This window comes from Mus musculus, chromosome 13 (assembly GCF_000001635.26).
Source record: "Mus musculus strain C57BL/6J chromosome 13, GRCm38.p6 C57BL/6J".
Lineage (NCBI taxonomy): Eukaryota > Metazoa > Chordata > Mammalia > Rodentia > Muridae > Mus > Mus musculus.
Window position 1 is genome coordinate 15,092,810 of NC_000079.6, and position 72,089 is coordinate 15,164,898.

At 39.5% G+C, this 72,089-nt stretch overlaps 1 pseudogene; it reads left to right on the forward strand.

Moving 5' to 3' along the window:
* The first annotated feature begins 11,423 nt into the window (after positions 1-11,423).
* Positions 11,424-26,440, forward strand: Gm9512 (annotated as a pseudogene).
* Positions 26,441-72,089: the final 45,649 nt, after the last annotated feature.

Here is a 72,089-nt window from a genome sequence, read left to right on the forward strand (position 1 = left end):
TGTCCATTGCTCACCGCACAAAGAACTTCACCAGTGAGGTCTGAAAGCTAGACTGTGGGTGGACAGAGAACAGATTAGAGTGAAAAGTAGACTTGAAACCAGTTCTTTTTTTATTAATTAATTAATTAATTAATTTACTTTACATCCCGATTGCACTTCCCTTCCCTCCACTCCTCTCAGTCCTTCCTCTTCACTTCACTTCCCCCATATCTACCTTCCTCCCTTCTCCTCAGGAAAGGGAAGGCTCCAAATGGCTATCAACCAGCCATGGCAGTTGCAGTAAGATTAGATGAGTCTTATTCTATTGAGGCTAGACAAGACTGCCTACTTGAAACCAACTCTTGATGGGAAAAATAAAAAGGGTTATTTAGTACCAGATAAGAACCAACACATCAGGAGAAAAAAATCAATTCTAAATATTCGCACACTAAATAGCAGTCCATCTAAGTTTACAAAGCAAACACTAATGGATTTTAAATCACCGAGTAACCCCAAAAATAGCAACATTGGATTACTTCAATATCCTACTTTCACCATTGGACAAATTAATAAATTCAATAAGTGAGTAAGGAAACACTAGAATTAAGTAACATCATAGATCAAAGGAACCTAACAGAAATATACATATTTCACCCAAATACCAAAGAAATCACATTATTGTCAGCATCCCATGAAATTTTCTGTAAAATAGATTACATATTAGGGCACAAAGCAAATCTCAACAAATATAAGAAAACTGAAACAACAGTATATGTTCTATCTGACTCTACTGGAATAAAGCTAGAAACAACAGGAAGAGAAAATAAAAGTCGTGGGGATTAAAAAACATAGTATTGGATGAAGGATGGGTTATTTGAGAAATATAAAAGAAAATTTACAAGTTCCTATAGTTAAATAATACTAAACATGGCATATTCAAATATACTGGATATAATGAACTTTTCTCTTAAGAGAAAAGTTTATAAGAGAAAGTGCCTACACTTAAAACAGAATCAAAGAGCTTTCAAACAACGTCCTGATGAACCTTAACACATTGGAAAAGTAAGCAAGAAACAGACCCCAAAGCAGAAGACAAAAACCAAACAAACAAACAAAGCAAAGATCAAGGCAGAAATTAATGAAAGAATCAGTTAAACAAAAATTGATTCTTTGATAAGATAAATATTTTAAAACAATGTTTTAAAACATTGACAAAATTCTACATCTTTCTAAGATTAAAAAATAGACTAGGGATGGAAGGAATATATTTCAACATGTTAAAGGTAGTCTTTGACAAACTGACACCCACGAATGTGTTAAATGCATGAAAACTTGAAGCATTCTCACAAAGATTAGGAAGCAGACAAGGGTGTTTACCTTCACCATTTCTACTCAATAAAGTACTTGAAGTTCCAGCTAAAATGTTAAGATGGGAAAAGGAAGTGGGATACTGAGAGGAAAGACGTAGGCCAAATATCCCTATTTGAAAACAGTATTACTCTGTTCATGAGAGACCCTAAAAGACCTAGAAGGAAACTCCTAAAGCTGATAAAGACTTTCAGCAAAGTGGCAGGGTAAAAGGCAATGCATGAAAATCAGTAGCCTTCCTATACATTGAAGACAAACAGGCTAAGAAATACATGAGGAAACTTGTCCATTCACAATATACTTAACAACACCAACCAATATAAAACCAATATGAAACAAAGTACCTTGTATATAAAAGACAAGTACAATGAAAAACTTTAAACATTGAAGAAAGGAATTAAAGAAGAAACTAGAATACAGAATTATCTCTATGCACATGGATTTGTAGAATAAATATTGGAAAAATGTCCATTCTACCAAAACTGTCCACAAATCAATGCAAGCTCCACGAACATTCCTGAGTGTGGACTTTAAGACCCTCATTTTAGCTGCCTGGAAGCCAGTATTTTGCTAGCAGCCTTCAGAAGAAGATATAGAATTCTCAGCCCCTCCTTTATCATACCTGTCTGGATGCTGCCATGTTCCTACCTTGTTGATAATGGACTGAACTTCTGAACATGTAAGCCAGCCCCAATTAAATGTCCTTATAAGAGTTGCCTTGATCATGGTGTCTGTTCACAGCAGTAAAATCCTAAGACAGAAGTTGGTACCAGGGACTGGAGAATTGCTGCAATAGGCCTGGCCATGCTTTTGTTTGCAAGAATGTGGATTTGGGGACTTTGGATTTGGATAGCCATGGAATGTTTTAAGTGGGGTTAATGAGTCATCCTAGTAGAAATGTGGAAGCCTGTGTTGCTGTGAAGGATTTCAACTGTGCAGACATGGCCCATGAGGTTTCAAAGGAGAAGAACTTGAATATGTGGCTAAGAGACTGTTTTGTGATATTTTGGTGAAGAATGTGGCTGGGTTTTGCTCTTGTCTCGTGTATACCTAAAGCTAAGGTAAAGAGATTTATATTAATTGCATTAGCAAAGAACTCTCAGAAATGCCCAGCATAGACTTTCTTCTCTGGCTAAATCTCATGAAAAGTGTTTGGAACAAGAATAGCAAGCTTAGAAAGGAAAAATATAAAATATATGGTTTAAATATTAAAGGGGCATCAGGAAGTATAATAGAGCTGAGTCCTATGTTCTAGGAGATAGCAGATTAAAGGAGTAGAACTTTGGGGCAAGATCCTACCCAGCTAAGTTTAGATCCAGGCATGGTGGTACACACTTTTAATCCCTGGACGACATAAAGCCAACTGTTTGGCTGAGTTCAAGGCCAACCTGGGAAAGAGCTAGTTCTAGGTGAAGAAAAGCTTATGTCTAGGTGTGGTGGTACACATCTTTAATCCCAGCACTGACATAGTAATAGAACAAGGCAGGGGGTCTTGTGGGGGAGCATGTTCCAGCTCCAGGGAGCAGCAGAACTCATGAGTTTCAGCCATTTGTCTCTGGATTTAGGGTCAAGAATAGAAGGGACTACTGGATCAATTGATGCAGATTAGCTAGAACTAAGAAATTAGCAATGATTAAGAAGAGACCAGCATCACTGAGGTCAAGTCTTTGGGAAGCATTTTCTGAGAGCACAAAGAAGCTGTGTTCCAGAAATAGCCAAGGTAGTAACTTGTACAGCAGCAGTAGTTGGTAATGTATAAGAATCATCCAGGTGGTACTGGTTTTGGAGGCATGAAGGGATCATGAAGAACAGCTGAGGCTTGGCACTGTGAGAGGCCATAGAAGGCCATTGTTGAAGGTGCAGCCTCAGTTGCATTTGATGACCCATGACTGATTGGGTTGTGCAAAGGAGTTGAGGCTTGGTACCATGAAGAGAGTCTATGAGAGGCTATTGGTGAAGGCACACTGCAGATGAATACCCTAGCATATTGGAGATGCCAGTACCATGGGACGATCACCAAGAACAGCAGTGACAATGAAATGGATCAACCTGAGCTTAGAGTGTAACAGAGAGTAGAGCTGGAGAAGTGACGCCAGCCCTTTGGAGGATACCAGAAGTTCGTTTGTATATCCCAGACATTGAAACAAGAAGATATTATGTTGAAGTTGCGTTGGAGACCCCAAGATTTTTTAGATGGCAGAGCTGTGGACTATCTGCTGAGGAAAGCTGCTAACCAGGTAATAGCCCCTCATAGGCTCTCTTCATGATACCAAGCCTCAACTCCTTTGTATGACCCCCTTCTGTCCTGGGCCATCAAATGCAACTGAGGCTGTACCTTCAACTATGGCCTTCTATGGCCTTTCATAGTGCCAAGCCTCAGCTGTTCTTCATGACCCCTTCATGCCTTCAAAACCAGTAACACCTGGATGGAACCAGCCTAAGAGAAAGAACTTCACTGAAATCAACAGAGATGAAAAAGGAAGTGAAAATCTGAAGATGGCTTTCATGTCAGACAAAGAGATGCAGAGCTTGGTGTTTGCCCAGCTGATTTACTGTCTTGCTTTGGGGATTACAGTTAAGTGATTGGATAGATATCAGAGCAGACATTGAACTTTGTGCTTTTAACATTGTTGAGACTCCTATAGACTATGGGGACTTTTGAAGTTGGACTAACTGTATTTTGTCCATAAATTATGCCATGTTTAGGTAGGGCCCCAATAGACTCATATGTTTGAACAAGCTTATAGGAGCCAGGGAGTGGAATGTTATGGTTTGTATATGCTCTGCGCAGAGACTGGCATGATTAGTACCTGTGGTCCTGTTGAAGTAGGTGTGTCACTGAGTGTGGGCTTTAATACCTCATCTTCGCTTCCTGGAAGCCAGTATTCTGCTGGCAGCCTTCGGATAAAAATATAGAACTCTCAGCTCCTCCTGTATCATACCTGCCTGGATGCTGCCATGTTCTCACCTTGATGATAATGGACTAAATCTCTGAACATGTAAGCCAGCCCCAATTAAATGTTGTCCTTATAAGAGTTGCCTTGGAACCAACATACTGGGAAAAGATCTTTACCAGTCCTAAATCTCATAGAGGGCCAATATCCAGTATATACAAAGAACTCAAGAAGTTAGACTCCAGAGAACCAAATAACCCTATTTAAAAAATGGGGTGCAGAGCTAAACAAAGAATTTTCAACTGAGGAATACCGCATGGCTGAAAAGCACTTTAAAAAATGTTCAACGTCCTTAGTCATCAGGGGAAATGCAAATCAAAACAACCCTGAGATTCTACCTCACACCAAGTCAGAATGGGTAAGATCAAAAAACTCAGGTGACAGCAAATGCTGGTGAGTATGTGGAGAAAGAGGAACACTCCTCCATTGATGGTGGGATTGCAAGCTGGTACAACCACTCTGGAAATCATTCTGCTGCTTCCTCAGAAAATTGGACATAGTACTACTTCAGGACCTAGCTATATCACTCCCTGGCATAAAGCCAAAAGATGTTCCAACATATAAGAATGACACATGCTCTATTATGCTCATAGCAGCCTTATTTATAATAGCCAGAAGTTGGAAAGAACCCAGATGTCCCTCAACAGAGGAATGGATTCAGAAAATGTGGTACATTTACACAATGGAGTACTACTCAGCTATTAAAAACAATGACTTCATGAAATTCACAGGCAAATGGATGGAACTAGAAAATATCATCCTGAGTGAAGTAACCCAATCACAAAAGAAGACATATGGTATGTACTCAGTGATAAGTGGAATTAGCCCAAAAGCTCAGGACACCCAATACACAATTCACAGACCACATGAAGCTCAAGAAGGAAGACCAAAGTTTGCATGCTTCAGTCCTTTTTAAAAGAGGGAACAAAATACTCACAGGAGGCAATTCAGAGACTGCCCCACCTGGGGATCCATCCCATATACAATCACCAAACCCAGACACTATTGTGGATGCCAACAAGAACTTTCTGACAGGAGCCTGATATAGCTGTCTCTTGAGAGGCTCTGCTAGTGCCTGACAAATACAGAAGTGGATGCTCACAGCCATCCATTGGATGGAGCATAGGGTCCCCAATGGAGGAGCTAGAAAATGTACCCAAGGAGCTGAAGGGGTTTGCAGCCCCACAGGAGGAACAAAGATATGAACTAACCATACCCCCAGAGTTTCCTGGGACTAAACCACCAACCAAAGAAAACATATGGTCAGACTCTTGGCTCTAGCTTCATACCTAATAGAGGATGGTGTAGTCGGTCATCAATGGGAGGAAGGTCCTTTGCTCTTACACGCGTTCGCTACCGGCCAGGAAAGAACACAACAAACCGGAATCTTCTGTGGCAAAGCTTTATTGCTTACATCTTCAGGAGCCAGAGAGCAAGAGAGCAAGAGCAAGAAAGCAAGAAAAAGAACAAGAACAAGAAAGCAAGAGAGAGAAAAAGAACAAGAACAAGAAAGCAAGAGAGCAAGAATGAGAAAACAAGAGAGAGAAAAAGCAAGAACAAGAGAGAGAAAAAGCATGGCAAAACCCCGTCCCTTTTAAGGAGAATTATCCTCCGCCTAGGACGTATTACTCCCTGAATGGCTGCAGCCCATCGGCCCAGTTGTCATCACGAGAAAGGCAGAACACATGGCGGGAAAACTGCCCCTGCACGTGTGCAGATTATGTTTACCACTTAGAACACAGCTGTCAGCGCCATCTTATAATGGCAAATGTGAGGGCGGCTCCCAACATCTCCCCCTTTTCTTTTAATAAGAGCAATAGGCCACCCATATTAATGAGAGTGGAGATAGAGGTCAAATCCCCAGTGTGCAGGTAAAGGAGCCATGTACAGGATTAGCTCTTAGGCTCACAGGCTTTTACCCAGAGCAACCCTGACCTGCTCCCGTGTCGTTTTTCCTGGGGAGAAGGACACTTGGACACTCAACCTTCTTGAAAGATGACATGTCTCCCTAGAATAGGCTCATATATGCCGCAGAGCCCTTCTATTGCAGGGCTTAGCCGTGCAACTCTCTCGGGCTGCTGAAGCACACTCACTCTATCCCGTGCAATGAGACTAGCCTCATGGGGTGCAAGAGCTGAATGGCCAGCGACCTATTGCTTAAGCATAGATATATCAGGGGAAGCACCATGTTCTAGTACTGCAAGTGCCTGGGCAATAACCACCTTGTCTCTCCTAGTTTGGGCCTTAAGCTTACAGACCAACCAAAGAAGCAACTCTAATCCACAGCAAAGTATATCTCCAAATAATATCAATCCCACCCATTCTTTAAAGAAGGAAAATGCTGAGGAGATCCAATTGGGTAATCCTTTGATCAGGGACAGGTCCAAGCACGTGGAGTTGACCTGAATGATGGCAAGTCTCAATTCCTGAAGGGTCTGTTCAAATTCAGCCGTCCAATTCTGTAACATATACTGAGAAAGACTTTTTGACAAATTAGCTGCCCTAGTAAATTTCTCATACTGAATGGAAGTAACGCATAATGAGAGGTCCCCCAAGCTCCCGACAAACCCTGAGCCAGTTTTGTAAACCTTTGTTCTTTCTTGGGGCTATGGCCGCTCTGCATTCCTGCGTGGCTTGCTCATAAATAAGCTATTCTACCAGAGGTGCGGCTTGCTCTGAATCTCCAAAAATACGCTCTGCTGCCTCTGTCATTCTGGCCACAAAATCTGAGAATGACTCCTGAGGTCCCTGGACGATCTTTGTTAGTTGTCCAGTGGCTTCACCTGCTCCGGAGAGCGCCTTCCAGGCCCTAATAGCCTTTTCATCTGATTCAGAACTATTAAGAACTGGCTCCTTGAGCTCATCTAGTGATGAGTATAGGCTCCTTCTCCTAGAGACCTCCGCTGATTGATCTTTTTTCTTTTCTTTTTCCTTCTCCTTCCTTCCAATCTCTCCCCAGGTATTCTTACCTGACCTTAACTTTTCCTCAGGTTCAAGACCCGTGGAAAGGCCTGTATACTTATTTTGTGTTCCATATTTCCTCTTTGCTCCTACTCTCTCTCCCCGCTTTACTTCTGATAGATTGCCTTGAATTTCATCCAGAATTTTCAGCCCTTCCTTAACCACTTGATAACATGTGAAAAGGAACAAAAGGGCTCCTAACACTAGAAAAAGTTCAAGGCCAAACATACCTTGTAAAGCTATTTCCCACTTTACTTCTGATAGACTGTCTTGAATTTCGTTAGAAAGTTCAAGACCAGACTTACCTTGTAAAGCTATTTCCCACTTTACTTCTGATAGACTGTCTTGAATTTCGTTAGAAAGTTCAAGGCCAGACTTACCTTGTAAAGCTATTTCCCACTTTACTTCTGATAGACTGTCTTGAATTTCGTTAGAAAGTTCAAGACCAGACTTACCTTGTAAAGCTATACTTACGGGTACCCTGTTCCCCAGCTGAAGAGTTCTGAATTCACGCAGTTGAATCCTTCTCAACAGTCTGTTTTACGGGAACCTTCATTACCATAACCCGCAGTTCTGGTTCCGGAATGAGGGATCTTCCTTGCGCCGGTGATGGTTAACTCCCGTCCCGAGTTTTTCTTCCCGGGTTTCCGGCACCAACTCTTACACGCGTTCTCACGACCGGCCAGGAAAGAACACAACAAACCGGAATCTTCTGCGGCAAAGCTTTATTGCTTACATCTTCAGGAGCCAGAGAGCAAGAGAGCAAGAGCAAGAAAGCAAGAAAAAGAACAAGAACAAGAAAGCAAGAGAGAGAAAAAGAACAAGAACAAGAAAGCAAGAGAGCAAGAATGAGAAAACAAGAGAGAGAAAAAGCAAGAACAAGAGAGAGAAAAAGCATGGCAAAACCCGTCCCTTTTAAGGAGAATTATCCTCCGCCTAGGACGTATTACTCCCTGATTGGCTGCAGCCCATCGGCCCAGTTGTCATCACGAGAAAGGCAGAACACATGGCGGGAAAACTGCCCCTGCACGTGTGCAGATTAAGTTTACCACTTAGAACACAGCTGTCAGCGCCATCTTATAATGGCAAATGTGAGGGTGGCTCCCAACACTTTGCCCCAGGGGAATGCCAGGGCCAGGAAGCAAGAGTGGGTGAGTTGGTGAGCAGGGGGAGAGGGGAGAGAATAGGAGGTTTTTGGAGGGGAGACCATGAAAGGGGATAACAATTAAAATGTAAATAAAGAAAATATCTAATTAAAAGAAAAAGGAGTTGCCTTGGTCATGGTGTCTGTTCACAGCAGTAAAACTATAACTAAGACAACCCATTAAAAAATATCCGAAACAAAACTGGAGGAGAATAAGAGTTGAAATAGGTCAAGTCCACAATCTAGATGGGGATTTTTGCATAGCTCTTTCTTTAAAAGTTTAAGAAAAATATGCCAATAAAGAGAAAAAATTTAAACAACCCAAGTATCTGGCTCAGCTTTATATGACACAACACTTCACTAACACCTTCACAATATATATCCTTTGAATATGTGTATGAGATTCGGGTGTATAAAGCTCATCTATCCAAACTACAAATGAGTGAGAATTCACAATGACAGCCCTAGAAATCAAATACCAAAGTATGTGAAGCAGTTGTACAATAGACAAAAGAGCCTGGAAAGGAGTTAGAAGTGTCTGGGGGGATACGCAAAATATTTATTCCATTTTCTGGTGCAGTGACAGATTACACAAAACTGGGTAATTTAGAAGGAAAAGAGGCTGATTTGGGCTCATAATTCTCAAGGCTGGGATGACCACAAGAACAGCAAAAGCATCCTACCCGCCTCCAGATAGGACCCTTGCTGCTTCCACATGAGGTGGAGAGCAGAATGACAGAGGCAAAGCACTAGGGACAGACTCATTTTGTAAATAATCTCTTGTAACTGTTTCAGTCTTTTAAGAATGAGAACTCCCCCTGCTCCTCAGGAGTCAACCCAGTTGTTTGAGTAGTTCAAATATCCATGTTAACAATCTAACTACTCTTTACTGCCTCCATTGCTGCTTCTCAACATACTTGGACACCAGACTGCTACATGCTGGACTGGAAATCCAAAGGAGCTTGAGTTTTAAAATGGAAAATGATATTCAAACCATTGCAACATCCCAGAATCATTTAAAATCTACTACCTCCAAACTAATCTGGAAATACAATGCAGGAATTTTGCTTTACATAGTTAATCAAGCAGAGTTGTAAATCTGTGTGGTAATGTAAATATTTCAAAAAATAATAAATGCAGTCCTGAAGGACAAAACAGGATCTGTAATATTAGCAGATAGCAAGATTGTGCATAAAGCTAGGTAGCTAGGGACTAAAATCAAATTTAAGAAGATAGAATTTCAAACAAGCAAGTATGGTGTCTGTTTAATAGCACACATAAGGACCTATTTCTCCTATAAATAGTACTGAATTCATTAGATATATGTAAGTAAAAAGTTAACTCTTAAAAGATACAAAAGTAATAAAATCTAATTCCAGATGCATTTCTGAATGAACTGTAAAAGTTAAGCAACGTAAAATTCAGAAGAAAATATTTCAGAATGTGTTAATAAATAGCATGTAGAAATATTCTAAACAAACAGAAAACATTAATTTTAAAGAAAATTATTTATATATTAAATCTTGCTAAAATTGAGAGTTCTACTCATTAAAATGGATCATTAAGGCTAAAAAATCAGTCCCAGACTACACAATGTATTTGAAACTCCTACTTTGAAAAGAACATTGTCAAGAAACAAAGAAGTTTCTACCAATTGGCATATGAAAACTATTTGTTTTTATAAAGGAAACAATAAAATGGCATATTAAACACGCATATTTCAAAGGAAAACACTCACATTGCCAAATACCAAATATACTAGATTTCCCTTGCCATTGGGGGAAAAAAATAGGGCCATAATGAAAGCTCATAAAACATTGCTGTCTTAAAAACTCAATATGAAAATATTAGCAAGAACATGGACAACATACATTTAGATACAATTAATGGTAGTGTGATTTGGTACAGCTGCTCTAGAAAACTTAATGAACATAGAAATGCCAAATAATGCTGATAACAGATGTCCAAAAATAAAATTATACCCCCAAAATGAAAGTACATAAAAAACAAACAAGAATATACGTGATAACATTCACTTATTTCTTCTTCTGTTTTATTCTTTGTTTAAAATTTCACACATGCATATAATGTGTCTTGAACAAATATATGCCCTTCTTCCTCAGTAAAACTCTTTCGAGCTCCCCATCACTTTTTTTTCTCTCAATTTTGTGCTCTATTAAAAAAAAACTTATTGGTCTACTTAAGGCTGTCTGTATGTTCATGGGTTGAGTACTGTCAGTTTGTACATAGGTCACATCTCATGTCTTGAATCTCTGAAAAACAAAACAAAACAACTGAGTTACTTTCTCCCACCAGTCATAACTTGTTGATAACTCCTTGCCTTGGGGTGGGATATCACAAACAAGACTTCTCTTCTCTGAGATTTTTGTCTAGCCTGATGTTTCCTAGGTCTTGCACATGTTGTCATAACAGCTGTGAGTTCATATGTTCAGAAAAATAGTTTCACAGTAATCATCCATCTCCTCCGGGTTTTACAATTTTTCTCAGCCCTTCTATGATTATCCCTAAACCTTTGGAGGAAGGATGCAATATAAGTCTCCTATTTAGGGCTGTTCACTCTGTAATCTCCTTCTACATACTGACCAGTTGTCGGTCTCTGTTTAAATTACCAAGTCACAGCAAATAGAAGCTTCTCTATTTAAGGTTGAAAGATATACCAATCTATTTGTATAACTATACATCATTAGGAGTTGGTTTAATACTATCACCATTTGGAAAATAATAGTAGTAAGTTCTTCCATAGGGCCTTGACCTATATAATTATAGGTTCTTGACCCAGTTAACAGGGATAGTATGGGTTCCATCTCATGGGATGGGCCTGAAATCCAATCAGAAAGAGGTTGGTTGCTCCCATAACAGCCATGCCACTATTATAGCAATGGAGATACCTTGTCGGGCCAGTCACATAGATCATAGAATTCACAGCAGGGTGAGGTTGGGTATCACTTTTATTCTCTAGTAGCACTTTCCAACACACTAAAGGCTAGGCAGTAGGGATGAAGCTTCTGCGTCAGTACCAGCTGGTATGAGAGCTGTGAGGGCAATGTAAAGGAAGGAGTGTGGGAGAGACGTAACTAACACAAATGCTCTTTTTAAGAATTACACAGAAACTTGCTACTGTAGAAAATGAATTAAAAATACATATTTATATATTAAAATAGGGGGAAACAATTCCCCTCTTGATAGTATAGGTTATCAAACAAAAAGTCCAGTGCATGAAATAGGTGACTGTTTTTGGAGTCGGTGTTCATTGGTGCCCACAGACCTCCAAGCATTACATACTATTATGATTGCTCCTGATAAACCTCCAGAACCTAATTGTAGGGCCCTTTTGCTAACACCACATGCTTGAGTCACAGAACATGAGACAATAAATATGTCTAATAATCAAAAACTGATAACTACATATCACCCTATAAAAATGAATAAGTGTATTATATTATATTCATATAAAGGAACAACATTCATACTCAGGAGTAAGTGAACCACTGCCACAGACTCATGCACAAATGAAGAGTAATAATTTTTCCAACAAGCATAATGATAAGTGATAGGTAAAAAAAAAAAAAAAAAAAAAAAACGGCACACTACTTGTATTTATTTTTTGTTGGATATTTTCTTTATTTACATTTCAAATGTTATCTCCTTTCCTGGCTTCCCTCCCTCCCTGAAAAAACCCTATCACATCCTCCTTTCCCCTGCTTCTATGAGGGTGTTCCTCTATTTACCCACCCACTACCACCTCCCTGCCCTCGATTCCCCTACACTGGGCATCTATCGAGCCTTCATAGGACAAAGGACCTCTCTTTCCATTGATGCATGACAAGGCCATCCTCTGCTACATATGCAACTGGAGCCATGTGTACTCCTTTGTTGATGGCTTAGGCTCTGGGAGCTCTGGGGACTCTGGTTGCTTGACACAGTTGTTCTTCCTATTGGGTTGCAAACCCTTCAGCTCCTTCAGTCCTTTCTCTAACTCCTCCATTCGGAAACCTGTGCTCAGTTCAATGGTTGGCTGAGAGCATCCACCTATGTACTTGTCAGGCTCTGGTAGAGCCTCTCAGGAGACAGCCAAATCGGACTCATGTCAGCAAGCACTTCTTAACATCTGCAGTAGCGTCTGGGTTTGGTGACTGTGTATGGGATGGATCCCTAAGTGGGGCAGTGTCTGGATGGCCTTTCCTTCAGTCTCTGCTCCACACTTTGTCTCTGAATTTCCTCCTGTGAGTATTTAGTTCCCTCCTCTAAGAAGGACTGAAGCATCCACACTTTGGTCTTCCTTCTTCTTGAGCTTCATATGGTCTGTGAATTGTATCTTGGGTATTCCAAGCATTTGGGCTAATATCAATTTATGAGTGAGTGCATACCATATGTTTTCTTTTGTGATTGGGTTACCTCACTCAGTATATTTTCTAGTTCCATGCATTTGTCTAAGAATTTAATGAATTCATCATTTTAAGAGCTGAGTAGTACTCCATTGTGTAAATGTATCACGTTTTCTATATCCATTCCTCTGTTGAAGGACATCTGGGTTCTTTCCAGCTCCAGGCTATCATAAATAAGGCTGCTATGAACATAGAGGAGCATGGAACACTACTTTTAAAAGTTCAACAATCATCAAAATTAACAACATGATAAAATCCACATCACCAGCGTTGGAGGGGGGACTTATATTGTACCCTAATATTGTGAACCTAAGAGACACAGCAATACTTCTGTGGCAAATCTGCACAAATATATGATGGAAATATAATTGCAAAGAAGTAAGAAATAAACCAATTTGGACAGATAGCCTGCACAAACTAAGAAACTGCTTCATTTTAAAGAACCTAAAGAGACAAAGATCTAAATGCAAAGGTTTGATCAGTGTTTGTTGACTAGTTCATACAAAAGTGAAAGCAAGTAGGAATATATACAATTACAATTGCTATAAGGATGAACTATAAAGGTACAATAAGTGGTGTTCACATGTCAGTTGCAACCAGCAACTGTTTAATTGGACTTCAGTCCCACCAAACAGGAGGGAATCCATTTCTGGTACTGGAAAGCTAGCCAGCTTACTGAGGTTAGTGAGGTCATAAATCTTAGAACACAGGCTATTCACCACCAGTTCTCTTGACTGGTATAATTTTTACTACATTCTAAATCTTACCACTATATTCTCAGATAAGTATAGCTACCATCCCTCCTCAGAGAAGCCTCTCTTTAAAACAAATAGAGACCATCACAGAAAAACACAACAGGAAAAAGTGTAGAAATCAACCCATCATGGTGGAGCCCAGCCCCAAGTGGTAGATCCACACATCACAGCTCATGTGTTTACGGCTCAGGAAATATTGCCAAAAAGGGAAAGCGTTGTAGAGTTCCTTCCATTGTATAGCCCTACTATCATCAGTCAGATTTATGTCCTTGTATGCAATAGAAAACCTGGGCATGAATATGAGGCAAGCACCCAGGTCCCAATGTGGTGCTCCATTTCCAATTTACAGCTATTGTCAAAACTCCATCTTTAGAGGAGGCTATTGGCACATAGCTTATAGCGACCTGAAGCTCACCATCCTCCTGCCTCAGTCTTGTCAATGGCAGGAATACAGGCATGCACAACTATGCTCACTGTTATTCAATTCTGATAGGTTTGAGAGGTTCAGTATGAATAGAGAGTGTAGTTAGATTACAAACAACGTTTCGAGACGTTTTCTTTTACATGGGACAGAACAGCAAGAGTTGATAAAGTCTTACCTCTAAGATGTTTTTTAAATACATGTTCAAGTTTCAATAAGGCTTGTGCCCATTGAACACACATTAGGGTTCAGTTTCTCGGTGCTCACTGTTGGGAAGCAGGTCTGTGAGAGGAGTTTGAATGTAGGGAAAGCAAGGCCCTCAGAAAACAATTGAGTTCACACTCTCAAACAGTAGCATAAATAAACTTTAAAGTGGGTTGTTGTGACACAAGGTCATACCTCAAACATTTCTATTCCAGTACCATTATCCTTCTCCTTTCTACCTGAGATCTGCTGGTGCCCTGCCCTTGAATTCATAGAAACATGAGATAAAGCAAGTCTATTTCCTTAAGTTCTCACAATCCTGTTTCAGTAAGAGAAAAGAAACTAAGATAATGAATTTGAAGATGCTAGTATTGTCTAAGAATCCCTGATGAAGCGATCATTTTCATTTTCTACGACCTCAGTTTGTGGTACTTTCAGTTTGATATTCAGAGTCCTCCAAGTGCAGGCAACACCTCCTGGCTTCACCTTCAGAACAGCGGCATCCTAAAATGCCCAGACAGCTTTGGAGATTGGAGCATTGCCACCACCTGTGCTTTATTTCTTTCAGACACACTATCAGGGCACTGCAAAAGCTTTGCAGCGATATTCCTGGAGGTCTGGAGTTTAAAAGTCTTTTCCCTCTTAGATAAGAGGGAAAGGGAGCAAAGCGGAGCACATTTTGCTCCTTTTGAAATCAAGGACAAAGGGTAAAGAAAATGCTTTTACAGTTCTGTTTAGCCATGCTAGTTTGTTAGAGGAAAGTTGTTTAAAGCCGGCCTCTGCTCAATCCAAATCCCTGTTTAGATAGCACAGTCATCTCTCCCTGATCCAGCTACTCCCAGGCTGCGTTAGCCTCCCCCTCCATTCCTGTCTTGAGGTCAGGAAGTGAGTCTCTTGAACTCATGCTATTTTGACAGAGAGCTTAAGGATACCTTAACCCAGCAACGCTGGATGAAGGGTGAGAGGACCCTGGGTCCAATGTGCCAGCCCTGACATGTTTAGCTCAGCTCCCTAATTGAGAAGCTCCCCACAAGCCTCCAAGGAGCTGCCGTGTCCTAGAGTTGGGAGTAGATTTTTCTCTTCTCATCTGGATAATAAGATTTTCCAGGTCACCAAAGCCACGGAGGCTTGGAAAACAAAGCCTTCTTTGTTAAACAAAGCAAGTTGTATTAAGACTTTCTGTCTTTGAGTTTAGGTAAATGACCCAAAAACATCATCAAATGATTGTGACTCTCGAGGGATCTTCATGAAAAAAAAGGGGGCACCCTGTGAACCCTGAGAAGCTAAGAAGACTGCTTTTAGTTCAAATCCCTTCTTTGAAAGATGTAAAGTTGGGGGCTTTGTTCCAAAGAATTCAGAGAAATACCACAGAGCCAAAAGCAGCAACAGACTCCCTATAAAGCCTGAGAATTTTAAATGCATTTGTTTTTCCAGCGTTAATATGACAGATTCATATTTTATATAAACTCAAGAAGTAGCCAGCATTGTCATGTAAGCAGAATTCAGTGAGGTTTTCTTTTTTACTTTAGTGGTGTGCTCTGCTCTGTATCAATTAAGATTTCTTAGCCAAGGAAGGGAGCCAGAAAAATTTTGACAACTAGAAAACTGTATTTCCACATAAATGTGGCATGATCTCAATTTCTAACGAACATAGCAAGATAATGTACTCTGTTAGATACAGGAAGTTATTTTCTACTGTGTCATTATGAGCCCTGGCAAACCATGGCAACCAAGAAGAAATAACCTTAAATGCATAACTCTGAGAGTTCTTCCAATAGGCTTTGAGACTTGAACATGAGTGTATTTGATCTCTTGAGTAGAAAGGAACCTGAATTAAGAGATCTATTGAAAATAAGACATGCCTGTTGAACACAGACAGCTGCCTCACCCCCTACAAAAAGCTATTTGGCAGTAGTGAAATACTTATGTGAATCTTCGTGAGACTTGTATTACAAGAAGTTGGAAGTTTATAAGATACCTTCTAGTATAAGATACAGTGGCATCCCACTGTTATTTGAATCTAAAATGTCTGTCCCCCTTCCCCCACAATGTCCTCCTAGTGTACACTACCACGCAGACAGGCTTGTGTTTTAAACAGGCTAGTCCTGAACTCTGGTGAGAATGTTTTGTGCAGTTGTAGAAATTAGATAACCACTTTCTGATTGGATTTATATCCTACTCCACAAGATGAAACTTATATGCGGCACCATTGTCAGGCCAAGAACATACAGCTAGACAAATCATAGACCCTAAGAGAGAAACTTCTGCTGTTGTTTTGACAAATAGACATAGTATTAAACTAACTTATAATGACTTATTTGTGACACTGTATATTAATGCATTCTTAACCCTCACCAGAGAAGGTTCTATTTGCAGTAGATGTTGAAAAACACGAAAAGTCACTGACCAAGGTGGAGAGAATAAGTTGATGCCCATCCTAGAGGGGACATTTATGCCACACCTCCTCTTCTCAAGACTTAAGGTCTATTGTGGAATTGTGGCAGAAAAACTTAAAGAGCCATAGGTGGTAGATGAAAACAAGAATGCAGTATCCTCTAGACACCACAGGAGAGCTTTACATATGAGCTCGTGGTGTTTATGACAGCATGCACAAGCTCAAGACAGATGAAACCTCAGCATGGATTGGGACATAAATGTGAGTTTCCACCCTGAGCTGAATAGCTTCTGAGAGAGTTAGTTTCCTGTGAGACTGTTACCCCTGAGAACTTGACCATGCCAGGCATCCAATAATATGTGAGTAGCACAAGTTAGAATTGATGGATTAAAAAAAGAAAAAGAAAACCAAAAGGAGACAAATTCAGATGGATAGGGAAATAGGATGAGCCTGAGATGAGTTGAGCAAAAAGTAAATATGATCAAAATACATTAGACAAAATTATCAAGGAATTAATGAACATATTAAAGACTTTCTCAACTATTAATGTTTCCATGTCTTTTCATAATGTATATAAATTTTACAAAACCTTTTTCTGGAATACAGTTAGAAAATAATTTAACCAATTTCTAGCCAAATAGTATTCAATAAAATAAAAGCATTTTTTAACCCCTACTTCTCAAATAAAGTAGAAGCAGTATCCACTGAAATTGTAGTGCCCAGCCTAGGAAACCTCCCGTTGAGTTGTTGGACAGAAGTGTCTAAGAGACTCATAAAACAATACAGGCTAGTGTTCTACTTGCCTTCCTGAAATCAAAGGCAGAACTACATGGCTGAAGACACCATATAACTTGGACAGGGGACATGGAAGAATGGAGCTGGAATTGACATAGAATCCTCCTCCCTGAGAGTTAGCTCTCATAGTATCTAAAGGGACTTTTCAAGCTACCAAGGGAAAAGGCAAGTAACAGTCTTACCCAGCTATAAAGCTTACAGACTACAATGTGCAGCATGACAAGATATTCCCCAGGGTGGAGTAGTGGCGCTTACATTTGTGGGGTAATCAATAACTATCTAATTGGACTTGAAGCCTTCTCAATAGGAGGGAACTCATGCCTGACACTATAAACCTAGTGACTATAAGGCAGGTGAGAGCCTACTACTTTTACTTTCCTAAGCAGGTATAATTTCCAATTGTATTCTAAATACTTATTCTTATATCCACAGATAAGTTTATCACCTCTAAGGACCTCCTTTTTGCAGTGGACAGGGACCATCACAGAAAGCTACAACTGGTTAAAATGAAGAGTGTAACTGACAGTGGCATGTTGGAATGCCTAACCCCAATGAACACATCTTATATACAAGCCCTATACCTAAGGCTCAGGGAACATTGTAGAAGAGAGTGAAAAAAAGTGTTTTAAGAGCCAGAGTATGAGGACTTGTGCTATGATAGTGCCTTCTAGTGTTATGTCAACTTGACACAAGCTGGAGTTATAAGGAAGAGAGAACCTCAATTGAGAAATGCCTCAACTAAGGTTATAGGCAGGCCTATAGGATACTTTCTTAGTTATTATTGTGGGAGGGCTCAGCCCACAGTGAGTGGGACCAATCCTGGGCTGGTGGTCCTGGGTTCTATCAGAAAGCAGGCTGGACAAGTCAGAGAACAAGCAGCACCCTTCCAAAACCTCTACAGCTCCTGCCTTCAAGCTCTTGCCCTGTCTGAGTTCCTGTCCCGACTTCCTTCAATGATAAAGAGTGATATGAAAATGCAAGATAAATAAACGCTTTTCTCACCAACTTGTTTTTTGGTCATGGTGTTTCATTGTGGCATTAGAAATCCTAACTAAGATAGATACTGAGCAGTATTCATGAAATCTTAGTAGGTGATAACACCCATTGGCATTCCAATGTAAATGGCAGAATTTTCACAAGGCTTCACCCCTAGATGAAGTTACTGACAAATAATCATGCTAAAAAGAGAGAGAGAATAAATTTTCTTCAGTGATGAGTGCCCCCATAAGTTGTCTAATTACAAATGGTCATTCCTAAACATATGGGAAAAACTAATGAACCCATCAGGTGACTTTTACATTTACATTTGTGTGTGTGTGTGTGTGTGTGTGTGTGTGTACGTAATTAATGAAGATGGGTCATGAATATGAGAGGGAATGAGAGAAATATGGGAGGAATTAGATTGGGAAGAGATTTAATTGAAAATGAAGTAAATAGAGTACTCATATATGAACTTACCAAAATGATGTAAAAAGGACTCTTATCAATATTTTTTAAAGGATAGGGAAAGATAAGAAAATGATATCTAGAGTTATGATCTTTGTCTCACATCTTTATCAGTTAAAATGTATTCTAATCTTACTTCCCATTTCAGAAGCTGGAAGCACAGAGAACAAAGAGATCTATTGTTACTCTACTGACTCTGCCAGAGAGTTCAAACTCCACTTTGTCTGCCTGGAGCCATATGTAGAAAACTTCCAATTTCCTGATTTTTTTTTTTTTGAGAAGCTGGTGTTTTATCCATGTTGTTGATTTTCTCATCCATTTTTCTTTCTGCTGTTGACTTTCCTCTGCAATCCTTTACTTAATATATCAACTTCCATATATCCTCTTTCAGAATCCAGATCAGTTTATAGTCAAAGTCTGAACATTTCATGTAGCATTTTTACCTACTTTGGTACCTTTGAGTTTAGCAGTTAAAGAATTATATTTGCAGAAGTCACACTGCCTTGGCTTTTTCATTTTCTGTTGCTTCTGCATAGCAATTTGTATACCTTCTGGGTTTGATATCTCTTACACTTTTACTTATAGACTGTATTGGTTAATTTTCTGTCTCTGTGATAAAATACCATGACCAGAATCAGCTCCTGGAAGAGTTTATTTTCAGATTACAGTTCCATAGGTGTGAGTCCATCACAGCAGGAAAGCACAACAGCAAGCAGAGAACATGGAAGCTGGAGGAGTGAGCAGAGAGTTCACATTATCAGCCACAAGCATGAAACAAGCAGAGAGAGCAAAGTGGAGGTGACACACACTTTCCATCTCAAAGCCTGCTCCCAACAATGTACTTCCTCCATAAAAGCTGCATCACATAAACCTCTCTGAAAGGTGTCACCAAACAGGGACCAAAGAGAGAGGACTCTTCTTGAAACTACTACAGGGATCTTCTTATTGAACAGTCTACTCCACAAGGCTCAAACACCAGTAGTAATTAGAAAAAAAAGAATACAAATTCTTATAATAGAACCAAAGTGTGTAAAGGACAGAAAGACTCTGACAATTGGCTAAGGTACAGTCATGCATCACCAGGAACTACAAAAACGACAATAAAACTACTCCAAAATGTGCTATGAATCTAATAGGTATTTGAGGCAAGGGTGAAAATGGTTAGTGGATGAGATATAGGAAGAATGCATTGAAGGAGGTAAAATAAAGAAGAATCTAGGTTAAAGAAATAAAGGTGCCAGGCATGGTGGCGCACGCCTTTAATCCCAGCACTCGGGAGGCAGAGGCAGGCAGATTTCTGAGTTCGAGGCCAGCCTGGTCTACAAAGTTCCAGGACAGCCAGTGCTATACAGAGAAACCCTGTCTCGAAAAACCAAAAAAAAAAAGAGAGAGAGAGAGAGAGAGAGAGAGAGAGAGAGAGAGAGAGAGAAAGAAAGGTGGCAGAGCAGGAGGAGGAGGAGGAAGAGGAGGAGGAAAATGTTCAATGAAAGGGGAAAGAGAAAGTCAGAAAAAGTAAAAAGGAAATTGAAATAAATGTAAGACTACCTAATACTATAAAAACATCCAAAGAGAAATTTGGGTAACTATGTGGGGGATAAATAAAAAAGTAATTTTTAAATCTGGATAGAGTAAGGTGAAAGTACTACTCAGGGTAGAACGGGAGCGAAGGAAACACAAGAGGCAAAAGGGAAATTTTAAGATTATGCAAAAAGAAAATCAAAATTCAGTGAACGAAAACAGACAAAAACGCACATCTATCTTTATTCTTGCAAGAGACAGTGTCGTTAAATGAACTCATTAAGTCTGGCGAGGATTCAGACAGTAGTGGCTGTAAGTCAGTGCCCAGAAGAACCAGTGGGTGCATGGAGACTGCCCAGGACTAGATTCACACTCGGCAGTGCAGCTCAGGATCGGAACAAATTTAAGCAGCATGTGGGAATTGGCTAAAGTCCATGGCAGCTACCAGGCAACCACTTAGGATTCTTTTCCCCACATGCAATCACTGTGGAGTACCAACGTTGCAGCTGAGGCCAAGAGCTCATGCTCATTCCCCACCCCCACCCCCACCCCCAACACCAACCCAGACTGAAGGGAGCATGAAGGGCGAACTGATAATTACATCCTTAAATCATGCAGATGCACAGAAACTCACTACTATGCTATTCATTCTAAATTCTATAGGGCAACACCATAGATTTGCTTCTATGGGTCTGAATTCGAATCTCACACAGCACTTACCCCACCATGGCAGTTTGTTACATGAAACATCACAGGGAGGAAAGGAACTCAAAGCCCAACCATCAGGTAAGACGTACAGACTGATGTGGGTTGTTTTAACCCGAATGGACTCATATTATAGTTTGCCATGTTTATATTTGTTTTGTTAATCTGTAATTTATTTTATATTTCGATGTTCTTAGGATGATTGCATCGACTTGTATATTGCTCAGCTGGGTATCAATTAATCTGTACCACATAGAATCTATATGGTGTTCCTTTATTTCTACCCTCTGTACTAATTCTCTCTTCCTTTTCTCCTGTAAAGTATACTTCTTAACTATAATCTTCCATAGGTTTAACAGCTTTGGGAATCAGTAGACCCTTACAGTATCCAAAATTTTTCCTCCCAACTACCTTTCCAAACGCTATTTTAAAAAACAAAACAAAAAACAACAACAAAAAACTTGGTCTAATACTAAACTGTAGCCTTACCTCCCTACTTTTTAATCGTAGTCAAAGAAATCCCAGTATATACCACACTATCATTGTTGTTTATCCTTCAAGGCTTTAGGAAGTGAAAAGGAACACGGTTGTTGACTGGCAAGTGAGACATTAATACAGTGACCATATCCAGCAGTTTTAGTTGCTCCCACAGTTAATACTCTACTCTGGTAGTAGTCTAAGAGGTCACATCAGAAACTATGACTTTCTAGACTAAGAATCTAAACTATAAACTATACACCTCAAATCTATGACAATTTAGCCTGACTTGAACATTGGTAATCCCTCAACTTAAAAAAAAAAAAAAGCCTAAAAGAATTTTTTTTTAATCCAAGAAATTGATTGTGCATTGTGGGACATAAAACTGCCAGAAGGCTTGGTAAGGTAGAGCAGTATGTGACCCGGAGACTCAGTGAGCATACACCTGAGGCTTAGGTAACTCTCAGCTCCCTGCCAGACTCTTGACTCGGAACATGTGCCATGGTCCTCACATAAAGAAACATGTCCTATGGTTCACATAGGTACAAAACAGAGCTCTCCTTGCTAATGAGGTACCTAGAGGCCTGGAGGGCTTAGCCAATAAGCTTCCCTTCCCAGGCATTCCTCTCTGCAAAAGATACTTAATCTTAGGCCCACCCTTAGAGAGGCCCATTGGTCTTGCAAACTTTATATGCCCCAATACAGGGGAACACTAGGGCCAAAAAGTGGGAGTGGGTGGGTAGGGGAGTCGGGGTGGGGGGAGGGTGTGGGGGACTTTTGGGATAGCATTGGAAATATAAATGAAGAAAATGCCTAATTAAAAAAAAAAAGAAGTGGGTATGGTTTTATGCATCCATTTTCTGCTGTGACAATAAACTGTTTAGAACCATGGACTGTCTCTTTTCATCAAGATATGTTTTGGGGAACCATGAAGAAGGCATCTGCTTACAGAGCCACATCTTAATCTCCTTTAGAAGGTCTCTCTGTGTTTCCAGCCACAACCGCCATCAAGCCTGCCTCTACCAATCAGCCCATGGGACAAGCCAGAGTTCCCCTCCCCACCACACCCCAGGGGATCCCTGAGCCAGTTTTAGCTTTTTGGACCTCTTAGATTGTGCTTTCCCACCCCCTGAGAGGTATCTAGGCACTTCCCTACAGCTCCGCATCCACACCTGTGGCAAGGTGGGGTAAGCACAGTCAGACACCCCACATTCAGCGAACCAGACAGGGACCAGCAGTGCATTATTAATATTTTATAACAAAAAAAGAAAGACTCCCCAAAAAATGAAAGGAAGAGAGAGAGAGAGAGAGAGAGAGAGAGAGAGAGAGAGAGAGGAAGGAAGGAAGGAAGGAAGGAAGGAAGGAAGGAAGGAAGGAAGGAAGGAAGGAAGGAAAACCTAATATACAGTGATGGTCTCCACTGAGAGTAAATTAGATGAGATACTGCTAGACAAAGATCTCAACAACAAATATATCAAAGAAATTATAAATTCCTGGATGAATCTCAAAAAATTTAATAAAATAAAGGCAATATAGAGACTAGAGAGATGATGCAGCAGTTATTAGTAACTGGGGCTTGTGGTGGTTTGAACATGCTTGGCCCAGGGAGTAGCACTATTTGGAGGTATGGCCTTGTTGGAATAAGTGTGGCCTTGTTGGAGGAAGTGTGTCACTGTGGGTGTGGATTTTAAGACCTTCCTCATACCAGCTGTCTAGAAGCCAGTATTCTCCTAGCAGCCTTTAGATGAAGATGTAGAACTCTCAGTTCCTCCTGCACCATGCCTGCTGGGATGCTGTCTTGATGATAATGGACTGAACCTCTGAACCTGTAAGCCAGCCCCAAATAAATGTTGTCCTTATAAGAGTTGCCTTGATCATTTCGTCTCTTCACAGCAGTAAAACCCTAACCAAGACAGGGCTCTTCCAAAGGACCTGAGTTTGGTTCAAAGCAGCCATGTCAGATGGCTCACAGCTGCCTGTAACTACAGTTCCAAGGCATCTGACACCCTCTTCTGGACTTCATATATGCATGTAGGTATACACACACATACATACTCTCACACATGAGCACAGACATGCATGCACACACACAAAAATTTTAAAATTATATATATATATATATATATATATATATATAAGCGATATGAAAGATGAATTCAAGATAAAGATTTAAATACTGGAGAAAAAATTTAAATACTTGGAATAAAGAACATAATACATCAAATGAAGAGCTCCAAGGAAAGGCACACCAATAGAATGGATCAGGGAGAGACAGAATATTGTAGCTTGAAGACAACGCACAAGACCTAAACCTTTCAAACAAAAATGAATAATAAAATATATATGTAGCACTTTCATGAAAAATGGAATACTATAAAAAGTACAAAAGGGAGAAGTATTTCATAGAAAATATTTTCAACAAAATAATAACAGAAAATTATTCAAATTATGGAAATAGATGCTGTCTTAGTCAGGGTTTCTATTCCTGCACAAACATCATGACCAAGAAGCAAGTTGGGGAGGAAAGGGTTTATTCGGCTTACACTTCCATACTGCTGTTCATCACCAAGGAAGTCAGGACTGGAACTCAAGCAGGTCAGGAAGCAGGAGCTGATGCAGAGGCCATGGAGGGATGTTCATTACTGGCTTGCCTCACCTGGCTTGCTCAACCTGCTTTCTTATAGAACCAAGACTACCAGCCCTGAGATGGTCCCACCCACAAGGGGCCTTTCCCCCTTGATCACTAATTGAGAAAATGCCTTACAGTTGGATCTCATGGAGGCATTTCCTCAACTGAAGCTCCTTTTTCTGTGGTAACTCCAGCTGTGTCAAGTTGACACAAAACTAGCCAGTACAGATGCCAAATCAAATGCAGAATGCATTTAGAAGAGAAAATAACAAGATCAGAAATTAACCTTTCCTCATATTGTAGCTAAGCCAATAAATATACAGAACTAAGAAAATATATTGAAAATATTAAATCATATATAAAGTTAAGTCTATCAGAACAACTGTTTCAATAAAATATTTTAAAACTTTGAATTATGTATTTCAAATATCAAAAGACAAAAACTGCCAAGTCATACTACTAGGCTCAGCAAAACTATCTGTCATAATTGAAGAATAAAGAAAAGATTGATATGATAAAACTAGGTCCAAGGAAATAATTATTGTTACACCAGCTCTGTAGCAGACATGTCAAGGAATCCTTTGGTCAGAAGAGAAAGACCAACGCATGCATGAAGCCGTCAGAAAGATAAAACACACTGACATAATAGCTATGACAAGAACTAATAAAATAAACTAAGTACTACAAAATGAAATGACAGAAATTAATAGTTTCAATAATAATTATGAATTTATGGCTTAATCCCTCAATCAAAAGACACAAACAAGAATGTTTAACCGAAAAGAAGGATCCTACTATTTGTGTACCCCAAGAAATCCACCTCACTATTGAGGTTTGGTCTGTTGCTATGTATGCTAATGTTAATCCTACCCCCTCCCAAGTCTGGTTGTCTCTAAGAGATGAGGAGATCTTTGTGAGTATTAAGTGATGTTATGTAACCTTGCTCCTTAATTTAAGACTATTGGTTGAATAAAGATGCCTTCGACCTGTAGCTGGGCAGAAGAGAGGTAGATGGGAATTTGGTTTCTGGGCTTGGGGTCTGAGACAGGACCACAGGAGGAAAGAGAAGTTGGGGACAGAAGATGCTATGGAGTATGGGATCGTGAGAACTGGCCACGAGGGCTGGCCAGTGAGTGTAAGAGCAGCCCAGGCAGAACACAGCAAGTCATATTTTAGGGTTAGTGGCGGGGAAGTAGACATAATCGCATAGAGGATAGATATTTGCCCAGCTGTAGTGCTCTGAAGGCTTACTCTAAATATAAAGCCTGTGAGTCTTTTATCTGGGAACTTAATGATCTAAAGAGAGGTAGAAACTCCAAATTGATGTTAAATATTTACCACAACCCCTCACTATAAAGAAAAGATGTTACTGTAGGATGAACAGATGAAAAATGGTATTTCAAGAAGACACAATTAGAAATCATGGAAGTGCATATCAACAGACTTGACTTCAGTTGTTACATTGACTGAAGCAAAGGTAACCACCATGCCAGGTTTGAGAACACCAGTCTCCACTCGGCCCACAGGGACAGTGCCAATGCCTCCAATTTTATAGATATCCTGGAGGGGCAGTCGCAGAGGCTTGTCAGTTGGACGAGTTAGTGGTAGGATACAATCCAAAGCTTCCAGCAGCGTGGTGCCACTGGCACTGCCATCTTTGCAGGTGAAGCTTTGAGTGAAGCTCTTCCTGGGGACAATGTGGGCTTCAATGTAAAGAACGTGTCGGTCAAAGATGTTAGACGAGGCAATGTTGCTGGTGACAGCAAAAACAACCCACCAATGGAAGCAGCTGGCTTCACTGCTCAGGTGATTATCCTGAACCATCCAGGCCAAATCAGTGCTGGCTATGCTCCTGTTCTGGATTGTCACACTGCCTACATAGCATGCAAGTTTGCTGAGCTTAAAGAAAAGATCGATCGTCGTTCTGGTAAGAAGCTGGAAGATGGCCCCAAATTCCTGAAGTCTGGTGATCTGCCATTGTTGATATGGTCCCTGGCAAGCCCACGTGTGCTGAGAGCTTCTCTGACTATCCTCTACTTGGTCATTTTGCTGTTCGTGACATGAGGCAGACAGTTGCTGTGGGTGTCATCAAAGCTGTGGACAAGAAGGTTGTTGGAGCTGGCAAAGTCACCAAGTCTGCCCAGAAAGCTCAGAAGGCTAAATGAATATTACCCCTAACACCTGCCACCCCAGTCTTAATCAGTGGTGGAAGAACGGCCTCAGAACTGTTTGTCTCAATTGGCCATTTAAGTTTAATAGTAAAAGACTGGTTAATGATAACAATGCATCATAAAACCTTCAGAAGGAAAGAATGTTTTGTGGACCTTTTTTTTTTTTTTTTTTTTTTTTGTGTGTGTGTGTGTGTGTGTGTGTGTGTGGCAGTTTTAAGTTATTAGTTTTCAAAATCAGTACTTTTTAATGGAAACAACTTGACCAAAAATCTGTCACAGAATTTTGAGACCATTAAAACACGTTCAATGAGAAAAAAAAAAAAGAAAGAAATCATGGAAGTGACACTGTTCTATTACAAAGTAGATTTCAAAACAAAATTAATTAGAAGAGATAACAGTCATTTCAGTCAATTAAGATCATTAAGTATTAAATTCTAAACCTGTATGCCAAATTTCACAAAATGAATATTACCTACAAAATAGTTTCCACTGACTATTTATACTCTATTTATATTCTAAACACTCTAATGTACAGAAGTACCACAGCACAATAATGGATGAATTTAATATGCAATGTTAATCAGCAATGGACAGATCTTTCTGACAATATATGTATCTTAATTAAATAGCATCATATATCAAATGAGCTTACTGGATCCAGAGAACATTCCACCCAAACAATGAAAAATTTACTTTCTTCTCAGTATATCATGAAACTTTTTCTAAAATAGATCCTATGATATGATGTAAAGCAAGTCCTAGTAAATATAAGTAAATTAAAATAATTGCTCATGTTCTATATGATCAGAAAAAAGTACAAATTAATAGCAAGAATATATAAAATATACAAACTCATGGATATTGAAAAATACATTAAATACTGAGTGGGTAATTGAAGAAATCAAGAAGAAAATAAGGGGTTGGGACAGATAGCTAATCAGTTAAGAGCACACATACTGCTGTCAAGACACAGGTTCCAGTCTCAACACTTATTTGGTAACTCCAGTTCCGTGGGATCTAATGCCTCTTTTGACCCCCATGGACACTTGTCACACAAGTCATACACATATTTACATGCAGACAAACACATATACATATATAACAAAATATAAAGAACAGAGCACCAATGGCTTATGTTCTAAGATCAACAATGCACAAATAGGCCCTCATAAAATTGTAAAGCTTCTGCAAGACAAAGGACACTGTCAATAGGACAAAATAGCAACAAACAGATTGGGAAAAGATCTGTAGCAATTCTACATCTAAGAAATGTTCAACATCATTAGTCATCAGGGAAATGCAAATCAAAACAGCCTTGAGATTCCACCTCACTCCAGTCAGAAAGGCTAAGATCAAAAACTCAAGTGACAGCAGATGCTGGTGAGGATGTGAAGAGGAACACTCCTCCATTGTTGGTGGGATTGCAAGCTGTTACAACCACTCTGGAAATCAGTCTGCCATTTCCTCAGAAAATTGGACATAGTACTACCTGAGGACCTAGCTATACCACTCCCAGGCATAAAGCCAAAAGATGCTTCAACATATAACAAGGACACATGCTCCACTACGTTCACAGCTTATTTATAATGCTTATTTATAATGAGCAGAAGCTGGAAACAACCCAAATGTCCCTCAACAGAGGAATGGATACAGAAAATGTGGTATATTTACACAATAGACTATTACTCAGCTCTTAAAATCAATGACTTCATGAAATTCACAGGCAGATGGATGAAAGTAGAAAATATCATCCTGAGTGAGGTAAACCATTCACAAAAGAACAAACATGGTATGCACTCACTGTAAGTGGATAATAGCTCAAATGCTCAGAATACCCAAGATACAATTCACAGACCACATTAAGCTCAAGAAGAAGGAAGACCAAAGTATAGATGTTTCAGTCCTTCTTAGAAGAGGGAACTAAATACTCACAAGAGGAAATTCAGAGACAAAATGTGGAGCAGAGACTGAAGAAAAGGCCATTCAGAGACTGCCCCACTTGGGGATCCATCCCATACATAGTCACCAAACCCAGCCACTACTGTAGATGTCAAGAAGTACTCGCTGGCAGGAGTTTGTTATAGTTGTCTCCTGAGAGGCTCTACCAGAGCCTGACAAATACAGAGGTGGGTGCTCTAAGCAAACCATTGGACTTAGCACAGGTTCCCCAATGGAGGAGACAGAGAAAGGACAGAAGGAGCTAAAGGGGTTTGCAACCTCATAGGAAGAACAACTGTGTCAACCAACCAGACTTCTCAGAGCTCCCAGGGACTAAACCATCAACCAAAGAGTACACATGGAGATATTCATGGCTCTAGCCACATATGTAGCAGATGATGGTCTAGTTGGGCATCAATGGGAAGATAGGCTCTTGATTCTGTGAAGGCTCCATGCCCCAGTGTAAGGGAATGCCAGGGCGGGGAGGTGGGCATGCATGGGTGGATAGGGCACCACCCTCATAGAAGCAGTGGGAGGAGAGATGGGATAGGGGGCTTGCAACGAGGAAACCAGGAAAGGGGATAACATTTGAAATGTAAATAAAGGAGTATCCAATAAAAGGAAAGAAAAAGAAGAACCATTCTACCAAATGCCATTGAAATACATATATGTAGTATGGTACATTTATAAAATGTTATCTCACAAAGTTAGAAAGTATAAAAGAAATAAATAGATTAATTTCTATATGCATAGTACATAGCAAAATTAAACCTGTCTGAGGTAAACGACCAAATGGATCTACAAGTGGTAAAATAGAAGCTACAATATATATTTCTAATCTCTTAAAAATCCCAATTCCAAGAATATTCATGGATGAATGCTACCACACCTAAAAATAACTAATATACTTTTCAATCTATTTCACCAAATTAAAAAAGTAACATTTCTATGAAGTCACTATTATCCTAATACCCCAAAAAATTATTGGTGAATTTGCTTGATGCACAGAGGCACAAAAATTCTCAATAAATTACTTGCAAACCAAATTTAGAAACACATCAAAGAGGGAAATCATGCCTGGTACCAGAAATCTACCCAGGGCAAGTGAAATCATGGACCTTGAAGAATAATGTAGACTAGTCACTTTGCTAAGCCAGCATATTTGTCCTTACACTCATAGGCAACTGTAGTCCTCATCATTGATCAAGGAAACATCTCTTTGCAATAGATGGAGACCCTTACAGAAAACTATAGTCAATCAATATCTAGAGGTGCGGATTCCAGTTCCAACTGAAACATCTACAATCCACTGAAGGCTCAGTGGTCATTACAGAAGAAGGGGTGGAAAGTTTGCAAGGGCCAGGGAACCAGAGTGCTATGAGATTGGGTCTCCTGAGGATGTCAGAGCGATGCTCAAGAAGCTTCACCAGCATGACTGCAAGGAAATGAGAAATGTCACTGTGATATCTTGCTTTTGTGATGCAGCTGCATGATGTCTGTTTTACCTGAATTTGAGATGTGTGCATGTGTGTAGATGTGTTTGGATGAGCCTTGCTCAAAGATATTGTTTAATAAAGGAATACAAGCTGCCCCTGCAAGCTGATGCTGAGACTTCTAGGGAGGCCTGATTTGGTCTCCTTTGTCTTGAGATTGCTCTCTTACTGAGACCTGCCTATGAGTTTAATCTTCCCAGCACAGAGCCCTGTAGACTCAAGACTTTAAAGGACAGGCTCATACTCTAGCGGAACTCATATCTATCATATCTATACTGAACTTGAATCCTTTATGTTAATAACAAAACACCATACTTCTTCAGAGAAAACAAAATATGCTAAAGGAAAATAAATATCTTCTATAACTAAAACTACAACTACAGGATTAACATGTAAAGAATCTTGATTCTCTCCTGCTTTTTCTTTTTAAAATTTTTGTTAATCTTTATTTGTCCATATAGGTGTTTTGACTGAAAGTATGTCTGTGTGCATGTGTGCCTAGTGGTTACAGAGGCCAGTAGAAAGCTTTGAATCTATGAGACTGAAGTTACAGATAGTTGTGAGCCACCATGGGTCCTCTGAAAGAGCAACCAGAACTCTTAACTCCTGAACTTGTTTCTAAAGAGTGTTAGCCTTGTAAAGGGTAAGACTTACAAAAGAAGATGGGGGGATGATTTAACAATATGTGTATACATAATATTTTTTTCCAATCCTGTGTTTATTCTCTGAACTTTAGTAATAATTATGGATTCATATTGAGCAGCTCATCATATACTGGGTAGAAAACAATACTTTAGAGTGTAGAAGATTTGAACTTAGAAATTAATTTGAAGTTAATCATGTTTTAAATCTTTTAAAAATATTTTAATAAAAATATAATTGCACAACATTCCCTCTTGCATTTTTCTCCCTTCCAAGCTACCTCCCTCTAGGTTCTCCCATGTTCTCTGTGACTTAAAGTTAAAGTCACAGAAGGTCTGAATGAGATGTGCAAGGTTTATAGAAAATGAGAATCAAGAATGAAATATATTTGATTTTTAGAATTCCTAAGTTTATATTGATCTCATGGTAACACTGACAAGAGCTTGCTTAAAAGAACATGAAGTGTATGTCTACCTTAAAGAAAAAATTGTGTCTTTTTAATTTTGTTAGACTTTAACCATTAGGGAAACTGAGTTATAACAAAACTACAGTTTATTTAAACTGGTTTTTTTTTCAATCTAAATTTTATCTAAATGTTACACAAAGCTAATATACAAGACAAGCAAAGTTTTCCTTCCAGGTCCTCAACCAATGTTTGTGGTCCCTTGACCATGAGGATAAGAGGATCAAAAATAGGCAGCCAGCATTCTGAGTCTTGCCCCTGAAGGCCAATCAGGACCCAGAGCATAATCACACTTCTTTGATAAATCACCTGTCCCTTGATCACAGATATCACACAGTCTCTAGAGATTTGACTCTAAGCCATGTACATCTTCTAAGAAGGGGCATCATTGGGGATCCTAAATTGCATAGATTACATTATGAAAAGTTATAACTATATGGGAGTCTACCTTGTTAAACAGATGTATGGGATAGATGACCTGCAAACAGATAAGAATAGATGACAGAAAAGAACCCCAGATTCAAGGCTAAGACCCCTCCAGAGTATACAAGTGGGCATAAATGTCTATTAAAATATATAAAATATTTACTCATTATTACAGACCACATCCTGAGGTTAATAGGGACTTTCCCATTCCAGCTTCTACTGATCATAATGCCATACCATGACTTGGCCTTGTAGAAAACATAGATTTAGACAACAGTAGCCTTGTAACCTCTACGGTATTGTAGGGAGTTATAAAAAGTTTAAACATTACTTGGGACTATGATATTTCATGGCCCCCTTTCCGCAACATCTGAGAAAGTCAAAAAGTTAAATCAAACTCAAGATAACAAAAATAAGCTTCTTTTTGAGCACCTAGCCCTGCATAGGCTTGATGTGCTATGGTCAGGGTATGCCCAGAGGGTCCTCCACTCTCTCAAGGAAAATGGGAGGGAACATGAGGGAGGAACTGTGGAAAGGGGGGGGGACTTGTGGGGGGGGACAGCTATTTGGATATAAAGCAAATAAATATGTTTTTAAAAGTCAATGCAAAGGTCAAAAAAAAGAGAGAGAGAGAACGAAATAAGCTTCTTTTAAAATAGATTCTTCACCACTAACCACCTTAGAATTTACAATCCTGTCCCCCCCCCCCAAAAAAAGCAGTGGGTCTGTTTCCTTGTGAAATTTTTGTGTCATTCCCCCTTTTAGTGTTGCTACAGATTTCCTGACCAGGAAAACCAAAGACTAATTTTTTGAAACATGTATACTGCCTATCCCTTCCATTTTATCATCTCTCAAGTCAAAGGGACTTTTTGTTTAAGTGCCACAGTTGAAGCTTGCAGTTTGTCAGTGTTATCCTGAGAAGGTGGTGTTGATAAAATGAAAGAAAACATGAAGCAAAGAGAAACTGCAGTCTTTCAAAACACAGGAAACTCAAAAAGAAGGAAGGCCAAAGTGTGGCTACTTCAGTCCTTCTTAGAAGGGGGAACAAAATACTCATAGAAGCAGTTACAAAGTGTGAATCAGAGACTGAATGAAGGACCATCCAGAAACTGCCCCACCTGGGGATCCATCCCATAAACAACCACCAAAACCAGACACTACTGTGGATGCCAACAAGAGTTTGCTGACAGGAAACTGATATAGCTGTCTCCTGAGAGGCTCTACCAGTGCCTGTCTAATACAGAAGTGGATGCTCACAGCCAATCATTAGACGAAGCACAAGGTCCCCAATGAAGGAGCTAGAGAAAGTACCTAAGGAACTCAGTGGGTTTGCAGCACCTTAGGAGGAACAACAATCTGAACTAACCAGTAACCCCAGAGCTCCCTGAGACTAAACCACCAAAGAAAACACACGGTGGTAGAACCTCTTAGAGTGGATGCTCACAGACTGAGCACAGGGTCCCCAGTGAAGGACCCAAGGAGCTGAAGGGGTCTGCAGCCCCATAGGAGGAACAACAATATGAAATAACCAGTATCTCCAGAGCTCCCTGGGACTAATCCACCAACCAAAGAAGACATAAGGTGGGACTCATGGTTCTAGCTGCATATGTAACAGAGGATAGCCTATCAGTAATCAATGGGAGGAGAGACCCTTGGTCCTGTGAAGGCTCTATGCCCCAGTATAGGAAATTGCCAGGGCCAGGAAATGAGAGTGTGTGGGTTGGTGAGCATGGGGAGGGGGGAAGGGATAGGGTGTTTTCAGAGGGGAAACTAGGAAAGTGGATAACATTTGAAATGTAAATAAAGAAAATATCTAATTTTTTAAAAAGATGAAAAAAGAAAAAAGGAAACTGCGGCCCTTTTAAGAGAGACCCCATGAAATGGTTCTGACCATTTGAAACAACTCTATAGACAGCTGAAAGAGGATAGGCTTACTATACTCAAGTCAAAGGGCCAATCAAAGAGGCTCCACCATCCAAAGGGAAAGACCAAAAAGATGTATATGTGTCAACTAAGGAACCTTTAAAGTTAATCCTAGAAAGGGCCTGATGATGCTTTATTATGGAAGAAGATAGGTTTGGTGCAGTTTGCTGTGCTTATTCTTGTTAAGTACTGTGCTTGTGGCTTGCTTGTGTTATAAGAGGTTATGAACGAAATCCAGAACTAAAGCAATATTTCTAGTATAGAATTCAGCAAAGGCAGAAAACAAAAAACTATCAAAAACCATTCTAGACTTAACACATCCTATTTCCTGATGTGGATCCCTGTTTGGCTCAACTTCTGGAATCTACTGTAATTGTTTTCAAGTACAATGGAGAAATATCCATAAGTTGCTCAATATTATTTTCCTATTAGCATAGTGATTAATGAAAGTCACTACTCTTCCTTATAAAACTTGATGCCTGCCAAGTCTTATATCATAAAAATGAAAAAGATACCTCAAAATAAAAGAAGAGATGATTAACATCAAGGACTTGAGTCAGATCTTAAAGAGAAAAACTGTATTAAAATATTTGGACTATTGTATAGAGTGGGACAAATTCACGGTACATGTGCTCAGCAAAAGCTACTGCTATGCTTGGGAGGCAAGACGTTCCAGGCCTAGGTAATATCCTTTCCCCTTAGAAGGGTCACAGACTCACTGGAGTAACTTATATGCTAGTCTAGTTTCAAGATGAAGACTCAGAAAGAAATGTGACTTGACAGAGTCTGTTGCTCCTGTTTTTAGTTGTACAGGCTAGGCAATCTTCTCCTTTCTCAGTAGGAGAATGAATTAGCCTTCATATCTCACATAACATGAAGGTGGAACCTCAGTGGAGGATCTTGAAGCCTGTACTCATTTCCTGAATATACAAAGCAAACAGAGGAGCAAAATAGCAATAACTCTTCACTCAGTGTCTCCTGTGGTGGTACTGTGGGTGAGAACCTATATTCATGTCTACCTCCCAGCCGATATAAGGGCTGTATGGTAGGTCAACTGACCCTTTACCCTGGCCTTTAATTCTCTTCTTTTTAGTTAAAGTAATTCCAGAGTTAACAAGTCAATCACACTTGATTCTACACTAAAGTAGGGAGATGGATATGTTAGGCTTAGTAGAAGATATTGCACTTTTCCCCTAATAGCACAGCTCCTAATGGGTCAACAGTCAAGGCCCTTCAAGGAGCTTTGCCAGTGAATTATCAAAAGTTTAAAAATGGATGATTCATTTACAGACTGACTGGAAGGATGGTTTGGCAGATAGAAGGGGGTGATGGCTGCAATTCTAATCTCCCTAAACACTGTAGTAGGAATTTAGTTGAATGCAGCGTTATTCCTTGTCTAGTGGAGCTAGTTCATTAAAATAATAATCAAAAGTAACAACAACAACAACCCCTGTACCTGACTGATGCTGTCATACAGTGCCAAATCTAAGTAACCTCTAGAGGTAAAATAAGATTTGAGGAATAATGAAACTGAGGAGTTGATGTGCATCTCTAACACTATAAGCCTTTGAAGTTTAGACACTGCAACACTGACTACACAAAACAGAAAATACCAATAAACTTCAGTATCCTACTATATTGGATTATATATTGTTTATCACATATCTGCAGCCAAGATGTGGTAATTTGGGTACTTCTGTAGACTCAAGCTTAGTTTTTGTCATGGTAGAGACATGTGAACTTAGAACTTGGCCATTCTTATAATCTTTTGGAATGAAATTCCTTCTGAATGGAGCAATATATTAATTTTAAAAACATTTCTTGAACGTTAATAAAAGTAAGGCACTTTTTTGTGCTAATGTACTTTCATAATCTTTACACCATAACTGTAGAAAATCAGATAACTAATCTCCGAAGTTTCACACATCTTCAAATCCCTTGATTATTTGTGGACCTCTTGCCACCTGCCTGTATGTCAAACTGTCACATAGTATGTGTGTGTGTGTGTGTGTGTGTGTGTGTGTGTGTGTGTGTGTGTGTGTAAGCATTAGAAAATAATAATTAAAAGCAATCTGAGGAGCACAGTTGTCAGGGGTCATCAGGTCCTTTTCGTTCTTGGAAAATGGCTTGAATTATACCTGTGGTAGCTGCAGCTATAGCTCAGAGTTCTCGGGGGTAAGGATAAAATTATATGAAAAGGTACAGTCTTTATAAAAAGTACCCTTAATGAGACATTTAAAAACTGAGACATTAAAAAAAAAAGTACTAATTCAAAGAACTTCACTAGCCTATGCTGTTGGTTTGGGTACTTAGAAAAAGTTGATATGTAACAATAGATATAACATAGTGTGATATAAACACAACATTTAAAGTCATTCTTTTTGAGACCTCACAATTTACTAAACACAATTATAAATTCACCGTGTGGATAATTTCTGGTTTAGCCTTGTGACGTGCATTTTACTATCACATCTCTCCTACAGTAGGTATGACAGAAGAACTTGACTCAACTATAGCTCCCACTTGTCCAACCAAACAAGAATGTGGGTATTGTCAAAGTTGTGTATTATAGCTGATAAAAGTGAATAATTGCATAGCATTAAATGAGGCTAATTATGAAAGATAGTAGGTGGGCCTGATTCAATCTGCTTTAAAACCTTCAAAGCAACATTGGACCTTCCCAGAAGAAGAAAGAAAAGGAGAAGAAGGAGGGGAGGGAAGCAAGGGAGATCTTAGTTCGAACAACAGGTTTAGCATATTTGTCAGCACCCCCACCCTCCCTTTGACAGCCTACGCCTAAGACCAGCAGCCAGTCCTCTTTCTGACCTCTTCCTATTCTGTTGTTGTGTAACTGTGTAGGAGCTTTGTTTGTTTTTTGTTTGTTTCTGGTCATGATGAAAATTAAATGTAGGACCTTGTGCATACAACTAGACAAATAAGTACTCTATCACTGAGCTGCATTTGTAGCCCTTTTAAAAATATGTTTTGAGAAAGACTTTGTGTATTGTCTACCTTGGCCTTGAATTAACTTTGTAGTCTAGGCAAGACTTTAACCTCAATAATCCTAATTCAGTCTCTTCTGTGTCTATGATAACTAGTCTATCAGATGGGAAGGGACAGGGAGGGAAACTGAAAGGATCTGGGGGCGGGGAGCCATAATCAAAGTAGATTGTATTAAAAATCGATTGTCAATAAAAGAAAGTAAAAAGGAAAGTGGGAAAGGGAGAAAGGGATACTTTAGGAATTTTTCATGTCACATATCCCAAAATGAACTGACAGCTTCCCTTTAGAGCTACTCTCATGCCTAGACCTCTTCCGACTATAAAACACATTCCTCCTAGCTAAAGTATTCTTACTCATTTTCTAGGTTCCACTTGAACACCTTTCCTCCCAGAAGGATCCTTCCTCCAACACCTGCAAGAGTCAGTGAGTGTTCCTAGCTGTTCCCTCAACCCCATGCTGGTTATGCTTCATATCAATTACTACAACCATGCTAAGATTGTCTCATAAAGATCAGCTTACAAGTAATGTTAAGCCCCACACTTGTTTTCTTCATTGTACATCCTCCCATGCCTAGGCCAGTCTTTTGTTCGTGGCAAGTTATTCTGTTTACTGGACAGTGAAGGAGTTTGGACACAATGAAATATGAAATTTATTTATCATTGAGATGAGACATTTGTTGGGAGTTTTGGAGGGGAAAGGGAAGATGGCATGGCATGGAATGGATGACTTTTATGGAATGCTGACCCAAGCAGGGGAGCTTGTAAGATTTTCCATATGTATTCTCTGTTTATTCCTGCCTGGAACCTTTAGATTATCTATTTCAACTGCCCATGCACAAGACAAGAGAGAAAAGTTCCAGGTGGTGACATGGAATTCCTTATTTATATACATATGTCTTGTTCCCTTAGAACATCTAGTATTCCTCTAGGTCCCTTGTCTTCTACGAACCTCATAATGCCCAATTGGCCCTGAAATCTATCCAGCTACATCCTCTACCTTAATCTCCCCAAGGGATAACATTTTACTCAGTCTCCATTCCTATCAGGGAGAATTGTCTTCTTCATACTTCTTTGAGCCAATATTTCTGCAGACATAAGAGTCAAACTATTCCACGTGGAATTTCTATACTCAATTAATTTACAGGAGTCCTTACCATGCGTCTACTTTAGGTAAATTAAGTAATGTTTTTGGTTTTGTATACTTACCTGCTATGAAACTCAAGGTTCTCCAGGAGCAGCAAAGTCAGTAGTAAATGTATATTATAAGATTTATTAAAAAAGAATTTGTTTATATAACTTCATGATCGGCCCTTTGGCCAGCAGTGCTCAAATAGTGAGAGGGCTCCATATAAGGAGTCTTCTGTCCTGTGAAAGTAAACATGCCTGAACTCCAGTTCACTCTGCTACACATTTTCCTCTGTATCACTTAAAGCTGGAGATTGAACCCATTTGGTGTTGTGCCCAGACTCCAGCTTCTATGTAGCTGGCTAGCCTCCAGGGATAATTTGATGTTCTGCAGTGTGACAATAATAATTTAGCTTCTGTAGTAAAATGGAAAGTAAAAATTAGAGTGGGAGGGAGATGTGTGGTGATATTCCTGTTGCATCGCAGGAAAATAGCAATTTTGACCTTGATCTTTGGGTTTTATTTCATTTTACTTCACAGGTTTTTTTTTTTTTTTCCTTGCTATGCAAGGAAGATACTCTTCGAGGAAACAGATGCTGTTGTATATGTTGTGCTAAGGAGAATTATGGTAATTCAAACTTTGTTTGGAATATTGGGACAAGAGCCCCCATGAATAAACCATCTTTATGTCTAAAACACATACCAATAGCTAAGAGAAAAGGACAGAGAAAGCTCAGAATCAGGTACCTGGGGTTCATTTAAATGCAGGACCCTGGCCTTGTGAAGAATTATATGTAAAATATGTTTTAGGAAAAGAATCCCAAGGATGTCACATGCTTTCGCCAGCTTCCCTAAGAATTTGGAGGATACCTCATGCAGATGGAGGTAGTGCCACATGGACCTAGGCATTTGGAGAGTTCAAGTCAATGTGGAAACCATTCCTCTGAATGTTCTGTGACATGGGGGCACTGTGTCAAGCTAAAGAGCCATATTAAAGTATGACTAGGTTATCTGTCTGAGTAAATCAGTGCTTCCCAGTGAAGTATTGCCACAGAAGCAGGACTACTCTGAACAAGGCTAGGAGCAATGAAAGTACCCAACAGGCCTAGAGAAAGGAAATTATTAGGAAGGCTAATATATATCAGTGGGGCCAGAGGGAAGCAAAACAGTAAAACTAAAACTGTGAGACTCGGGAAGGTGTAAGAAGAAAAAAAGAAAGAAAGAAAAAAGAAAAAAAGAAAAGAAAGAATAGGAAAACCTTCTTATATCTGAATCAAAGGCACAGGCCCTGATTGCTTGTACTTGAGTACATATCAAATAAAGCAGGCTCATCAAGACAACAACCACATGTTCTCTATCAGAATCCTCTTACATGGAATCTAGTTTTTAATTTTTTATACGTGTTATATATGTGCATGTGTGAGTAAATATATTTATAGGTCATGAAACTAGTAACAAGACCGATGGAATGAAAAAACAAATATGGCATGAAAATGAAAGAGGGTCTACTGGGAAAAGAAGAGGGACCAGCCCAGGGAATCAAGGTAACAGGGAGGAGAGAAACAAGGAAGAAAAACAAGGGAAAGCGAAGCCCGTGTGCAATCACTATAACAGAATCTGCTGTACATGTCACATTTTAAAAATTAATATGAAAAGAAAAAATCAAAAACAGCAAACTGCCCTCGCTTCCTTATTAATAGCATTATTCCTACACCATAATATCAGCCCCGGAAAATTATGTTAACTAGTGCATAGGTTCTCAGGAGTTTATGAGTTCCAGGCTACCACAAAGTGAGCAAACAAGAATAGATCAACTGTGGTGTGATGACTGTTCTTGGCTGTCAATTTGACCACATCTGGATTTAACTAAAACACAAATGACTAGGAACACCTTTGAGGGATTTTTTTTCTTAATTAAATCTTTTGAAGTGGGTAGACCCACTTCAAATACAGACTTTTGAGTTGGAGAGATAAACCTTTAACTCCAGATCTTTCTTTCTTTTTATGTGTGAAGATCCTCCTTTAATCTAGACCATACCTTCCAGTGGAAGACAATATAAAAGACATTGAAGAAAGAGGCTCTCTTCTTCCCTTTGCCTGCTTGTTGTGTCCTTCCTTCCTTCCTTCCTTCCTTCCTTCCTTCCTTCCTTCCTTCCTTCCTTCCTTTCTCCCTCCCTCCCTCTCTCTCTCTCTCCCTCTCTCTCTCTCTCTCTCTCTCTCACTCTCTCTCTCTCATCCATCCCTTCACTGATTCACTGGCATTGGAGCCTACTTCTTTAGGAATACAGTATATACTGAGGAGAGAACAGCTGAGAAATTCAACCTCATAGACTAAGCAACTACTGGATTCTTAGATCTTCCATTTATATATTGGATTAGCTGGACTACAACCTTAAGTCATTCTAATAAATCCCTGTGTGTGTGTGTGTGTGTGTGTATGTGTGTGTGTCTGTACATGTGTGTGTGTGATATGTACGTATATATGTATTATATAGGTATGTATGTGTTCTGTTATTCTAGAGAACCCTGACTGATATACGTGGTTCCTTGAAATTTGCATATAGCATGCTTAAAATGGGGTGATAAGTATTTTGCATGTTTCAATGTCCTTCTCTTATATCAATGGAAGTTACCATTATCAATTATGTCTCCTATTCTGAGTTTTCAATACAGAAAGCCAGTATTAATTAATGGAAATTATAGTAGACACAGCCTATTTTCTATCTAATTAAATCCCAGAAGGAAAGTCATGATATGAAGTAAAAACAAAAGGAAAAAATGGCAGCTATGCATATAGGAACACTTAAAATGTAAAGACCTACCAATGCCAGGATATAGTACAACTGAAAAACTTATTTGTTATGGCTTAGAGTATTAACCAATTATACCCCTATGATTAATTTGCAGCAAAGCAACCAAACACTGAAATTGTGTCCTGGTAATTTTACTTTAGGTGTATGTGGAAAAGAAAGTGAGGCTGGGGAGATAGCTCAGCGAAAGTGCTTGCCCAGCATCCATGATGTCGTGGGTTCATCTCTAAGACAACAAAAAAAGAAAATTATTCTATAGGCTTACAAAAGTGCCAAGTCCTGCCTGGGCCATTGTGGGGACTGCAAGACATGGATCCCACCCCTGGAACAGTGTCAGCAGGGCATGGGCCTCTACAAGTATTGATAGTTTCTGTGGGCATAAGGGTTGGTTGTATAATAATGTATATATTTTCACATTCCTCCTTCAAGGAATGTCCTCTCTGTCAAGGTTAATGACTCTGTGATAATCAGAGACACGCAGGGAGGCAAAGGTGTGTCCAATATTGCAGGAAAATGGTAGAACACCAGGACCTTCAGTACAGCCCTTAAGTCTGTGGGAAAGAACATGGAAAACATGAGTTCAAAAATACAGAGTTTATCAACTATGCAAAATATAAGGATGCAATATGAATTATATGAGGGGCTTCATGGACCTAGAAAAACAGAGGCAGCTGCAGTATGAGCCAAAAAAATACTTGTCAGAAAAATACTAAGGGAGGCAATAAGGAAATTTATGGAGGGACAATCACAGAGCAAGAACCCACCAGGCTAAGTTTCCAACTATAGCAGATCTCTGAATTCATTTGCAATGTTAAAAAAAAAAAGTTGTACTTACTGCCTTCTGAGAGTCAAAGAGGTAAGGTCATGCAATGCTGATTCATAGAATAATTGAAAGACAATTTGGGATAATGACTGAATTGACATGTAAATAAAAGAATAGGCTTTTGGCTGCATGCAATGAGAGAGAGAATAGCAGAGTACAATGGCAATTAATGTTAAGAATTTTTTCTAGTGAGAGCTGAGCTGTCTGAGATCTCTGGAGAGTGAACACAGCTCTTTTAGAACTTTTTTCTAATATAATTTCTGATTTCGGTTGGTAAATCTATGGAGAGCAAACACAGATCTTTAAGAATTTTTCTAATAGGTCAGAAAACCCAAGAATTACTTTGAGACCTAACATGGCTCTTTTAGAATAATTTGTAGCAGCTATACAGAAAGAACTGCTTTGAGAGCTAACACAGCTCTTTTAGAATTTTTTCTGGCTTTCTGATTTTGATCACAAAACCCAAGACTTACTTTTAGAATTTTTCTAACAGTATTTCTGACTTGGTCAGCAAATCCAAGAATGTTTTATAGCAGCTTTTCTGACTTCAATATGAAAACCCATGAGCTATCCAGAGAGCTTTTAGAGTTTTTTCTAGCATGAGTGAGCTATCTCTAGCAGGAAGTTATCTTGAGCAAACTACAGAGCCAAGGGCTATCTGCAGACAGCTGTCTAGGGAGCCACCCTGAGCAGAACACAGGCCATCAGCGTGTACCATACAATTTGCCTTAGAGTTATTTGTTTTACTGCTCTCAAAAAACCCTTCCTCAGGAACCCTCTCCAAGTTGAGGCTGGTCCTGGATACAAAATAATTTTAATTTAAGGACTTACAAAAACTTTATTCACAATGACCAAATGTGCAGGTACAGAAGAGATGAGATTGTGGTAGTATTAACATTGTATAACCCTCAAACATACTATTTTAGGGTGTTCTCCATAAATATTATGTGTGTATATATATATATATATATATATATATATATATATATATATATATATATATACATACATATATATATATATGTGTGTGTGTGTGTGTGTGTGTATGTATGTGTGTGTATACAAGCATATATATCTATATATATTTCATATAATACATATATATGTATATATAATACATATGCATTACATATAATACAATAATATAAGAGGACATGTATGAAATGTGAAAATATTACTACAGGATTCCATTTACATAAAGTTCAGGAAATATTGTTCTATGTATGCTAATTCCCCACTGTCAGGTTGATAGTTGTATTAGGATGCAAAAATTACCAAACTATACAGTCATTTGTCTAATTTATTCTGAAATAAAAAAACAAAGTAAAAGATAACAGCAAAGTAATTGCATTTGTTTGGGTATTGGAGAGTTCACCTAAGAGATCAGAAAAGCAAAGTCTCTTTAGCTGCTTTGTTTGGGTTTTGCTGCTGGCTCCTGTAGCATCTTTAGAGGTGTGTGTTGTAGGATTCTCATCTCTTTCCCAAGGAAAGGGTTCTTTTCCTTAGAATTTCCAAAAAGACAAATTTTGGGCAAGGAGACTGAAACATAGAGCAGGAAGGTATATCAAATGCTCCAAGCACAAAAATAACCTTAATAACAAGGGAACTATATACACTGTGAGCATTCCAGGACAAAGTTGGTTTTCAGTGCCTGCTCCTGGAATTCATGGAAGAGTCTCTTGAGGTCATCTCGGGGACTCAATGAAGAAAATAATACCAAATAGAGAATGGTAAGAATTTGAGGATTTGAGTTTCCAGTAATCTCCTTATAATGATAATAATCCTCAAAGTTTTTGTTTATTTGTTTTTTGTTGTATGTATTCTCTACCTCCATGGATAATACACAAAAGTAATCTCAAATAAAAAGGTCTTTAAATGGCTGGAAAGTGAGTACACTGGACCTGCAGAGAGAGTACCACAATATAGTAGGAGGGAAACTGGTCTGAAAACGAAGCACAGACAACTTTGCTGATCATGTCATGTCTTTCTCTGTCTGATTCTCTTTATATAACTAGTATTTTTTCCCCAAAGCTTCCATGCCTGCATATGAATCTGTCACTCAGCATGACCACTTTGACATGGGTGGCAGAGTGGCCCCTTCCAATCTATGTGTGGCTCTCCATTTAAAATAGCTGTTATCATTAATGGTAGTTCTAGTTAGTATACCTATAAAACAATCCTAACCTTACAACAATTTGGGGCAAATTTTCAGGGACTTATGAAATGTACTGTTAAGTTAAAAACAGGAATAAAACTTTATAAACCCTCATATAATACCACAAAAGTAAACATGCATTTCTAAGGTCTTATCTCTTAATTTTGATATGTTGAACCATGTATAAATAGGTGGGCATGTAATTCAAAGTCTGGAAAGGAAATAAAACATGGTCAACCTTTGGGCTTGCTAGCCAGCAAGTGTAGCTATCCATTAAGTTTCAAGCCAGTGAGAGAGAGACATTGCTTCAAAAGCAAGGTAGTTGTCACCTGATGAAAGGTACCTGAGGGCTGAGTCAGTGGACATCCCCAAGGTGCCTAGAGGACTCTCCACGAGATGTTAGGACCACTGGTGTGTGGAACACAACTTCCGTTCCATTCCAATCGTGTGGGACCTGAAACAGCAATAAGGAAGCAGAAAACCCTGCCTGACCAGGGTCACAAGTCCCTTCCGGTCTGCACAAGCACCAGGTCACCTGGGTGCAGAGTCAGCAGACACACCCAAGGTCCCTAGAGGACTCTCCACATGATTTTAGGACCTCTGGTGAGTGGAACACAACTTCTACGACGAGGCAGGTCCAAACGCCAGATATCTGTGCACCTTGCTGCAAGAGGAGAGATTGCCTATAGAGAGTGCTCTGACCACTGAAACTCAGGAGAGATCTAGTCTCCCAGGTCTGCTGATAGAGGCTAAGAGACTCATAAGAGAACAAGCTCTAAGCAGAGACAACTATTACAACTAACTCCAGAGATTACCAGAAGGTGAAAAGCAGACGTAAGAATCTTACTAACAGAAACCAAGACCACTCACCATCATCAGAGCCCAGCACTCCCACCCCACCTAGTCCTGGGCACCCTAACACAACCAAAAAGCTAGACAGGGATTTAAAAGCATATCTCATGATGATGGTAGAGGACATAAAGAAGGACTTTAATAACTCACTTAAAGAAATACAGGAGAACACTGCTAAAGACTTACAAGTCCTTAAAGAAAAACAGAAAAACACATCCAAACAGGTACAAGTCCTTAAAGAAAAACAGGAAAACACATCCAAACAGGTTATGGAAATGAACAAAACAATACTAGACCTAAAAAGGGAAGTAGACACAATAAAGAAAACCCAAAGTGAGGAAACACTGGAGATAGAAACCCTAGGAAAGAAATCTGGAACCATAGATGCAAGCATCAGCAACAGAATACAAGAGATGGAAGAGAGAATCTCAGGTGCAGAAGATTCCATAGAGAACATCAGCACAACAATCAAAGAAAATGCAAAATGCAAAAAGATCCTAACTCAAAACATCCAGGAAATCCAGGACACAATGAGAAGACCAAACCTACAGATAATAGGAGTGGAGGAGAATGAAGATGTTCAACTTAAAGGGCCAGCAAATATCTTCAACAAAATTATAGAAGAAAACTTCCCAAACCTAAAGAAAGAGATGCCCATGAAAATACAAGAAGCCTACAGAATTCCAAATAGACTGGACCAGAAAAGAAATTCCTTCCAACACATAATAATCAGAACAACAAATGTACTAAATAAAGATAGAATATTAAAAGCAGTAAAGGAGAAAGGTCAAGTAACATATAAAGGCAGGCCTATCAGAATTACACCAGATTTTTCACAATAGACTATGAAAGCCAGAAGATCCTGAACAGATGTTATACAGACATTAAGAGAACACAAATGCCAGCCCAGGTTACTATACTCAGCCAAACTCTGAATTACCACAGATGGAGAAACCAAAGTATTCCATGACAAAACCAAATTCACACATTATCTTTCCACGAATCCAGCCCTTCAAAGGATAATAACAGAAAAAAAAAAAAAAAAAAAAAAAAAAACACCACAATGACGGAAAACACGCCCTAGAAAAAACAAGAAAGTAATTCTTCAACAAACCTAAAACCTATACTCAACAAAACTGGAAAACCTGGACGAAATGGACAAATTTCTAGACAGATACAGGTAGCAAAGTTAAATCAGGATCAGGTTAATGATCTAAACAGTCCTATATCCCCTAAAGAAATAGAAGCACTCATTAATAGTCTCCCAGCCAAAAAAAGCCCAGCACCAGATGGGTTTAGTGCAGAGTTCTATCAGACCTTCAAAGAAGATCTAATTCCAGTTCTGCACAAACTATTCAACAAAATAGAAACAAAAGGTACTCTACCCAACTCATTCTATGAAACCACAATTACTCTGATACCTAAACCACAGAAAGACCCAACAAAGATAGAGAACTTCAGACCAATTTCCCTGATGAATATCAATGCAAAAAATCCTCAATAAAATTCTTACTAACCGAATCCAAAACAATCATTCATCCTGACCAAGTAGGTTTTATTCCAGGGATGCAGGGATGGTTTAATATCTGGAAATCCATCAACGTAATCCACTATATAAACAAACTCAAGCCCTTCCGCTCGACTCGAGACTCGAGCCCCGGGCTACCTTGCCAGCAGAGTCTTGCCCAACACCCGCAAGGGTCCACACGGGACTCCCCACGGGACCCTAAGACCTCTGGTCTGCTCATAGAGGCTAACAGAGTCACCTGAAGAACAAGCTCTTAACAGTGACAACTAAAACAGCTAGCTTCAGAGATTACCAGATGGCGAAAGGCAAACGTAAGAATCCTACTAACAGAAATCAAGACCACTCACCATCATCAGAACGCAGCACTCCCACCCCACCTAGTCCTGGGCACCCCAACACAACCGAAAATCTAGACCCAGATTTAAAAACATTTCTCATGATGATGATAGAGGACATCAAGAAGGACTTTCATAAGTCACTTAAAGATTTACAGGAGAGCACTGCTAAAGAGTTACAGGCTCTTAAAGAAAAGCAGGAAAACACAGCCAAACAGGTGATGGAAATGAACAAAACCATACTAGAACTAAAAGGGGAAGTAGACACAATAAAGAAAACCCAAAGCGAGGCAACGCTGGAGATAGAAACCCTAGGAAAGAGATCTGGAACCATAGATGCGAGCATCAGCAACAGAATACAAGAAATGGAAGAGAGAATCTCAGGTGCAGAAGATTCCATAGAGAACATCGACACAACAGTCAAAGAAAATACAAAATGCAAAAGGATCCTAACTCAAAACATCCAGGTAATCCAGGACACAATGAGAAGACCAAACCTACGGATAATAGGAATTGATGAGAATGAAGATTTTCAACTTAAAGGGCCAGCTAATATCTTCAACAAAATAATAGAAGAAAACTTCCCAAACATAAAAAAAGAGATGCCCATGATCATACAAGAAGCATACAGAACTCCAAATAGACTGGACCAGAAAAGAAATTCCTCCCGACACATAATAATCAGAACAACAAATGCACTAAATAAAGATAGAATATTAAAAGCAGTAAGGGAGAAAGGTCAAGTAACATATAAAGGAAGGCCTATCAGAATTACACCAGACTTTTCACCAGAGACTATGAAAGCCAGAAGAGCCTGGACAGATGTTATACAGACACTAAGAGAACACAAATGCCAGCCCAGGCTACTATACCCGGCCAAACTCTCAATTACCATAGATGGAGAAACCAAAGTATTCCACGACAAAACCAAGTTCACACAATATCTTTCCACGAATCCAGCCCTTCAAAGGATAATAACAGAAAAGAAGCAATACAAGGACGGAAATCACACCCTAGAACAACCAAGAAAGTAATCATTCAACAAACCAAAAAGAAGACAGCCACAAGAACAGAATGCCAACTCTAACAACAAAAATAAAAGGGAGCAACAATTACTTTTCCTTAATATCTCTTAATATCAATGGACTCAATTCCCCAATAAAAAGACATAGACTAACAGACTGGCTACACAAACAGGACCCAACATTCTGCTGCTTACAGGAAACCCATCTCAGGGAAGAAGACAGACACTACCTCAGAGTGAAAGGCTGGAAAACAATTTTCTGAGCAAATGGACTGAAGAAACAAGCTGGAGTAGCCATTTTAATATCGGATAAAATCGACTTCCAACCCAAAGTTATCAAAAAAGACAAGGAGGGACACTTCATACTCATCAAAGGTAAAATCCTCCAAGAGGAACTCTCAATTCTGAATATCTACGCACCAAATGCAAGGGCAGCCACATTCATTAGAGACACTTTAGTAAAGCTCAAAGCATACATTGCACCTCACACAATAATAGTGGGAGACTTCAACACACCACTTTCTTCAAAGGACAGATCGTGGAAACAGAAACTAAACAGGGACACAGTGAAACTAACAGAAGTTATGAAACAAATGGACCTGACAGATATCTACAGAACATTTTATCCTAAAACAAAAGGATATACCTTCTTCTCAGCACCTCACGGGACCTTCTCCAAAATTGACCATATAATTGGTCACAAAACAGGCCTCAATAGATACAAAAATATTGAAATTGTCCCATGTATCCTATCAGACCACCATGGCCTAAGACTGATCTTCAATAACAACATAAATAATGGAAAGCCAACATTCACGTGGAAACTGAATAACACTCTTCTCAATGATACCTTGGTCAAGGAAGGAATAAAGAAAGAAATTAAAGACTTTTTAGAGTTTAATGAAAATGAAGCCACAACGTACCCAAACCTATGGGACACAATGAAAGCATTTCTAAGAGGGAAACTCATAGCGCTGAGTGCCTCCAAGAAGAAACGGGAGACAGCACATACTAGCAGCTTGACAACACATCTAAAAGCCCTAGAAAAAAAGGAAGCAAATTCACCCAAGAGGAGTAGACGGCAGGAAATAATCAAACTCAGGGGTGAAATCAACCAAGTGGAAACAAGAAGAACTATTCAAAGAATTAACCAAACGAGGAGTTGGTTCTTTGAGAAAATCAACAAGATAGATAAACCCTTAGCTAGACTCACTAAAGGGCACAGGGACAAAATCCTAATTAACAAAATCAGAAATGAAAAGGGAGACATAACAACAGATCCTGAAGAAATCCAAAACACCATCAGATCCTTCTACAAAAGGCTATACTCAACAAAACTGGAAAACCTGGACAAAATGGACAAATTTCTGGACAGATACCAGGTACCAAAGTTGAATCAGGATCAAGTTGACCATCTAAACAGTCCCATATCACCTAAAGAAATAGAAGCAGTTATTAATAGTCTCCCAACCAAAAAAAGCCCAGGACCAGATGGGTTTAGTGCAGAGTTCTATCAGACCTTCAAAGAAGATCTAATTCCAATTCTGCACAAACTATTTCACAAAATAGAAGTAGAAGGTACTCTACCCAACTCATTTTATGAAGCCACTATTACTCTGATACCTAAACCACAGAAAGATCCAACAAAGATAGAGAACTTCAGACCAATTTCTCTTATGAATATCGATGCAAAAATCCTCAATAAAATTCTCGCTAACCGAATCCAAGAACACATTAAAGCAATCATCCATCCTGACCAAGTAGGTTTTATTCCAGGGATGCAGGGATGGTTTAATATACGAAAATCCATCAATGTAATCCATTATATAAACAAACTCAAAGACAAAAACCACATGATCATCTCGTTAGATGCAGAAAAAGCATTTGACAAGATCCAACACCCATTCATGATAAAAGTTTTGGAAAGATCAGGAATTCAAGGCCCATACCTAAACATGATAAAAGCAATCTACAGCAAACCAGTAGCCAACATCAAAGTAAATGGTGAGAAGCTAGAAGCAACCCCACTAAAAACAGGGACTAGACAAGGCTGCCCACTTTCTCCCTACCTATTCAACATTGTACTTGAAGTCCTAGCCAGAGCAATTCGACAACAAAAGGAGATCAAGGGGATACAAATTAAAAAGAAAGAAGTCAAAATATCACTTTTTGCAGATGATATGATAGTATATATAAGTGACCCTAAAAATCTACCAGAGAACTCCTAAGCCTGATAAACAGCTTCAGTGAAGTAGCTGGATATAAAATTAACTCAGATAAGTCAATGGCCTTTCTCTACACAAAGGATAAACAGACTGAGAAAGAAATTAGGGAAACAACACCCTCCACAATAGTCACCAATAATATAAAATATCTTGGCGTGACACTAACTAAGGAAGTGAAACATCTGTATGATAAGAACTTCAAGTCTCTGAAGAAAGAAATTAAAGAAGATCTCAGAAGATGGAAAGAACTCCCATGCTCATGGACTGGCAGGATCAATATAGTAAAAATGGCTATCTTGCCAAAAGCAATCTACAGATTCAATGCAATCCCCATCAAAATTCCAACTCAATTCTTCAACAAATTAGAAAGAGCAATCTGCAAATTCATCTAGAATAACAAAAAACCCAGGATAGCAAAATCTCTTCTCAAGGATAAAAGAACCTCTGATGGAATCACCATGCCTGACTTAAATCTGTACTACAGAGGAATCGTGATAAAAACTGCATGGTAATGGTATAGCAACAGACAAGTAGATGAATGGAATAGAATTGACAACCCAGAAATGAACCCACACACCTATGGTCACATGATCTTTGACAAGGGAGCTAAAACCACCCAGTGAAAAAAAGACAGGATTTTCAACAAATGGTGCTGGCACAACTGGAGGTTATCATGTAGAAGAATGCGAATTGATCCATTCCTATTTCCTTGTACTAAGGTCAAATCTAAGTGGGCCAAGGAACTCCACATAAAACCAGAGACAGTGAAACTTACAGAGGAGAAAGTGGGGGAAAGCCTGGAAGATATGGACACAGGGGAAAAATTCCTTCATAGAACAGCAATGGCTTGTGCTGTAAGATCAAGAATTGCCAAATGGGACCTCATGAAACTGCAAAGATTCTGTAAGGCAAAAGACACTGTCAATAAGACAAAAAGGCCACCAACAGATTGGGAAAGGATCTTTACCTATCCTAAATCAGATAGGGAACTAATATACAATGTATATAAAGAGCTCAAGAAGCTGGACTCCAGAAAATCAAATAACCCCATTAAAAAATGGGGCTCAGAGGTAAACAAAGAATTCTCACCTGAGGAATACCAAATGGCTGAGAAGCACCTGAAAAAAAATATTCAGCATTCTTAATCATCAGGGAAATGCAAATCAAATCAACCCTGAGATTTTACCTCACACCAGTCAGAATGGCTAAGATCAAAAATTCAGGTGACAGCAGATGCTGGCGAGGATGTGGAGAAAGAGGAACACACCTCCATTGTTGGTGGGATTGCAAGCTTGTACAACCACTCTGGAAATCAGTTTGGCAGTTCCTCAGAAAATTGGACATAGTATTACCGGAGGATCCAGCAATACCTCCCCTTGGCATATATCCAGAAGATATTCCAACTGGTAAGAAAGACACACTCTCCACTATGTTCATAGCAGCCTTATTTATTATAGCTAGAAGCTGGAAAGAACCCAAATGCCCCTCAACAGAGGAATGGACACAGAAAATGTGGTACATTTACACAATGGAGTACTACTCAGCTATTAAAAGGAATGAATTTATGAAATTCCTAGGCAAATGGATGGACCTGGAGGGCATCATCCTGAGTGAGGTACCCAATCACAAAGGAACTCACACAATATGGACTCACTGATAAGTGGATATTAGCCCAGAAACTTAGAATATCCAAGATACAAGATATAATTTGCAAAACACATGAAACTCCAGAAGAATGAAGACCAAAGTGTGGACACTTTGCCCCTTCTTAGAATTGGGAACAAAACACCCATGGAAGGAGTTACAGAGATAAAGTTTAGAGCTGAGACAAAAGGATGGACCATCTAGAGACTGCCATACCTGGGGATCCATCCCATAATCAGCCTCCAAACGCTGACACCGTTGCATACACTAGCAAGATTTTGCTGAAAGGACCCAGATATAGCTGTCCCTTGTGAGGCTATGCCGGGGCCTAGCAAACACAGAAGTGGATGCTCACAGTCAGCTATTGGATGGATCACAGGGCGCCCCAATGGAGGAGCTAGAGAAAGTACCCAAGGAGCTAAAGGGGTCTGCAACCCTATAGATGGAACAACATTATGAACTAACCAGTACCCGCCAGAGCTCATGTCTCTAGCTGCATATGTAGCAGAAGATGGCCTATTTGGCCATCAGCAGGAAGAGAGGCCCATTGGTCTTGCAAACTTTATATGCTTCAGTACAGGGGAACGCCATGGCCTAAATTTGGGAGTGGGTGAGTAGGGAAGCGGGGGAAGGGCATGGGGGACTTTTGGGATAGCATTGGAAATGTAAATGATTAAAATACCTAATAAAAATTAAAAAAAATAAATACCTGAGGTTTCTTCTGAATTCACATGCATGTTGACTCATGTACATATATACCTGCATATATACATGAACATACACAACAACTTGTATATAAACATACACATATATTTATGCATGGGAGAAATGCAAGAAACTAAAATATATTAATTTTACATGTATATACAAATATTTGCATTTACCTGTGAAATAAGCCAATAAAGAGGATGACTGCTACATAATTCCTTTAATATAGCATTATAATATGTTACAGAGACAGTAAACAATTTCAGAAATGAGGGGAAGAAAGCATTAAATAAGCTTAATGCAAAGAATTTCTTAAAGTGGCAAAACCATCCTACACAATAATAATGAATACATGCTGTGGTGGTAAATCTCACGTATCAACCTGAGTAGATTTAGACTCACAATGGAAACATGCCTCTGGGTGTGTCTATGAGGTAAAAGGTTTATCCAGAGTGAAGACTCACTCTGGATTTATGTAGACCCATCCATGGGCTAGGTACTAGATTAAATCAGAAGGAGAAAGCATCAAACTTTCTTTTCCCAGTGTGAATCCTCCTGACCCTGTCCTCCAAACAACCTCCCCCACTCTCCATATTTACCCCAGGGCCAACATGCAGTGTCCTAGATCTAGTTTGATCACTACCCAAAAATAGGAGGCTGCCCCCATGACTCATTCTGTTCTTCCTTACCTACATGTCTCTCCTTCACCATATCCAACCTTCCCAGCCAATTGAATCTTGAACAACTTTCTCAGAGTCTTCCTGGATGAGAATGAGGTCTTCCTATTCCTTCCCTCTTCACATCCTACCAGATCTACTGCCAAACTTCATGCTTGAACGAGGATACATATCTTGCACACATATCTTGCACACAAGCCCAGTCTCCTTTCCCACTTAAGCCCTATGCAATCTCTAGGTATTAGCATTTTGTCTAAGCTCCACCCCACAGTTACCTGGCAACAGCCAAGAATCCATAAAAGGGGATGTTTGCTCCCTTCTCTCTGCTCTTACCTTCCTGCTCCTGCTCTGTCCTCTCACCCCTTTCCCCCTCTCTCCCCATTTCCTCTCCTCCCTTCATGTATTCATGGTCATCCTCTACTTCTCTCCCCTCTCCCCCTCCCCGTATCCCTCCCTCCCCTCCCCTCCTCTGCCTCTACTACCCTCTTAATTCCCCTCCCATGCCCTGAATACGCTCTATTCTATACTATACTGTCATGTGGCTGGTCCCTCAGGGGGAAGGGATGCCTCAGCATGGGCCCGAGATGGCAGCACCCCCTTCCCCCATACCTGACTACCCCTCCACCAAAACATATTTCTCCTCTATTTTTATTTTTATAAACACATCACATAGTGCCATAACTCTGGTTCAGAAAATATGCAGGTTTGCATCCTCCCTGCTATCACATGGAGGTCCAATGCTTGCTAGCCCAAACTTCGGAAAACTTGTAAGTCTCCTCCCCGCACTGGTCAAAGTAAATGTCCGCATAGTTCCAGGGGAGAGTTCTTGAGCTTGGAGCTACCCTTGTGCTGCCCTTGAGGATGGAGACATTCGATTTTCTCACTGACCCTCATTCTAGGACTTTTTCCCTTGGATGAGATTTTCCTCTCTCCTTTAAGACAGTTTCTTTCTCACTGCTTAGAAACCCTCAGGCCTGGGTAAACTGCTTTCTGTAGCTCAAGGGAAAACAGCTCAGAGTGTAGTCCCCAGGCCCCGCATGAGGACCTGGCGGTCTGGCCTGTGCTAGAAATCTCTGGTTATTAACAGTGCCCTCAGGACGCTGGTAAGGGCAGTTAATAACTCTATTCTCACCCATGGGTCGGTCCCTACTTACTGGGATGTCTGGGACTAATTCACAGTAAGCAGAAAGCAATATTTCTACATGGCCACTAAACTAGCACCTTCTAGTGGTCCATAGCTTAGGCTCCCCCCGCCCCCTCTCTCACCTCAGGAGCTCAAGGCCCGCTGAAGCTGCTACCAGGCATTCTCTTTCTATTAGCTCTGCTGCTATTTGCTCTGCTGCTTGTTCACTGCATAAAAGGCAGGCCTTGCCCTGCTCCTTACATCTGGCTGGGGATTCTATCTGCTATGTTCACAAACATCTGTTGCCCCTAAACTTGCGCTCTCTTGAGTGGGGCTCTTGCACTCTGCCAGCCAAGGCTAACGCCAGGCCCTGCCTGCCTGCTCAGCTTGCAGCTTCACGGAAAGCAGCATTGGCCCTGCCCTATCTGCCATCGTTGTCACCACTGCCTTTTTAAACACTCTGGGCACTATTTTAGTTGCTTTTGGATGTCCTATTTGTGCTCACTACAGCTGTGAGAAAAGGGGGGGGGGTGGGTACAGGGGAATATCGGGATAGCATTTGAAATATAAATGAAGAAAATACCTAATAAAAAAAATTGGAAAGAAAAAAAAAAGAATAGCACACTCGTTACTAAGACATGGGATGCTACTTCAGACTCTTCCTCTCCCCCCACCCCCACCCGCCCATCTTGGACTCTGCCAGGCAGGTTGGGGATGCAGCCGAGAGCCCTGCACAGGACTTCAGACTACTAGAAGGAAGCTCCACCCCACCTGCCCGGATCCAAGCTGTGCATGCCACAGAACCACCGCTCCCTCTTGACACCACTTCTGCTGCACCTGCAGCTGTTCAGCAGCACTGTGGCCCTGCACTCCCTGGGGGTGTTACACCCCATTATTGTTGCTTATTACGATCTGTGCTCTTCAGAGTGTGCATGCATTCCACCCGCTCTCCAACTGGACATGTGCCTGGTGCCTCAATGGCACATGCGCACCTGCCTGTCTCTAGCTCCGCTCAGAGGACCTACCTGCTCTCTTGACAATCTGATTTTTCAGTGATGCATGCCCATGTCACCAGCCTGTTCTCATGGCCTGCCTGTTCAGTTGGTGTCACAGGACTGAACCCGCCTGAACAAACTCACTTTCTCTTACCATGATCTTATGCCATCGCTGCCAGCTTTCTTACTCCTTTATATGCTGGTCCTCCACACCAACTCTAAGCCAAGTGTTTCTCTACTAATACAAAGGCAAAGTGTTTCTCTGCTAAAGCAAAATGTTTTTCTCCACTTACACTATCGTGCCTTGGTAAATGATTTTTGCTATTGCTCCTAAATTATAGTGTCCTATATTTATCACATACATTCTTAAATATGTAACTTAACAAACACAAGTTATATAATTCAGATATGACCAACTGATATAGCTCTCAATCTTGTCAGAAGTCTGTATATATATATATGTATATTCAAGATATATATATTCAAGATATATATATATTCAAGATATATATATATATATATATATATATATATATATTCAAGGTTATAACTGACAGAATTTCCCAAAGCCTAACAGTTTACCCCACAAGGTCTCAGAAGATATGGACACAGCTACAAGAGACTGCCTGAATTGTGGTATGAAAACCAATGAAAAGCATCTCCATGGCCCTGCCCGGGCTTGGCCAATATTGTGGATAGAGAGTCAAATGCCTCAAATTGTCTGAGTCAAGGTGAGACATTTCCCATTTCACACATTATCTGATCCACAGAGAAAAAAAGGGGAGCACTTTGTAAAAAAAAGGTCCTCTGCCTTCTGGGCTTGAAAGCCAGACTGACTCTGCCCAAGTTGCCATGGAGACCACAGAGACAACAGGGAACTCTTAGTGGACTATAGATGAACTCTGTCATTGTTTTTAATTGATATATAACTGCTAAGATTACAGTTTATTCTTCCCCAGATTTCTGACTACATTGACAACTAAGGTAACTATAGCTTGACATCTAGAAAACAGAGCTCTACTCATTTTCTTGCAACAGTTCAAATGTAAGCTTTCACAGATGGAATCTGTTACTTCCTTACCTAAATTCAGTTTTCATCAACTAAATGCTTCATATTTCCCCTTCTTGCTATTCCACTGTCCTAATTCAAGTTCTTATAAATTTGCCTAAATCTAATGAAACATTCCACTATACAATCTAACTCTATAATCACAAATTCTTGTTCTTGCTGCTCCACAAAAAGCTCATCTTAAAGAATGTTCGCGTTGTTATCACTTTTATAAATTACTGAAAGCCCAGTCAGATCTACCTCTCATGGATCAAATTGCTCCATCCAGATAAGGACATCTGCTAAACAATATTCTAAAATTCCCACTTACTACCTCTTCCAGGGGGTGGGATTCCTCGGGGTTTTAAATGTACATCTAAGGAAAACAATTTTCTTTCTCCTAAATGCACTTAATCTTATTCTCTACCATGTGTGTGTGTGTGTGTGTGTGTGTGTGTGTGTGTGTGTGTGTGTGTGTGTGTTTCAGCATCTTGTCAAGTCCAGGTGCTTACTATATCCAGGACAGCTCCAAAAATACAACCTCCAGATGCTCCAATCTCCTTTCACAGACACAGATGCTTCTACTGGACTTGTTCCTTCTGATCTATCCACAGACAGTTCCACAGAACCTGGACAACAAGGAAACAGCTAATTCTCCTCAGACTAGACCAACATTCCCATACCTATTTTTCTCAGTTTCCTAGAGAAATGTCACCACATAGCCAGAAGGAAGTAGTTAAAGATCACAATGATCCTATTCCTGCTTCACCATCACTTCTTTCTCATTTTTTTTCTTTTTTAATTAAACCAAACAGGAGAATGTTAGCATTTGATCGAAGCTCTGCCCCACAGTTACCTGGGAACAGCCAGGTATGTTGCACCCCACAGTTACCTAGCAATAGCCAGATATGCATGGCTTACTATAAAAGGTACTGTTTGTTCCCTCCTCTCTCTCTAGCTGTTGTTCTTGCCTTCCTGCTCTGTCATCTCACCCTTTCCCCCCTCTCTCATTCCCTCCCCCCCCCACATGCTCATGGCCATGGTCTCTACTTCTCTTCTCTTCTCTTCTCTTCTCTTCTCTTCTCTTCTCTTCTCTTCTCTTCTTCTTCTTCTTCTTCTTCTTCTTCTTCTTCTTCTTCTTCTTCTTCTTCTTCTTCTTCTTCCTCTCTCTCTCTCTCTCTCTCTCTCTCTCTCTCTCTCTGCCTCTACTACCCTCGTAACTCCCCTCCCCATACCCTAAATAAACTCTATTCTATAGTATAATACCATGTGGTTGGTCCCTAGGGGGAAGAGATGCCTCAGCATGGACAATGGAGGTATCTCCTTCCCTCATACCTGACTATACTTCCACCAAAACATATTTCTCCTCTCTTTTTTATAAACACATCACTATGCCCTATATGATCGGACATCTTCTTTCTGCCCCAAACTTCTCCGTCTTTATCAGACACAGAAATTACAAAATCTCTACATATACATATGCCACTACAAAAATACAAACAGTATGAAATATCAAGGTAGTATCTCTCTTCAAAATGTCACCAGTCTAATAGAGCTCTTTTCTAATGATAATTACATATATGAGCCCAGGACAAAAAATTTAAAAGAACAATAATAAAAAAGAATTCAAGGAGTCTAAAGAAGACACAAAGAAACAGCTTAACGAAGTTATGGAGAAAGAGCTTAATTACAATAATTATAATAAGATAATAATAATAATAACAAGAGATTAAGGAGAATAATTTTATCCAAGAAAACACAAACATAAGGCTGATGGAAATTATAAGAACAATCCAGAAGTTGAGAACAAAAATCAGTAAAAAGATAAAAACATTGAAAAGAACTCAAGCTAAAATGAAATGGAATTTAAAACCCCAGTAATCCAACCAGAAAATTCAAAGGAAAGCCTTACAGGTAGAATGAATAAAGGAGAAGATAAAATATCAAGAGTTGAATATAATACATAAGAGGAAAATAAATGAAAGTAAAATAAAATCAAAAAGATAGGCACTGCACTAGAGTGAAAGAATGTTTAAAAGAATTAAAATCAAATTGGACAAGGAAGAAAACAAGAGTTGCTATCTAATATCTGCCAGAATAGTTCAACCTAAAACTAATCAGAAAAGATAAAGAAGATTCTTCATTCTAATAAAAAAAAAGATGACCAAGAAAACATTATCATAAACATATATGCATCAAAATATATTGCACCTAATTTCATAAAAATATACTATTTGAGTTAAAGACACAGATTTGGCCATGTGTGTTGGTATATGCATTTAATCACAACAATCAGAGGGCAGACTTTAATGAGCTTGAGGTCAGCCTTTTCTACACAGTGAATTCCAAGACAGCCAGGGCTACATAAAGAAAACCTGTCTCAGAAAACACACACAAATAAATGAATGAGTACATACATAAATACACATATTAACATCAACTCATAAATATTAGATGATTTTTAATTCACTATTTTCTCCAGTAGACAGATCATCATAGTAGAAAATAAGCAGATAAACATCAGAATTAAACGATGTCCTATATCAAATATACTAAAAAGATATCTATAGGACATTCCATCCAAACAGCAAGGAATATATATCCTATTCATCAACAAATAATCTAATGGGAAACTAGGAAAAAAGGGGAGTTATCTAATTAGGGAAAAAACAGGAAGATGAATACAAAAAAGGACAGAGAAGACTAAAACAGCAGTAAGGTCTAAAAAAAATTATTAGGAATTGTAATATTAATTAACCTAAACCTTTTACAGAAATTATTAATTAACCTAATTATTTACCTAAGAATCCATAATATAAATAAATCTGTATATGTAAATATGCATACATAGTTCAAATGAAAATTTCTTAACTGATCTAGTATCACCTAACAACAACAACAGAAACAACAAGCATAAGAAACCCTTTCTTAATGAGGTACATTTACACAATGGAGTACTATTCAGCTATTAAAAAGAATGAATTTATGAAATTCCTAGGCAAATGGATGTACCTGAAGAGCATCATCCTGAGTGAGGTAACCCAATCACAAAAGAACTCACATGATATGTACTCACTGATAAGTGGATATTAGCCTAGAAACTTAGAATACCCAAGATACAAGATACAATTTGCAAAACACATGAAACTCAAGAATGAAGACCAAAGTGTGGACACTTTGCCCCTTCTTAGAATTGGGAACAAAACACCCATGGAAGGAGTTACAGAGACAAAGTTTGGAGCTGAGACAAAAGGATGGACCATCTAGAGACTGCCATACCTGGGGATCCATCCCATAATCAGCCTCCAAACGCTGACACCATTGCATACACTAGCAAGATTTTGCTGAAAGGACCCAGATATAGCTGTCCTTTGTGAGGCTATGCCGGGGCCTAGCAAACACAGAAGTGGATGCTCACAGTCAGCTTTTGGATGGATCACAGGGCCCCCAATGGAGAAACTAGAGAAAGTACCCAAGGAGCTAAAGGGGTCTGCAACCCTATAGGTGGAACAACAATATGAACTAACCAGTACCCCGCCCCAGAGCTCGTGTCTCTAGCTGCATATGTATCAGAAGATGGTCTAGTCGGCCATCATTGGAAAGAGAGGCTCCTTGGTCTTGCAAACTTTATATGCCTCTCAGTACAGGGGAACACCAGGGCCAAGAAGTGGGAGTGGGTGGGGAGGGGAGGGGGAAGGGTACAGGAGACTTTTGGTATAGCATTGGAAATGTAAATGAAGAAAATACCTAATAAAAATAAAGAAGAGTTTAAAAAAAAAACCCAAAACCCTTTCTTTTGAGTTATTGGTCAGTGTTGTCCAAAAGACTGTTAAAATATTACATTCTTTTGATATTGCCCTTGGTTACTCTCTTCCAACCCCAAGAAATGAAACCTAAGTCCCTAATTGCTGAAGACACTGTGCATTTTAGACACAGGGCCTAGAGGACCTTCAGCTAAAGCTTACCTTAAAGCTTCCTCCCTAAGGATTAGCTTTAATTGTTACAGAAGATTCTGCTCAAGATTCCAAAGGAATGAAACAAACAACAGCCCAATGTAGCTATGACACATGAGTGACAACAAAGACTAGCATGCCACAATAACCTAAGCACTGCAATACTGGCATGTGTATCTTGGTGATAACCAACCACTCTTATGTATAAGGTATGTTCAACAAGAGGGAAATTCTGCTTCATACTGAAAAATTAGCCAGCTGTCTAGCCCACTTCATACTGGAAACCAGGGTCAGTAAAGTCATGGATCTTAGAAGAAAGCTTACAGTTGTTACTCTTCTAAACCATCATAGTTCCTAAATACATTTTAAAATACATTGTATTTGTCCTTATACCCACAGGCTAGTATAGTTCTTATCCTTCATCAAGAAAACTTCTCTGCAAATGGACTAAGACCATTACAAAAAGCTACAAGTAATCAAAATACAAGCATGTGAGTTCAGTCCCAGCTGATACATCTACAACACAATCCTGTACCCGCTCAAGGATCAATGGAAAAGGGGCTGGAGGAAATTGTAAAAGGCAGAGTTTTCTGTGAGGTTGTGTCTCCTAAAAATGTCAGAGAAGCAACCTACCCCTAAGAAATCTCATGGCTTCGTAAAATAACCTGAACAAATATAACAAATGTTAACATGGAATGGGGAAGGCTCAGAAGATCTGCAACCCTAAACAAAGAACTGTAAGCAACTAAGGAAGGCTGAGAGCAGAAGTAGCCTTCCCCAGGAAAGAACACACTAGTCGGCTGCCAGTGCCAAGGTAACCCCTGAAAACATGTGCATGCAAGAAAAATTATATGGAATAAGCAGGTTATAATTATATATTTAAGAATACACAGACATACATGCACATACACGTATGTAACAGCAATTAAAGAGGGAGGGAAAGAGCATGGATGAGAGAAGATGAGGTAGAGATCTGTGAGAGGTTTTGGAGGGAGAAAAGTGAAGGGGAGAAAGATACAACTAGTATCTTAAAAAAGTAAATACACATATTAAGAAGAAAAAAGATCAAATTCTTAACTGAGAAAAATATATAAATAACTAATGGGCACAGTTGAAAGCTTTCAAAATCATGGTAATCAAAGAAAATACAGAAATCTGTCATAGATGAGAACTGCCTACATAGAAATCATTGCTAAATACATTGTGATATTCTGGAACACAAGATTATAGACAGAAACTAAGGACTCAGTACTGGAGGCATGTACCAGCAGTTAAAAGAACAAAACTGATTTTGCAGAAGATCTGAATCAGTTTCCTGTGTCAGTTGCAGCGCAATCGTCTATAACACCAGCTCCAGGGCTCTGATGCCTCTGGTCCCCATGGACACACACACTCATGTGTGTGCTTACATGCGTGCGTACATATGTGTGCTCACACGTGCATGCACATGTCTGGACTCACACAAACATGTAAATACCAAAATTGTTTAAAAGGAAACACAACTAAGGCTTTGGGCTGGAGAAATGGCACAGCATTCACACTGGGTGGCTCACACCCACCTGAATCTTCATCTGCATGATGCGTCTGGTACCTGCATCCATATTGACATGCTCACACACAGGCACCTTCATTCACAGGCGCATGCTCTAACATACATACATATAACTGATGTTAAAACTTTTAAGCTAAGGTTATGAATAAAATATGGATTTGGGCTAATAATACTTTATCGGTATTTGTTCATTAAATGGAGTGAATATACAACAAGAGTAAAATATTTATAAATGGAGTGAACATACAACAAGAGTAAAATATTTATGAGTAACTGCACATAGGCACATAAAAGTTTCTGTATCTTTACTTTTTTGGTAACTATAAACTACCAATTTCATTAGGGAAATATTCATATACTAACTTAGAAGCAAGAAAAGGTCATTTCTATGGGAGAGAAACAAAGAGGAAATCTATGATAGTTGGCAAGATCAGAAGATGAGGGGCTAAATATGGTGCCAGACCCAGACACAAGTCTGAGGTGCACAGCCAGGAAGACTGGTCAACAGAGCTCAAATTGAGCTCCCGTTGTGCACTGGAACACTGGCATACTTTGTAAGTTTACAAATAGAATTTCAGAAGGCCTTACCTTATTTATAGACTAGTAAATTAGTCTAGTAAAGGAGATACTGAGACTTAGTATCATAGAGAATAGAATTAAAGAGACTAAACAGAAAAGAGAAAAGTCTCTTCTATACATGAGGAACCTGTGAATATTACATTGAATGTTGAGCATTCAGACCTGGGCACATCACAGAGAAGAGTAGAATTGTCTGATGGGGAAAATGTCCCAGTACTGGTTTCTTGCGAGAAAATTGAATGTGCCCTATAGTGTCAGCCTGAGTTTTGTACAATCATGCTCCACCCAGTATGTGATTGTTTCATGGGTGCTGCCAAATGCTGTCCAAGAAACTGACTGACAGGTAAATGAGGCACAATGAAGAATTCTGGGAAAGATAAGATGGGTATGCACGCAACTGTGGTATGTTTAATGTACCTTCCAAGTATCTAGTGATTCTATAATTTGTTTCAGTTTATTCTCTAATGCCTTAAAAAGCAGACCAACCTTGCAACTATTTTTAACCGTAGAATTCTGTATTCTTTCTTGATAGTGTGCCAGTTCTGACCTATGCCTCAAGTGGCTATATGTGTCTCTTCCTTTATTTTTTCTTTGTCCAGGAACAGGCTCAGGCTAGCCTACTAGCAGATGAGAAGTCTGTCAGCCACACCAGCAGCAGCCAGCCATAAAAGTGACTACAGACAAGACCAGAGCAGACCACACATACCTTGATTTCTAAATGAATTACTATAGATCACACAGACACGTTGAGTACACTAACTTCCACCACCCAGAATTAATCAGTAGGAAAACAACTTGGGTCCTTACACATACTCACCCTACCAAATGGAACTTGGTTTCCTTGGTTTTATAAAATCCCAGTTGGTTCTACCTGGCAAAAGCCTCGAAAGGTGGTGACAGATGAAACCTCTTACCCTTAAACAGCTATCAGCTCAAAACTATAAACAGTAAATACCCTGAAGCCTGTCTCAAACCACAGCCCAAGGGAGCAGCAGCACTTGCATGTCCTACTTCTGTGATCTTTAAGGAAAGGTTGGATGTGCAGCCTTGGGGATGTTTTTGAATGGTGCTTCAAGTCAGAGTTGTCTCTTGGGAAGTGTCAGCAGCTCCAATTTCTCAGAGTTTGCCCATGTGGAGAAAAATAATGAAAAGATGATCTTCAGAGTTCTTAAGGGTGACTGCCCAAGGACTAACAAAATCCAGAGTTTGAAAATGTCCAAAGAAATACTTGACTTGTGGCAGCTATATGAATGAATAGAACATTCATTAGAACATTCTTAGAGCTTGAATCCACATCATATACCAACATGCAAGTGTTCCTTGTAGTAACCACACACACACACACACACACACACACACATACATGCACACACATGCACATACACACTCCAGCCTCAGGTGTGCACACCCCCTCCAGGTCCCCTGGGAGGTATAGTTAGCACTGAGCCCACATGGGAAGGGGCATCAGAGGAACAGGTTAAGCTCTTGAGAGATCAGGGAACTTGGAGATTTGGGGAGAAGGAAGTCTCAGGTCACTGTTTCCTAAGGCTAAACTGGAATCCAGGCTTGCTTAGTGTAGCCAAACCCAAACCTGAGTATGAAGGGGAGACTTACTTTCTGCCTCACTCTCAGGGCATTTTTCAGTGGGTAGATGTGGTGCGTGACAGCTTTGCCTGCACCTGCAGGCACACACCAGCACAGGCCACAGCCCTGAAACCCTGTAGAGTTGAGAGACAATTCAGCTGTAACGCTCAGCTTTAGACACTGGCCACCTGTCTTTCAAGGTCCACAGATGTCAGTTCCTGGTGGCAAAACTGCCAATAGAGTGTGGGAGCTTAACACACATGTACAGAGTCTGGTCCTCAGAGTCCCACCTCCACATATACATTTACAGACTGATTTTGTTTTTGTTGTTGTTTGTTTGTTTGTTTGTTTTATTCAGTTAGAATCACATTGTTTCATAATAGCAATTCTTGGTTTGAAATTGTCCATTTTTCATTACCTATCTACCTGTCTACCTATCTTATCTATCTATCTATCTATCTATCATCTATCTATCTATCTATCTATCTATCTATCTATCTATCGATCGATCTATCTATCGATCTATCTAACTAACTACCCAACCTATCTATCCTATCTATCAATCTATTTAGACCAGGTCTTAAACTGGCCTTGAACTAGGTTTATGGACCAGGATGAACCAGGAGTCCAGATGCCCCTGTACCTGGCTCCCTTCTATTTTGTAACAACCTTCAGATTTCCCTTTATGTACTTAAATAGCACCATCCTCACCACAGCCATGCAAACCCAAACTTCTTTTTGAAGAAATGAAACCAAAAATCGTATTAAGGAGATATGAGTTGTATCTGCCAATGAATCTGGCTATACTCATAGTCTATTTACTAGTTCTTGCCTCAGTTTTCTCATTCATTAATGGAACTATTTAATTAATTCATGTCTTACAGTCTTTTGTTTTAAGAGCATAACCTCAGCAGGGCATGGTGGCACACACCTTTAATCCCAGCACACAGGAGGCAGAGGCAGGCGGATTTCTGAGTTCTAGGCCAGCCTGGTCTACAAAGTGAGTTCCAGGACAGCCAGGGCTACATAGAGAAACCCTGTCTCAAAAAACGAACAAACAAACAAACAAAAAAAGAGCATAACCTCTATTCAGTGTTTGAATCTTATTCTTGGCACATAGTAAGCAATGAATTTCAGTTTGTAATTAGTATATTTACCTTTCTGTAAATACTGCTGCTTCTGTTAAATCTTTTGTTTTGAGTCTGCTCTTAATCATTGAGCAGACTGGAAGGAAGTTTTTCAGTGGCAGTTCAAAGTCTGTTACTATAAGGAAAAAGCTTTCCAGGTTCATTTTAGGTTCTAAATGCAGAAACAGAGTGACCTTTTTTTTTTTTTTTTTTTTTTTTTTTTTTTACTTTTTATTGGATCTTTGGGAATTTCACATTTTGCACTCCATACCTATTTATCTCCCACTCTCCTTGTATGTACCCTCCACCCTTGCTCCCACCCCCACAGCAGAGGAAAAAGATATCTTGTTGTGGAAGCTGTAGCGTATCCCACAGTATTCCCTTTTGTTCACACTTCTTTGCTTTCAAATGTTCATTGCAGTGACTCCTTGGTCTGGTACGATGATAGTATGGGACCTCTGGCTTTTTCTACTTTATCAATCCTGGAAACTCACTGGGACTCCTCTCAAATATCCTGTTGTATCCCTGTGTCATAGATATACTGTAGTTTTGGATCTGTAGGACCACCCCCTTCATGTACTCCAGCAATTCATCTACTGGGTGAGCCAATTCAAAGCCCTGGATCTGGGCCTGAGAGATATCTCAAATGTTCAACCCTCCTTCTCTTCTACTCTCCTGCCCTCTGGGTAGTTCACTGGCAACCCCCACAACCAGGGTCAGCTCTACCCTGCTGTCTACATGATGTGCAGGTTCTGATATCCTGCACTTTGCAGTCAGTAAAGGATATACCAAGTTCTTGTTGTCTGGAGTCCAGCTCTCTTGCCTGCCATATGTGGTAAAGAGCAAAGGAGGGAGAGGAGGGGGTGTCTCTTCCTTGTTGGAGCCACTAATGACACCACAATCTTAAGTGACTATATTAACAATAGACAGAAAGGGCTATTTTAGTAGTAGTAGTGTGTGTGTGTGTGTGTGTGTGTGTGTGTGTGTGTGTGTGTAGCGCACATTTGATACTAAGTCTCTCCTATCCTGTGCTGTGGTCAAATTTACCATGTAGTTAAAGATGATCCTGAGTTTCTGAGCCTCCTGAATGAATGTGCTTGGATTGCAGGCATGCTCCACAATTCCAAAGTTTTCAACTGTCAAATGAAGCAAAAGCAATAAAGAGGTACCAGGAGTAATTTCTGTATTCATTATCACACAGCTGCAATAAAGATAAAGAGGTGAAAACATACACAGATATTCACAATTTTGTATTTGTTTTCTTACAAATGATTTGGTGCATATATCTTAGACCCTAAATCTGATAGATCTGTGAAAATAGTTGGAGAAGAATAATTAACAATGTGAGAGCAGAATGTGGACATGTTTTATTACATAGAAGAAAAGCAATGAATATCTTACAATTTTACATGCATATATCTTGAGGTAAAGACTAATTTACGATATATTAAGATCAGTTGCTATAAAAGGCATACACTCAAATTCTTATTTAAAATTTTGAAGACTGAAAAATCCAAAAATTCAGTTTTAAGTCTTTATTTCTAATATATTTTCACTTTTATTTGAATACATAACACTTTTTTTCCATAATAGCTGCATGGAAATGCTTTCAAATAATCTTTCACACTTTGTGGATATGCCACAGCAGAAGTAATTTTAATTAAAATCATATGAACTAGAAGGAGAGCTAAATATATTAGCCATGTGTATAAATTATACAACTTTGCAAATGCTATGTTAAAGGCTACTGGAAAAAGTACCAATTTTTACAGTTTGGAATGTTTCCCCCACCCCAAGGCCTATGCTGTTCGGAAGTGCTGGAACCTTAAGAAATGGGCCTAACAGAAGGAAATTGGGGCCTTAAGGATGTCCCTTAGAAGCTCCACACTGACCTGTCTAGCAGTCACTCTCTTCTTCCTGACTACTAAGAGTGAACAAGCTTCTCCTCTGCCTGAGCTCCCCATGGTAAGCGTTTTCCTATCACAGACCCAAAGCAAGCGGGCCAAGCAGCCAACCAGTGAACTAAAATCTTAAAACTGGTTGTCAAGATAAACATTTTATGTTTATCAGTTTATTTCACAGGCATATATTGAAATGAGAGAAACACTAACATGCCAAGCATCACATTTTACAATTGATAGTTTTCCCCTTAAATCATTGAAGATACAACTGAAATTTGAGGTTATAATAATACCCAAGTGTATACACATACCCAAACACATTTAGAAACAATATTACCTGTATAATTTCTACAGCATTGAAAACATCACTAACAATAAAAGAATTGCCTGAAATCCTTAATAACAGATTCCCGCTACTGCCCTGTGGAACTTGCTGCTGTGGGGCATCTTCTTGGCCATACCTCTCGTTTGTTTACTCACCACTTTCATTAGCTTCTCCTCAGCAATGAGTATGTTTGGTTCACCCTAGTGCCACCATCACATATACAATAGCTGCTGGATAAGTATTCAATATAGTCATTTGACTGGTCGATCAGCAGCATTACAGGACTATGAGGAACCTGTACTTGCAGTACACTGTACCTGGCCTAGCTGGATACTAGGAAAAGTCCCAGGAAATTTATAGTTAACAAAAATATCAGACTAAACAAAATTTGGTTTTTTTAATGTGCCTTATATGTTAATATCCTACCATAGACAGAAATATATTTGGGTGATGTATCTTAAGAGCCAAGACTTAGCATGTTTGTTTGTCACTAATGAATTGACCACAGCCTTTTAGTGTATTAAGTCCAGTCAACTTATTTTACTTAATTTATTATGAGCTACATTTCTTGATTTTTTTTCCTCTCTCACAACATAGTATCTTTACAATATAAACAGTTCCTGCTCTGAATTTGTGAAATGTTAATAGTGTCTTGGTTAAAATGCAAATCACTATCACAAGAATTATAATTTTAAAAAATCAGTTAAGAAATTAGCAGTGTCAATGTATGATAAGACAAGAATCTCTCAAAATTACCTATGTTGTTGGGGAGCAAGACTCAATATGGTAACCTGTTGATGGGCTGGTACCCAAGTGCTGCGGACCAGCCTCAGTCAGTCCCACCTCAATCCTTGGGAAATTAGGGTTCTGGACAGGTGGGCAAGGAGTTGGTGATGAAAAGGGTGACAAACAGACACGGACACAAGGGAGTGGTGTATCTGGATGTAATTTGTCTCAAAGTGAGCACCAGTCTTATAAGTGACTTTTACACAAAACAGAGGCATGCATACAAAAAGCTAACAGGAACCAACTGGGATAAAAATCAATGTTAATTGGGATCAAAAGCAGCCCCACCTAAGGTCAGCTTAATCTTAGAAGCCGGGGTCAAGGGCTTCATGCCCTTGCCATAGCTCCAATTCTAGTCTATTGTATAGTCCACCTTCCCTGTAGGCCAGTGTAATTCAGCTATCTATAGTTCTAAGTATTTACTCTATTTCCTTCTTAGACCACAACCTTCCTTCTTCCTAGATCATTGTAAATTCTTGCATATGGGAGTAACTCCTCTATTATTCTAAGTGATAGTGTGGGGGGACTTTCTACTAATAAGTAATGTAGTCTGCCATATATAACTATAATAAGAATTCTAAACTTACTTTGCTAAGCTTGTCCTGAGATTTCTAACTCTATGTAGTAGATAGTAATGCCTGATTTCTTTCACTATCTCTCTCACAATACTAGAGGCAATTCTGAATCTCACTGAATAGGCAACATTCTTATTGAATTCCAAGCGTAGGGTCAGCTCAAGGACTACCTAGGGCATTGGTGAAGGCCAGGAAACAAAGTTAGATTTTGCTTAGGTATTTGGCAAGTCATTGCTTGGAGACACCTATAATAAAACAATAATGAGGGAAAGCACATAGATCCATTCACCAACTAAAGCAAGGACATTATTGGAGCATTCGTTATACAAGATGCCACGGTTCCAGGAGAGTAAGTTTCTGTGACCTTTTCACCTCGGGACTGCATCCAGGTTTCTAGGCCTGTCACACAAGTCACTACTGGAGTGGATGTAGCACCCAAGATGTCCAGGTGCCCAGGAAAAATCCTCCCCAGTTAATTTTTTCTCAAAATCTTGATCCTCCATATCTATAGGCTCTGATCCACAAGTCTTTCTTAGCATCTCCCTACATAACTGTCATTTGTGCTTAGACATTTGATGCCCAAGCCAATACTGCAAATCCTGTATCCTAGTCACTGTATCTAAAGGATCAGACAGCAAAGGAACCAGATCCTTTCTCTGAGACAGAGCCATGAGCATCTAGGCCAGTGGTTCTCAAACTTCCTAATCCTGCCACACTTTAATACAGTTCTTCATATGATGACCTCCAACAATAAAATTATGTTGTTGCTAATTCATAATTCTAATTTTGCTACTGTTATGTATCATAATGTAAATATCTGATAGGCTATTTTGAAGGAGAACCCCCTCAAAGGGGTTATGACCCACAGGTTAAGGACCACTAATTTAGGCTTAGATACTTACAAATGGCATCTATATGTCTGCTGCTCCTGTGCCCACAGTCCCCACCTGCCTCAATGGACTGTCGAATCCCTGCTCCAAAATGTGCTTCCACAGGGGCATGTCACTTGTCTTCACATTGATGTCAGAGTTAACTTTAGTATGTCAACTTGAAATGCCTGGGAAGAGGAAACTTCAATTAAGAGATTGCCTTTTTCAGATTGGCATGTGTATATGCCTATAAGGCATTTTATTAGCCTGTTGGTATAGGATGGCTCATCCTACTATAGGTAGTTTTATATTCACGAGTTTGTTTGTTTGTTTTTCTTCACAGACTTGAAGTTATTGTCATAAAGTTTCATTGGACAAGTGTTTGCTGTCAATTTAATATTTAAGTGCATGTGGTCATAGAGGGTGGATAGTGTTACTGTCATCTCTTCTGATCTATAAGGATTTGTTTGTATCCCAGGAAGGAATCCATTGTAGAGAGGCTTCTGTGTGTGCTGAGTAGAACATGCATTCTTTGGAGTTTGAGTGAAACATTGTGCATATAAGTGGGAAGCCCCTTTGATGCATAGTACCATTTTGTTCTGATGTTTCTAAGCTTATTTTTGTGCAGATGGGCAGGCTATTGGAGAAAAGGGAGTACTGAAATCACCTACAATCATTGAGCTAATGTTAATCTGAATCTTTAAATCCAGTGTATTTTTTATGAAATTGAGTACACTAGAGTTCGGACCATATAATACTTGGGATGTCTTCTTGGTTAACTGCTCCCTTGAGTAGAAGGAGTCTCCTTCTTTATCTCTTCTGATTAATATTAATTTGAAGTCTAGTTTGTCAGCCATTAGGATAGTGATGCATGCTTGCTTCCTGGTCTCATTTGACTGAAATACTTTTTCTGTTTGTTTTGTTTTGTTTTGTTTTTAATTTTTTAATTAGGTATTTTCCTCATTTACATTTCCAGTACTATCCCAAACATCCCCCATACCTTCCCCCCACTCCTCTACCCAACCACTCCCACTTCTTGGTCCTGGTGTTCCCATGTCCTGAGGCATAAAATGTTTGCACAACCAATGGGCTTCTCTTTCCACTAATGGCCGACTAGGCCATCTTCTGATACATATGCAGCTAGAGACATGAGCTCCCAGGGTTACTGATTAGTTCCTATTGTTGTTCCACCTACAGGGTTGCAGATCCCTTTAGCTCCTTGGGTACTTTCTCTATCTCGTCCATTGGGGGTCCTGTGATCCACCCAATAGCTGACTGTGAGCATTCACTTCTGTGTTTGCTAGGCCCTGACATAGTCTCACACGAGACAGCTATATCAAGGTCCTTTCAGCAAAATCTTGCTTGTGTATGCAATGGTGTCAGCTTTTGGGGGCTGATTATGGGATGGATCCCTGGATATGGCAGTCTTTAGATGGTCCATCCTTTTATCTCAGCTCCAAACTTTATCTCTGTAATTCCTTCCATGGGTGTTTTGTTCCCAATTGTAAGAAGGGGCAAAGTATCCACACTTTGCTCTTCATTCTTCTTGAGTTTCATGTGTTTTGCAAACTGTATCTTATATCTTGGGTATTCTAAGTTTCTGAGCTAAAATCCACTTATCAGTGAGTACACATCATGTGAGTTCTTTTGTGATTGGGTTACCTCACTCAGGATGATGCCCTCTTGGTCTATCCATTTGCCTAGAAATTTCATAAATTCATTCTTTTTAATAGCTAGTAATACTCCCATTGTGTAAATGTACCACATTTTCTGAATCCATTCTTCTGTTGAGGGACATCTGGGTTAAATCCAGCTTCTGGCTATTATAAATAAGGCTGCTACGAACATAGTAGAGCATGTGTCTTTCTTACCAGTTGGAACATCTTCTGGATATATGCCCAGGAAAGGTATTGCAGGTCCTCCAGTAGTACTATGTCCAATTTTCTGAGGAACCATCCGACAGATTTCCAGAGTGGTTGTACAAGCTTGCAATCCCACCAAAAATGGAGGAGTGTTCCTCTTTCTCCACATCCACGACAGCATCTACTGTCACCTGAATTTTTGATCTTAGCCATTCTGACTGGTGTGAGATGGAATCTCAGGGTTGTTTTGACTTGCATTTCCTTGATGATTAAGGATGTTGAACATATTTTCAGGTGCTTCTCAGCCATTCGGTATTCCTCAGGTGAGAATTCTTTGTTTAGCTTTGAGCCCCATTTTTTAATGGGGTTATTTGATTTTCTGGAGTCCACCTTCCTGAGTTCTAAATATATATATTGGATATTGGTCCCCTATCTGATTTAGGATAGGTGAAGATCCTTTCCCAATCTGTTGGTGGCCTTTTTGTCTTATTGACGGTGTCTTTTGCCTTACAGAAGCTTTGCAATTTTATGAGGTCCCATTTGTCAATTCTCGATCTTACAGCACAAGCCATTGCTGTTCTATTCAGGAATTTTTCCCCTGTGCCCATCTCTTCCAGGCTTTTCCCCACTTTTCCCTCTATAAGTTTCAGTGTCTCTGGTTTTATGTAGAGTTCCTTAATGCACTTAGATTTGACGTTAGTACAAGGAAATAGGAATGGACCAATTCTCATTCTTCTACATGATAACCGCCCCTTGTGCCAGCACCATTTGTTGAAAATACTGTCTCTTTTCCACTGGATGGGTTTAGCTCCCTTGTCAAAGATCAAGTGACCATAGGTGTGTGGGTTCATTTCTGGGTCTTCTATTCTATTCCATTGGTCTACTTGCCTGTCCTATACCAGTACCATGCAGTTTTTATCACAAATGCTCTGTAGTAAAGCTTTAGCTCAGGCATGGTAATTCCACCAGAGGTTCTTTTATCCTTGAGAAGAGTTTTTGCTATCCTAGGTTTTTTGTTATTCCAGATGAATTTGCAGATTGCTCTTTCTAATTTGTTGAAGAATTGGGTTGGAATTTTGATGGGGATTGCATTGAATCTGTAGATTGCTTTTGGCAAGATAGCCATTTTTACTATATTGATCCTGCCAATCCATGAGCATGGGAGATCTTTCCATCTTTTGAGATCTTCTTTAATTTCTTTCTTCAGAGACTCAAAGTTCTTATCATACAGATCTTTCACTTCCTTAGATAGAGTCACGACAAGGTATTTTATATTATTTGTGACTATTGAAAAGGGTGTTGTTTCCCTAATTTCTTTCTCAGCCTGTTTATTCTTTGTGTAGAGAAAGGCCATTGACTTATTTGAGTTAATTTTATATCCAGCTACTTCACTGAAGCTGTTTATCAGGTTTACTAGTTCTCTGGTGGAATTTTCAGGGTCACTTCTATATACTATCATATCATCTGCAAAAAGTGATATTTTGACTTCATCTTTTCCAATTTGTTTCCCCTTGATCTCCTTTTGTTGTCGAATTGCTCTGGCTAGGACTTCAAGTACAATGTTGAATAGGTAGGGCAAGAGTGGACAGCCTTATCTAGTCCCTGATTTTAGTGGGATTGCTTCCAGCTTCTCACCATTTATTTTGATGTTGGCTACTGATTTGCTGTAAATTGCTTTTATCATGTTTA